At 34.2% G+C, this 72,089-nt stretch overlaps 4 protein-coding genes and 2 non-coding genes across 7 annotated transcripts; 2 read left to right on the top strand and 4 right to left on the bottom strand.

Moving 5' to 3' along the window:
* Positions 1–32,089: 32,089 nt before the first annotated feature.
* Positions 32,090–32,171, bottom strand: TRNAS-CGA. The gene has a single exon. It is a non-coding gene; the product is annotated as a tRNA-Ser (tRNA).
* Positions 32,172–33,875: 1,704 nt separating this feature from the next.
* On the bottom strand, positions 33,876–33,957 carry TRNAS-CGA. The gene has a single exon. It is a non-coding gene; the product is annotated as a tRNA-Ser (tRNA).
* An 87-nt stretch (positions 33,958–34,044) lies between these two features.
* On the top strand, positions 34,045–36,329 carry LOC120074651 (kinetochore protein SPC24 homolog). Its single transcript, XM_039027842.1, has 5 exons — positions 34,045–34,342; positions 34,473–34,614; positions 34,714–34,815; positions 35,821–35,894; positions 35,983–36,329. Exons 1-5 carry the CDS (start codon positions 34,165–34,167, stop codon positions 36,090–36,092), a joined length of 606 nt encoding a protein of 201 aa, XP_038883770.1. The 5' UTR covers positions 34,045–34,164; the 3' UTR covers positions 36,093–36,329.
* A 500-nt stretch (positions 36,330–36,829) lies between these two features.
* LOC120074650 (gamma-interferon-responsive lysosomal thiol protein) lies at positions 36,830–39,862 on the bottom strand. 2 transcript variants are annotated; one of them, XM_039027840.1, is made up of 5 exons: positions 39,410–39,853; positions 38,237–38,302; positions 37,566–37,703; positions 37,390–37,482; positions 36,830–37,300 (listed from the first exon to the last, which is right to left on the bottom strand). In XM_039027840.1, exons 1-5 carry the CDS (start codon positions 39,662–39,664, stop codon positions 37,139–37,141), a joined length of 714 nt encoding a protein of 237 aa, XP_038883768.1. In that variant the 5' UTR covers positions 39,665–39,853; the 3' UTR covers positions 36,830–37,138. The 2 variants fall into 2 exon arrangements, with proteins under 2 accessions (XP_038883768.1, XP_038883769.1); XM_039027841.1 differs by lacking the exon at positions 37,566–37,703 and having other exon boundaries at positions 37,390–37,496; positions 39,410–39,862.
* Positions 39,863–49,068: 9,206 nt separating this feature from the next.
* On the top strand, positions 49,069–50,363 carry LOC120074135 (ABC transporter F family member 4). The gene is made up of 2 exons (XM_039027153.1): positions 49,069–50,011; positions 50,118–50,363. The coding sequence occupies exons 1-2, from the start codon at positions 49,177–49,179 to the stop codon at positions 50,177–50,179; spliced, it is 897 nt and encodes a 298-aa protein (XP_038883081.1). The 5' UTR covers positions 49,069–49,176; the 3' UTR covers positions 50,180–50,363.
* A 1,426-nt stretch (positions 50,364–51,789) lies between these two features.
* On the bottom strand, positions 51,790–52,173 carry LOC120073594 (uncharacterized mitochondrial protein AtMg00820-like). The gene has a single exon (XM_039026412.1). The coding sequence runs from the start codon at positions 52,171–52,173 to the stop codon at positions 51,790–51,792; it is 384 nt and encodes a 127-aa protein (XP_038882340.1).
* Between the last annotated feature and the right edge of the window lie 19,916 nt (positions 52,174–72,089).

Genomic DNA, 72,089 nt, shown 5'->3' on the forward strand with positions numbered 1-72,089 from the left:
ACATCTTAGTAGAATGATATATCAGAAAGGAGAAATTGAATCCTGTTAGACATGGTTCGGTCTATGATGAGTTATGCTTCTCTACCAGATTGGATTTGGGGTTATGCAGTACAGACTGCAACTTATATTTTGAATTGTGTTCCATCCAAGAGTGTTACGAAAACACCATTGGAATTATAGAATGGTCGTAAAGCTAGTTTTGGGGTTATGCAGTTTATTGCTTTATGTACTTGTATATTGAATATCCTACTAGCTTTAGGACAAGTTGGAGATTATTGAGGTTGATGCCCTAAATCTCATAGAGTCCTATAGTTTGTAATTGTATTGTAAAAACATTTTATTTATTTAATAAAATATGAGATGTTTTATTTGATACTTAATAGCATTAAACCCACAAACCAATAAACTAATATCTAAGGTTTGATGGAACAAACATATGCACAACGGAAGGAAAAAAGAATCTAAAGTACTCTAATTAGGTTAGTTTAAAAGCATGAGCATGCAAGACAAAATAAATCAAAGGGATTTCAGAAGTACAATCTTTGTAGTCTCCAAAGCTTCTCCAAATCCGCTTTAATCTCCTTACGAACAGTTTGTAGACCACCACGAGAGTCTTCCCGACTATTCTTCGGCCTTAGAACGGGATGGTGGGATCCGGTGAGTGACTAATTTGGAGCAGAATAAGTTAAGTTTAAGAGAGCTTTAGGTCTAAGATTTTTCTAAAAAATCTCATAAGTCTCCACTTTGCCAAGAAAAATCAAATATCATACAATTCTTCTACTTATGGGCCATTTCATGCATGACATGCAATTTTGAGTTTGATGAGAATTTGACACTAAAAAAACTACTAACTCAAGGTGGGATTAAGCGGGACAAGTGTCTTCAAATGAAGATAACAATTAGTAATTCAATAGTTGAAATTTTTCACTTACAAATGTTAGATCTTTCCACTAACTTGGTCAAAGTTTGACTCTCAAAGTCCAAAATCAACAAATTTGACTTTTTGACTTTTAAAAATAAAAAATAAACAATTTGACTTCCATTGCATTTTTTACTTAATCAACAATTTGACTTTTAATGCAATTTTGACCAATTCGATTTAATTTTAATAATCAATTTTAAAATTAAATTAATATTAAATAATTAATTAAAAATTTTAATTAATTTTATTTAATATTAAATCTAATCATTAATCCCAATTTGTATGAATCTCTATTCATAATCTTGATATTTAAATCTTATTTAAATATCTCTTATTTTCTTTCTCTTTATGTTTAATTCACAATTAAACATTAGGGTAATATATTTACCGCTTTGCTCCAAAAATCTAACTGCTTTGGAGGATTCCTGTAATATGCCTCTATAATCACCTTACAGTATAGTAAATGTAAATAGACTTTCCCAATAGGGACAACACACCCCCCCACTTAAAGCGCACCTCTGTATCGACTGAATCACTCTTTAAGTCTAGTCGATGGATTTCTTCTTCAACTAATTAGAGTTGACATGAAATGGATCATGGACTACATGCACAACAACTTATCCTAAATCCTTCCATGAGTGGCTAGCTTGAATTATCGAAGGTGATGGAAGTATTCAAGTTAGTAGACAAGGATATACTTCTCTTGAAATTACTATGGGCCTTGAAGATCTACCACTACTGAAAGCATCTAAGTAGTAAGCCCACTTCAATATGAGTGCTCTCCTATTCCGACTTCCCTAGAGCCACTGGTAGCACAACGAGACAGCGACGAGTTCTCTACCTCTACACTCGCCATCTTTCGTATACTCCACTCGTTCCCTTCGCCTTTGTAAGATATGAGCTAGTAGAGGGACCTCATGGACCTACAGTTCATGGGTCCAACGATCTGCAATTAACCGGCTAAACTCTTTAACCTAATTAACCACCATTCGTTAACTACCGGGTCGCTTCACTAAAGCCCAGTAGTTGCAATCCCCTTACTATAGATATGTTATGTCCACTCGATATAACCATGATTAGTAAGTTAACCTTTCACAGGTTGTTCGTAATAACGACTGGGGTCAAAAGTTGTTTTACCCCCGAGATTACATCTTGCTCCTTAAGTCCCACTAATCCTCTAAAGAATAATTGATTTGTGATCCAATTACTAAACTGAGTCCCTCTCGAGCCAATGAGAGAATGGGGCCCCTTGTTCAAGACCCGGAGTCAGCATTTAAGGTAAAGCGGGTAGCAGTGAATTCCGTCTTGCACCCTATGTTCTCAGCTATCTACCAGTCTTACCCCTAAAATGAGAGGCTTATTGAGCAGGCATTGTTGAGCCCTCACCCATGCAAATATAAGGATAATCCCTTATAAATAGGAGTTCATAGTTAGCTCAGGATTAAGGTCAAGTTACCTGGGTGATCGCTTTGAAATAGTCAGTCTTAAAAAGTAAACGATGTTATAAAGTAAGAGTGAATTAACTCTTGGTCCGATCTTATGCAAACTCATTGCATAGGACCCTCCGCTCCTCATGTCAATACATGAATAAATTAGGATCACTTTGTTTGTAGCATTTTACAACAAATTGTAACAACTACAGAGTGGGTCGCATCCAATAGTGTTACTAGAATAAGGCATCAAATCTTATTCGTATACTATATATCATTTTGACTATTTACTCGAATCTGATCCACTCTTATGTCTCCACATAAAGTTCAAGTACTCATGTAATAGTCATGGATTTTTTAGTTTATTAAATTTATTTCTAAAAACGAAATAAGCAATTCATATATTCAATAACAACTTTATCAATTTACATAATGAATTTATTGTTTACAAACCACGAGTTTTGGGACATAAAACCCAACAAGGTTATCATATGTAGCTTAAATATGTATGTAGAGACATACTGATGGATCATGTTTAAGTGATAACCTAAATGGTATGTAGTAGATAGATACGGCTGGATACCTTATCCTGGTGACACTACAAATACGACATGCTTTATAGATGTTACAATTATTGTAAAGTGCTACAAATGATCTGATTCTAGTCATTCATGTAGAGATATGTGAGTGGGGTATTCTATAAGATAGAACCATGAAATGACTAGTCTCATTATATAAAACTGTTCATAATTGAGACTTACATTTCACCAGGATGACCATAGTGACATGATCTAAATCCTGAGTGAGTTATGAACTCCTGCCTATAAAGATGATCCTTTGATTTGTATGGGTGAGAATGGCTAGATCGCCGACTCAATAAGCCTATCATTTTGGGACTTTGTCTAATTGTGGAGCTAGGAACACAACTACACCAGACGGAATTCACTTAGGAGTTTAATTATTTATTCAAGTACCATTTGGAGCTTCAAACTATAGGTCCATGAGGTCCCCTTTGTAGCTCAATAGGGATTTAATGAGAATCAATTTTAGACTAATTAGAATTGTTCAAATTAATTGAGGGAATTAGGTTATATGTGATATAATTAATTTAATTTAATTATATACGATACAATTACTATAATGTTTTGATACATTATAATATAAAGTTTATTTGAGAGGAAATAAATATTTGATTGTGATTCAAATATTAATTATATTACTTTGGTTCATATAATTAAATTTAGTATAAAATGAGATTTAAAACTATAGGTTATATTGTATATGATACAATATTAAACCATAAGTTATATGTTATATATGATATAACATATAGTTATTACATATTACACATCTAGATGTGTATAAGAGACAGTATATATATATATATATATGTATGTAATTAAAATTAATTTAATTATTATTAATTAATTTTAATTTTGAATTTTAAAGGGAGGGAAATAACTTTCCTCCCCTTAATTCTCTCTTGACCTCATGATCTCAATTGGTGGTTTTGTGGAGAGGATATAGTTCTTCTTCTTCTTGAGTTTTACAGAAAATAGAATAGAAGCTTTCTGAGAAAAATTTTCTCTGTATCTCACCCTCTTTTCCTCTCCAAAAAATCTAAGAGCCCACACAACTCCTTGGATTCTCATCCTCGAGAATTTAGAGGATATTTTTGTAGTGGTGTCCACGTTTGTTCTTGGTTCGAGGAATTGAAATTGTTTGTGATACATCAAGGAGGAAATTCGTGAAGGTTGATTTCTTCAAAGGTAAGCGTTCTTGTAACCCTAATTTCCTTTTCTTATTCAATGGGCATGCTATAATTTTAAGTTTGATTGCATAATTGATTATGTAAAACTTGTATTCTATAAAAATGATTTTTAGGACGAATCCCTGTTTCCGCACTGGACCCTCCTCGATTCCTTCACTAGCCTCTTCAACAACTCTTGTTGAAGTTTCAATAGTATATTTAGAAATTTTTCTTAAAACTATTTTGCTTCATGATTTCTGGTCCCTCATGTGGTCTTCCTTTAAGAATGTAGCATTTGTCGATACAAATACTTTATTTTTATTTGGATAAAAAAAAGTACTCACTTCTCCTTTCCTTGGGGTAGCTTACAATAAGCATACTTTCAAACAAGATTCCAAATTTTTGGGATTTGTCATAAGCATATGGGTTGGATATCCCAAAATTTTGAAGTGGCGTAAACTACCTTCACGGCTTCTCCACAACTCCAAAAGTTTTTCAAAAATACTTTTTGGTAGAACATTGTTCAAAATGTAAACAACAGTCTCCACTGCAAATCCCTAAAACGAGTCAGGAAGTTGAGCATAACTTATCATAGTCCGAACCATGTCCAACAGGGTTCTAATTCTCCTTTCCGATACACCATTCTGCTGAGGTGTACTAGGGGCTGTGAGTTGAGATGTTATTCCATGTTCTATCTTATAGTTTTGAAATCTTGAAGTCTATATACTCTCTAACATGATCAAATATAGTGTTTTTATCTGTTTACTTAACAAGTTTTCAATCTCGGTCTTATATTCCTTGAACTTTTCTAGTGCTTCAGACTTGCGTTGAATTAGATATAGATACACATATCTTGAATAATCATCTACAAAAGAGATGAAATATTCATGCATTTCTCTTGCTTGTACATTCATTAGACCACAGAGATATGAATGTATAAGTTTTAAGGTTTCTTTGGCTCTATAACTTTTTCCAATAAAAGGTCGTTTTGTCATCTTGCCTTTAAGGCATGACTCACATACAGGTAAAGAATTTTCTTCTAAACTATTTAGAAGTCCATCGCCAATCTCTCAATCTTGTTGAGATTAACATGACCTAACCTTAGATGTCGAAGGTGGGCATTTTCTTTAGGAGAAATCCTTGGTCTCCTAGCAATTATTGTCGTTCTGAATATTTAAGTATTTATGACAGTCTTTGTAACTAACGGTCTTAGTACATATAAGTTACTTTCTTTTGAAGCAAATCTTTTCTCCATTCCATTTTTTTACCATAAACACTTTACTTCCAGAGAAGGGGAGAGATAATTTTGCTCAATCAAACAAGAAACATAGATTAAATTCCTTTTTCATATTTGGAACTAAATATACATCATTTAATAACATATATTGTTTCTTGTCCAAAAGTAACTTAAGCCTGCCTAAGGCAGCAGTTGAAACGGCCTCACAGTACCAACTCGAAGAGTCATCTCCCCAACTTCCAATTCTCTCAAGGAATTAAATGCCTGATAGGAAGTATGTGATTAGTAGTGAAGAACCCTATGAAGGGACCTTGAATGGAAGAGATGAATCGTCCCAATTTTCCATAATTTTACAAAACAGAAAAATTTTATAGCAAACAAAATGATATTATGCAATTCAAAAATAAATTACAGCATGCTATTGAAGACCAAATCTTCACATAAAAACCCCTGATCTCCAAATTGGGCACTACCACGATGAAAACCTTGGTATTCTCATGGATGAGAACCCAAGAGGGTATGAGGCTAGCTATTTTGGATTTTTGAGGGGGAAAAAAGATTAAAAGAGAAAGGGAAGATCAAACAGAGATTCAGAAAAGTTTTCTGTCAATTTCTTTCAAAAAGAAGAAGACTGAAGAACGTTCCAAACTTCGGCACTTTGTGGAGAGAAAAATAGAGAGGAGAGAGTTCAAAACTGATTTTATTTTTATTAAAAACACATTAAAATTAATAAAATTAATTTTATTAATAAACTTTAATATATATACATATATATATAATAACCACTTTATCATATAATAGATATTAAACTATATGTTATATCAAATATAACATATAACCTATAGTTTAATATTGTATCCAATACAATATAAACTATGGTTTAATTCTCTCAACAACGATATTTAATATAAATCTCATTCATATTAAATTTAATTTATATAAATCCAATTCACATAATTAATATTTGAATCATATTCAAATATTTAATTTCTCTCAATTAAATTATTTAGTATTATAGTGTATCAAATACATTATAGTAGTTATGTCATATATAATTAAAATTTAATTAGTTATATCATATATAATTAATTTCTTCAAATAATTTGAATAATTCAAATTAATCCAAAATTTGATTCTCATTAAATCCCGTTGAGCTACCGAGGAGATCTCATGGACCTGTAGCTTCAAGCTCCAACCGTATGTGAATAATTAGTTAAACTCTTTAATTAAATTATTCACCATTCGTTAACTATCAGGCACTCCACTAAAGACCGATAGCTGCTCTCTTCGCACTAAGATATATTTCTGTGTCCATTGGATATAACCAATCAACAGTACAATAACCCTTCACAAATTATTCGTAAGTACAATTGGACCAAAATTACCATTTTGCCCTTGTAGTTACATCTAACTCCTTAAATACCATCAATCCCTCTAATGAATAATAAATCATAGTCTAGTTATGACCAAACCCCTCTCGAGCAAAGAAAGAGTGTGGCGCTACAATGTTCAAGCCCGGAATCAGCCCTTAAAAGATCAATTTATCTACTTGTTGTTGGAATACAGAAACAAGCAGCAGAAGAAAACAGGATCATTAAGCATTCTAATTCATTAATTTTGGCTTCAAATTCAACATGCTCATAAACTAAAAAGAGAGTTTCAACACTAACCTTCCAAGTACCTCTTGAATCACGATCTTCAGCTGCAATCTCCTCTTCCTTTTGTTGTGAACCACCATAAGATCTTCCCTACTATTCTCTTGGAGCCTTAGATTGAGTTGTGAGACTCAAAACAAGCTAGAATTGAAGGAAATTTGGAGATAGGTTTTCTAGTTTTCCATAGAGTGAAGAACACTTCTTCAACAACTTTTATCAATAAGTTGCATCCATTGCCTCGTCCATTTCCATTTCAAAACGGAAGTTTATATTGCATGACTTTCAAGCAACACACCTTCTACATGAATTCCAGATCAAGCTTGAGAATTTGAGCTGTAAATATAGTGGAACCATGAATTAGCTACTAGCTTGAAAAAAATGGGACCCACTTGTCCAATTTCTAATTTTCTATTTTTTTTTTCAATTTTGAAACTTTTCCAAAATTAAAATCAAAAAATAAAATTTCAATTTTAATTCTTTAATTAAAATTTAGTTTTTATTAATTTTATAAAAATTAATTCAAAAATTAATTTTTCTAATAAAATTAATAATTAATAATTAATAATTAATTAAACAATTTAATTAATTCTAATTAATTTAATATCAAATATAAAATTAAATAATGATCAATTACACAACCATGAATCCCTATTCATGAACTTAATGTTTAAATCATATTTAAATATTAATCGACTCTCCAATTTTGTTGAATTTCAAAAATTAAATGTGTAATTATATCACATACAATTGCTAATTCCCTTAATTTTAATTTGAACGTTTCGAATCAACTTATCACGCTACTCTAAGGCTAATCCATTTGTGAGCTAACAGGGGGACCTAGTGGACCTACAAATCATGGGCTCCAACGATTCGAGATTAATTGGTTAAACTCTTTATACCGAATTAACCCTCATTCATTAACTACCGAGTCATTCCACTAAAGCCCGTAATTGCACTCCTCTCAATGTAGATATATTGTGTCCATTCGATATAATCATGATTAGTAAGTTAGCCCTTTGCAGGTTGTTCATAATAACAGTTGGGTCAAATGGTTGTTTTACCCCCGAGATTACCTCTTGTTTCTTAATTTCCATTGATCCTCTAATGGACAATTGGTTTGTGATCCAATCATCTAACCGAGTCCCTCTCGAGCTAATGAGAGGGTGGGGCCCCTTGTTCAAGACCCGGTGTCAATACTTAAGGGAAAAATCTCTCTACTATCCCTGAAAGCGGGTAGGAGTGAATTCCATCTTGCACCCTATGTCCCCAGCTATCTACCCAGTCTTACCCCTGAAATGGGAGGCTTATTGAGCCAATGTTGTTGAGTCAATCCTCACCTATGCAAATCTAAGGATAATCCCGAATAAATAGGAGTTCATAGTTAGCTCAAGATTAAGGTCAAGTTACCTAGGTCATCACTTTGAAATAGTCAGTCTTAGACAGTAAATAACGTTATAAAGTAAGAGTAACTTATTTCTTGGTCTGATCTTGCGCAAGCTCATTGCACAGGACGTCTTCACTCCTCATGTCACTACATGTACGAATTCAGATCACGTTTTCTGTAGCACTTTACAACTCCTTGTAACAACTATAGAGTGGGCCGCATCCAATAGTGTTACCAGAACAAGGCACCCAGCCTTATTCATATACTATAGATCATTTAGACAATTTACTCGAATCTGATCCACTCGTATGTCTCCACATAATGTTCAAGTACTCACATAATAATCATGGATCTTTTAGTTTATTGGATTTATTAAAACGAAATAAGCAATTCATATATTCAATACAGCTTTATTGAATCAAACTTCAATAATAACTTTATTGATTTATAGAATCAGTTTATTGTTTACAAACCACGAGTTTTAGGACATAAAACCCAACACTTGTCCTGACATTGGAGAATGAGTGAATTCCTTTTTGTGTAGCTGTGTTCCCAGCTCCTTAATCAGACAAATCCACAAAATGGTAGGTTTGTTGAGTTAGCGATCTTACCATTCTCACTCATAGAAATCAAAGGACCGCCTTCATAGACAAGAGTTCACAACTCACTCAGAATTTAGGTCATGTTACCTATGGTCATCCTGGTGAAATGTAAGTCTCTATTATGAACAGCGTTATATAATGAGACTAAACATTTCGTGGTTCGATTTTATACAAACTCTTTTGTATAGAATATCCCCGCTCACATGTCTCCACATGAATGATCAGGATCAAATCATTTATAGCACTTTACAACAATTGTAACATCTACAAAGTGGGTCATACTCATAGTGTCACCAGAATAAAGTATTCAGCCTTATTCATCTACTACAGACCATTTAGGTTATCAGTTAAAAACGATCCACCTGTATGTATCTACATACATGTTTAAGCTACAAGATAACATTGGATATTAGTTTATTGGTTTGTGGTTAATGCAACTAATTTTGAAAAAAAAAACATCATCTATTTTATTACATAAATAAAATCTTTGTACGATACAATTATAAACTATAAGACCCTACGAGATTTAGGGCATCAACCCTAACAAGTAGCCCCTGAATCAACTATCCAATCAGAATCGTTATTCTCTACTAAGTACGACTCTAGGACAAGCAAATCAGATTTACTATCATTGGATCTCTTTCTATTATGGACATTAGTGGGATTAGCTTGAACACCCTTATTATGAACTTCAAGTTTTTCCTTCGAGGTCAAACCTCTTTGATAAACTTCACTAGAGTTAACAACTTTTGCCTCCTCTATTTGTCCCTTGACATTCATTACGGACCGAAGTTCAATAGGGAGGTGACATTACTTGTAACATCCCGTGTTTTTCTTAATTTAAATTCAACATTTTTATATTAATTGAGGATTTTTTTTTGTTAATTTTGAAATTCAGTTTGTTTAAAGGATATTTAAGGTTTTATGCCGAATTGATTTGATTTTTAGGTTTATGTCGAAAATTTAATTTAAATTGAAGAATTTGATTTAATTTGGATTTTTGGAATTTCAAGAGAAGAAGGAAAGAGTTCTAAAAATATATATAGTCATATATATTTTGGTGTTTTGAAGGAAATGATAAAAATAAAAAGGGAATAGAATATAATGGAATAAAATAAAATAAAATTTTATTATTTCTTTTATTAAAATATTTTTCTATTTTCTATTTTCCACACACACACGTGACCCCCCCCCCCCCTTCGAAACCCTCTCCCTACCACACCCCCAAGCGCCCGCTTGGTATGTGAAGCCTTCGAGTCCGTAGATCTCCACCGCCAGCCATCCGCACCTCCAGCCAGCCGTCGTCATTCCGCTATCCTAGTCGCTCAGTGTCCACACTCTGAAGCCATCGCTTGTCGAGCCCTAGCACTGCTCGCCTTCTAGCGTCTCCGGTCGTCGTTCTATCATGTCACCGGTCAGTCGCATTAACGGTGCAGCCCATTCGCCGCACCATCGTCGACTCCAATCGCATAGCTCCAATCCGTCGCACCATGTTAGATTTGAAGCCGCCTCTAGTACTCGTCCAGCCACTAGTCTGCGTCGCCACTAGTCTATAGGATGTATCGTGGTTGTTCTGTGAGCTCACCAGAAGTTTCTTTTTGGGTTGGAAGGAATTTTCCAACAAAGGTTGAAGTGTGATTTGGGTGAAATTTGGATGAAATTCAAAGTTGGTGGAAAGCTAGAAGAGGATTTGACTCTTGGATTAATTTTTAGTTTTAATTCAAGTTAAGTAATCTTACTACTGGAATCGCCTTGTGTCGGGCGATAAATTTATGATTTATTTTTTAGGATTTTAAAACTAGTTACAAGGATAATTTTGACTGTTATGAGATTTAATTGACTGTTTAGAAAAAATATATGAGCATGTGATAATATGTTTGAAGCATTTTAATGTATGAGCATGATTTAGAATTTTATGAATTATAGTAAAAGGATGATTGAGCATGACCCTTAAATATAAGTTAAGTGACACTCCTACTGGAATATCTTAAAGTTAAAGGATGATTCGACATTGCTGATTCATATAGTTATGCGATTTATTATGAGAATGTGTAGACCGTACTATATATTATGAAATCTCGAATACTTGATTGTTTACATAGTTTAATGCATGAAAGTGATGTAGTAGAGTAGATCCATTAACATTAGATTAATTACGTATGTTGAGGTTAATTAACATGACCTTGGTGAGGAGATTTTAGAGGACTCATGATTATGTGAATGTTATATGTAATATGAAGTTAGATGCAATCTCTCTTCCTTTCCAGACTATGTGTGTCATATCTCGCTCCGAGCCCGCACTCCTGAGCCCAAGGAGAGGCATGATAATAACTAATGCTACTTTGGTTAACTTACTAGTTTCTTTTAATAACCCTACCTATAACAGCAGTGGAAAATTATTACATGCTTTAATTAGAAACTAGTTTACAAATTCAAGTTACATTTACATGAAAGGCACTATCCCAACTACCAATCACATTTAATACTATTTCTAGACTTGTGGCAGACCTTGACCAACACCGCAACCTGGACTCGTCAGCTACCTGCAAGAGAAACACAGAAACAAACCATGAGCTTTGCAAAGCTCAGTGGGTGGTATTACAACTACAAGTCTTTTACAAGCATTATCACGAGGTTCCCACGCAAACCTCCACCATACCATGAAGCTTTCACAAATCCACCTACACACACGGTAGATGGTTAACATTTCATAACTAAAAATATCAACCTATGTGCACATAATTCTCCCTTTCATGGGCTCAGAAGCTAGGCCTGTTGGCCCTCTGACCATCCCATTCAAGGTTTTCTGTCCTATAGGCTTAGAAACTAGACTCCTTGGTTCTCTGACCATCCTGTAAGGATTGATTTTGGGCTCAGGCTCTACGTCCATAGACCCTTGACCATCCCAATGTCGTACTCATCTCATAATATAAACTACAACATATCAATTGAAAATATGCATAAAAGAGTAAAAGAAGAAACCATTCACAGTGATCTGTTGAGATCTCTCTTCCCAGTTCACCCGGTTTCCCTTATTCCTCCACTGGACCCTATTTTCGGTTTAAATTTAAGCTTAGATTACTCACTCTTTCGAGCCTTATCTCAAGACATTCCCTTCTTAAAAAAATGTGTGAAAATGTCTTAACTATAATACCTTAAAGTTTCACCTTGAAATTCCTTGGCGATAGCTTCGAGTCTCAAGTTTATTCGTCCTGGCCAGACTTTCTCCTCACAGGTGAGCACCTCTCGGTTTTCCTTAAATTTGACAGCCTTAGAGTTAGAATTGTGTTAAGCATCCCTCATACTGAAACTACATTTAATTTAGAAACATTTGGTTAAAAAATTACCTGATTTGCAATAGTAGTTGGGAAAAGCTTCTTGATTAAAGTTAGCTAATGACTGATAGAAATGCTAGTTATTATAAGCCTTTTATTTAGAATTATGAGAGCTAACAAGTAGAAAATGTTGTGATAATACTATAGAATTTGCGAAAATTTGAGTTTTACTTCGATTAGCACCTAAATCCTCACTGACCCCAATATTATGAGTTACTCCATGCCAAAGTGTCTATTTTTGTTGCTACCGCAGGAATCAAATGCATACGTTGGAAATAAGCAATCGCAGACAAACACATGCACTGAAAGTTGGATCGCAAGCGTCCATCGCATGGAAGTTACGGTGATCGAATGTGTCCATTGCATGGAAGTTGCGGTGATCGAATATGCCCATCGCATGAAAGTTGCGGTTATCAATTGGAAATTGCAGCCACGGAGTGACAACTTTATTAGAAGGACGGTCGCAAGATGGGTAGAACGCGTTGATACTTCAGCTGAATCAAGCTCGGATGCATACCTTGGGAATATCAACAAGATAAGACGATGTGACATTGCCCATACCGCGACAAAAGCAGCAGTGAGCCATAATGCAATCATGATAGTTGTTGGCATTTAAACTCTATAAATAGCCTTTTGGACCTTCATTTCAAAACATCCGAACTTCTGCCTCAAGGCAGAGGTTTGCGATCACAGATGAGAGCTTGAACAAGATTTTCAGTGAGAATTCTTCACCTCTACAAACCAGACCGAGTGACGACCGAAGCTTTCTCTGGAGATAGAGCTCAAGACAGACATCTCCACCATTCATCCATGGCACCACCGGCAGCCTTGATGCAGAGTCCTTCATTTCTCTTCTAACCTCTATATTGTATTACATTTTAGCTTAAGATATTAAGACAATTTGAAATCAATACATCTCTTGATTCCTTCAATGCCATCTTCTTCATCATCTTTATCTCTATCATTTCTTATCTTTAGCATTTATTTATCAAAGGTGATCGCATACTTAATCGTGTAGCCTAGAGATAGGACGCATGTAGCAACCCACCGAGAGGTATGCGTTGTGCGAGTATAGTGAGTTAATCCTCTTTGCTTGGTGAAAGGCTATAGCAATGCTTGTCTATGGGTTATTGCATTGCTTGTCTATAAGTTAAATAGTCGCGTCTAACTGCCTGAGAAGGTAAGAGATGGAATGCACTAAAGCAAAGTTTGCATTGTTCCTAGAAATAGGCACAATCTTATGCTCGATGCAACCATGCACTATATAGATATAGTCATGCGGCTGACCACCGAGAGGTGTGCGATGTGTTAGTGCAATGAGCTGGAATTACTCGGGCGATTTAAGATAATAAACATTTACTACGCGTTAATGGTTGTTGTGTATCTATCAATTTTTATCGCAAGTCTTCTATTGCTCATTCTGTTTAGTTAGGGGTAGGAGTAGTGTGTAAATTCATTAAACTTTTTTCGTTTTATTTTTATTGATCGCCTCAAATGCATTGCTTCACGAGCATTATTGAGTGACAAGTCCCTGTGTTCGACCTCGGATTACCCAAGATACTTGCGTTTGCGTTATACTTGGCGCAAGCGTAAGAAAACTTGTGATAGGAACGCGTGGTCATTGCATACTAGATTAACACATCTTCATTCCGACGCATGACCTTAGATGCATGGGTGTAAACGCATAGCTTAAACCATGTCAAACGCATGATTGCATATACAACCCCATCCGTCCCAAATTTTTCTTCCAACATTAGCCTATGTGTCTGCCCGTACAACCCTATTCCCTTTGGCACCTTTGCTTGTACCTCTGCCCGAACACTGCCTTCCCTTTTTCGAATATCTCTTATTCTTTCCTTTCTTTGTGGTTCTTAAGTACTTAACTGCTGTGTGGGTTGAAGTGGGGCATTCTGCCCCTTTTATAGGCATTTAACCCTTCTTCTTTGCCCGACACCTCTTCCATTGATCACATCCAAGTGTTTTCCTTATCTTCTGCCAACTCCCAGCCTCTTCCACCTCTTGCTTGATATGTCTTCACCCTACACTATCAATGCATCCCTCATATCAATGCAATCTTAAGTGTCCTCCTCCTCCATAGCCAGCATTTAAGGCTTAACTTTGCATGTCTGCTCGTGCACCCACCTCATTTACTTAAGGCCTAAAACTCCTTCCTAACAAGCCACATGTCTGGATGACATCCTTGGATGCATCCATCCACCCTTATATGCGTTCATCCAACTTTATATGTGGTCATCTAGCCACAAATACGTCCATCCAATTGACGCAATATTCTTATGTCGGACACCACCAATTGGCGCATGCGTCCATCCTGGCTCGTCTTATCGCCGCATAGTTCATCGCCTATTGCTGTTGCTGCATACTACCAACGCATAACGTTGCCGCATAGTACCGACGTATGACAACAACGCATAGTGCTGTCGTATACCATTGACACATACCTTCGGCCGCACACCTTCGCATCGCCACATGCGTAGCACGCTGCAGGAATAGCATCGCCGCATGCGTAGCATCGTCACATGTGTAGCATTACCGCATGCGTAGTATCACCGCATGCCTTCGCACCACATGCCCTCGTGTAGCATCACCGTATGTCTCGCGTAGCACTGCTGCATCCATCGCATCCATCGCGCCACATGCGTTGTTCTAACCTCTCAAGACATTGGCTGCCACATGCGTTTCTCTTGGCCCCACTTTGGCTTCCTTCAACGCCCCAAATAACCTCTAAATGAGCAAGGTCAACACATGGAAAACACTTAGTCAATTTTTTCTAGCTTCCAACGTATGGTTATACTTAACCAAATTTTTACTAGTTATGGCTTATTTCTAAAGCTATTAACAAATCCTATTTAAACACTTAGAATTTTCCTACTCTTTATCTTAGGATCTAACTCATACTTAGTTAATCTCTTTTATTTCCTGTTTAACATGGAAAATGGAATTCCGGTTTTCACAATGTGACTGCATGAAAGTGATGTACGTCCAAGGGCGCTAGTACATGAAAGAGATGTACTAGGGCTGGTGTGTATGAAAGTGATACATACCTAGAGGGTACTGGGGTGTACGTAAGAGGTGCACGTTCAGTGGGTTATATGTATATGAAAGAGGTGTATACATAACCATGTATACGAAAGAGGTCTGTATCCCTACATTTATAGAGAAGATCTGGGGTGTACGAAAGAGGTACACACTCAGTGGGTTATGGGTATACGAAAGAGGTGTATACATAACCAGGTGTACGAAAGAAGTACACACTCAGTGGGTTATGTGTATACGAAAAAGGTGTATACATAACTAGGTGTACGAAAAAGGTACACACTAAGTAGGTTATGTGTATAGGAAAGAGTTGTATGCATAACCATGCGTACGTAAGAGATTGTTTTTCCTAAGGGATTCCCCAGATATTGTGTTTCCTTCGGTATTCACCAGAGATTATGTTTCCTTCGGGATTCACCAGAAGTTGTGAGTCCTATGGGACTTACTAGAGGTAAGAGTAGGGACGTGTCGGTGAATGATATACAGAAACCGTGATCGAGCCACTGGGACCAATTTTATGCTTCTGCTCATGAGATTTAGATTTCTTTTTATGTTTGCTTAACTTTCAGTTTTGATGTTTGAAACTTACTATTAAGAATTGTTTTCAAACTTATTTATTAATATTTATGATTTATGGGTACCCTATTGTTGTTTTTAATATTTGAACTTAATGAAGGGCTTTTGAACTTACCTTATTTATTTGGAATTTATTTCACCATAAAAAGGTGTCGTTTTAAGTTCCATGCATGGACGTATTTAGTAATAGCCTAGCTTAAGTCCTAGGGGGTCAGGTCGTTACATTACTGGTTTCGTCTATATTAACCCCATCCTGCTTGAATTTTGAGGACACTCACTCAGACAACTTTTGCGTTAATTTTATGATCTGAAGTGCAATGACCACAATCTCAAATCTTTTGGTCAAGGCATCAGGTATGCTCACCAAAATGTGAACTCCAGCCTCAAGATTGACCTTCATCCACCAATAAATCACGAACATTTCTTGTTTCATCAAAGATGGGAACTGGAGAACATTTCTCAGCCAAGACAAAGTTAAGGTTGTTAACCACAAACATAGTTTTAATTGATTCTTTCCGAGTTATGTAATTGAATTTAGTAAATATTTCAACATTAAGGAGGTTCATTGAAGCACTAGTCATTTTTGCTAATACAAAACAAATTACTTATTTTAAACACTTATGCAAAAAATCATTTTAATAAAAAAAACTAATAATGAACCCAACATTATTCCATTTTGTAATGATGCTTCAGTGATTTAGGAATAAAGTCACCAAAGGTTGGTCACTCATCCCTTCCCTGAATTGAGATACTTCTCAACCAATCATTACACCAGAATAACTCTTATTCCTATAAAGATTCGTAGTCATGATTGATTTGGTTAAGAAATCATTAACTTGCTTAAAAATTTTTTATAAGTGTGGCCTTTCATTTTAGACCCTCGAGTTTCGTCCCGATGAACCAACTGAAGGAAAAATTGATTAGGATAAAAACTAAAGCAATCCTATCTAGAAACCATTTTTGAAGTTTGGCCCTCATACTGACCTAATGCTTAAACCATTCGAAGGGGGATGCTCCCAGGGCACCTCGAGACTGTGCAAGAAGGTCTCACGATGAAAACCAATGAAGAAGATGGTAGAACGTGTTAACACATATCCTTCTCCCATTTACTATAAACACTATCTCCATTCACTTTGATATTGACCTATGCAAACACCATCTGAAGGGGGATGCTCCTAAGATGCCTCGAGGCCAAGCGTGAATCTCACAATGTGAACTTTTAGGGAGAACGTGAGTGGAAAAAATTGACATATTGTATATATCTTTTTCCTCCTATTGAGTATTTTACAAAAATGAGTTTATTAACTTAGTAAAAACTAACTAATTAATTTTAACTAAGTCTTTGTTAATTTGCTCAATATAACGCTTATATTGAATATTTCAACAATATGTGACTTCATTTGTTAAACTTTTTAACAAAGTAAATTACTTGTTGCATGCTTTCAAAATATTTGCCCAATTCACCTAAGGTTGGTTTCCAGATAGAGTTGTTCCATTTCCGTTAGCTTAAATACCTCAGGCTCGAGAGAACTTTCCTTAGACAAAGGTCCCTTATGGGCAATTATTTTATAAATTTAATCTCTTCTTGAGATTCATTTTAATCCTATTAAAACGAATTAAAAGATTAACTTATTTCTAATCTCATTAGAAATTTGTTTAACATAAGTCTAAGTGAATTAGTTTTAAACCATTTAAAATTAAATTAAATCGACGTCTACATGCAACTCTTTATTATAGGTTTTAATTCTAATTTCATTATATTTATAACCATTATAAAATAATTAAAACTAAAATCTATAATTGCTTTCAAAGACATTGATTAAATATAACATTTATATTTATCTAAGTAATGTCATGCTCAATGCAAAAATTATTGTAATTAAAAAAAATATAACACTTATATATAACAATTTGCACACATATCCATCATGTCATTATACATTATAACAATTATAACCTAGTATGATGTATGAACATGCTTGATGTACCATACATCTAAAATAATATATCACTTATACTAAGATGCATGAGCATACTAATTCAATCATGCATCCCAAAATATAACACTTACGTTTTGACATGATGCATGAACATGTTTATCCTAAAGTGAGATTTTGAATCTAAATGACATACTTTATGTACCATTCAAAAATAGTTTAAATCATACATCTCATGTATAATTAAATTAACAAAATAGGAAAGTTGATCATCTATTGGCATTCCTAGAAAATAAAATAAAATCTAAAACCCTAGATTTTAGAAAATCTTAAAAGAAAACGGAAAAAGATAAAAAAACTGCTTTTGTTCAGCGACGACGGTGGATAAACTATACCCCAAAATGTCGATCCAACAGTTCAAAATGAGACCCTAGGTTTCTGAACATGCTGACCAAATTTTAGCATGATCTAACTGTTAAAACTCCAATTATCGATAAATTTGTAAAAGTTATCCCTGGAAAACCGAATTGGACTGCATTGTTTCTCTCCGTTTTTTCTTGTTTTGCCTTTGTTTTCTCGGGTTCTTTTCACATAAACTTTTTTCCACAAAAGACATGGACTTACGGATTCGATTTACAATAAAATAAAATACCCCTAAACACTGGGTTTTACATTGATCTCATTAATTAAAACTGTAAATCTAAATGCCAAAAGCCTAAACAGTCAACCCACAAACCACGATTAAAATCATATACATATCATGTATATATTTTAAAAGCAACCCACCATTCTATTATGATTCTATTTCTAAAAAATCGAAAATCAAAATTGCACAAATTGGGCTTTGATACCAATTGAAGAGGGTCGAATCTCAAGCAAAAGCGTGTGATGGCCTTGCAATTTTGGTTTCAATTTTACATAAACAAAATATGGTATAAAAATAATAACATAATGGATAAACTATCAAAATTAGCATGCATTTAAGAAAAGAAAAGAGGGAAGAGCTAAAATTTACCTTTGTGGATTCCCAAATTCTCCACGATTCCCTTCGTGTCTTCTCCGAAATGTCTCTTTAATGATCAAGAGACACCATGATACCTTGTTATTCTCTAGGATCCCAAGAATTGGATGTGTGGTCTCCAAGACTTGAAAGAGGAAGAAGAAGTAGTAGAGAAAAGAAGAGAGATTTTGAAAGAAGTAGTAGAACACTAGGATTCAGAATTCACAATTCAACTGTGTGGCCATGAAGGCTTATTTATAGAGAGGGGATGACCCACTTCTCCTAGTTTTTTTTGTTTCTACTCTCGTTCTAATTTAATTAATAACTTCTATTTAATTAATTAGTCCAATAATTAAATAACCATGTATTTATAGAGAAGGGATGACCCACTTCTCCTAGTTTTTTTTTTCTGTTCCTACTCTAGTTCAAATTTAATTAAATAAATTCTATTTAATTAATTAGTCCAATAATTAAATAACCATGTATATTAAATCCAATTTAATAAATATAATTAATTAATTAATAAATAAGACCTATTTATAGAGAAGAGGGTGACTCCCTTCTCTTAGTCTTTCCTATTCCTACTCTAGTTCTAATTTAATTAAATAATTTTTATTTAATTAATTAGTCCAGTAATTAAATAACCATGTATATTAAATCCAATTTAATAAATATAATTAATTAATTAATAAATAAGCATTACATGTTTATTTATCCCCACTTCTCAAAAATTAATTAATTAATTAACTAACTAACCATTAATTAATCAATTAAACGACTATATTAAATCATATTTAATATAGAATTAATCAACATATAATTATCACATATTTAAATGTATACATCTCTTTAATATTTGAATCTTATTCAAATATTATTCTCTTTTAATTATAAATCATATCTATAATTAACCACATTATATTAATCTCATTAATATGAAATAGATTTGAACGATTCAAATCATTCCTCTTATATATCTTTTAGTGGACTATCAAGAGAACCTTATAGACGTACAAATTAGAAACTCCAATGATATAAGATTAATTAATTAAATTAATCAATTTTCATTAAGTACCGGTCACTCCATTAAAGACTGATAGTTGCACTCTTCGCACTGTAGATTTATTTCTACGTCCACGGATATAACAATCAACAGAGAGTCGACCCTTCACAAATTGCTCATAACTATAGTAAGGTCAAAATATCATTTTACCCTTGTAGTTACATCTAACTCTTTAAATACCCATGATCTCTCTAATGAACAAACAGTTTATAGTCCAACTATAAACTAACACCTCTCGAGCCAGTGAGAGGTTGAGGCCTTAATGTTCAAGACATGAAATCAACTATTAAAGGAGCAATTTATCTACTTTTTCTAAGGTCGGAAAATGAGTGAATCCATCTTGTGTAATTGTGTTCCCAGCTTTCTACTCGGACAAGTCTCCAAAATGGTAGGCTTGTTGAGTCGGCTAAAAAGGTCACTCTCACCCATACAAATCAAAGGATTTCCCTCATAGACAGGAATTCAACACTCAAGATTAAAGTCAAGTCTCCTATGGTCATCTTAGTGAAATGTAAGTCTCTTATAGCCACGGTGTTATATAAAAAGACTATTCATTTCACAGTTTGGTCTTATACAAAGTCTTTGTATAGAATACCCTCGCTCGCATGTCTCCACATAAACGATTAGGATTAGATCATTTGTAGCACTTTACAACAATTGCAACATCTATAAAGCAGGCCATATATGTAGAGTCACTAGGATAAGGTACCCAACCTTATCCATCTACTACATATCGTTTAGGTTATCACATAAATGTGATCCACCTAAATGTCTCCACATACATGTTTAAGTTTCATAAAATAACCTTGGATCTTAGTTTATTGGATTGAATTAATGCAGTCTAAGATTGTGGCAGATGATGATGTGTGTTGGAACTGGGCATATCGTCTCATCTGTGGTAGTGAGAGGACTCCGACTTACTCTACAAAATAGATATATTTTATTAGAAAATGTATTTTTTGTTCCTGACTTAAAGAGGAACTTAATTTCTGTAAAGTGTTTACTATAACAAAATTATTTTGTTTCATTTAATGTAAATAAAGTGTTTATTTACAAAAATGGTATCAATATTCGTTCTACTAAGCTGGAAGATAATCTTTATGTGCTAAGACCGTTAGCAACTAAAGCCCTCTTGAATATTGAACTATTTAAAACTGTGATAACTCAGAATAACAAACTTAAAATTTCTTCTAAGGAAAATGCCCATCTTTGGCATCTAAGATTGGGACACACAAATCTCAATATGATTGAGAGACTGGTTAAGAATGAACTTAAGTGAGTTAGAAGAAAATTCTTTACCTGTGTGTGAGTCATGCCTTGAAGACAAAGTGACCAAAAAATCTTCTATTGGAAAAGGTGACAGGGAACCCTTAAAACTCATACATTCAAACCTCTATGGTTCGATGAATGTTAAGGCAAGAGGAGGGTTGGGATATTTCATCACTTTTACTAATGATTATTCTAGATATGGGTGTGTTTATTTAATGTAACTTAAGTCTAAATCCTTTAAAAAGTTTGAGGAGTACGTTGAAGTTGAAAACACATTAAATAAAATCATTAAAACATTTCAATCTTATCGAGGTGGAGAGTATATGGATCTAAAATTTCAAGACTATTTGATAGAACATAAAATTTTATTCCAACTCTCGACACTTGATACACCTCAGTAGAATGATGTATCAGAAAGGAGAAATCGAACCTTGTTGGACATGGTTTGGTCTATGATGAGTTGGATTCTTATAATTAAATTTAGTATAAATTAGATTTATATTAAATACCATGCATTAATGAGAGAATTGAAATTATAGGTTATATTGTATTTGATACAATATAAAACTATAAGTTATGTGTTATATATGATATAACACATAGTATATATATATATTTATATATATATATATATATAATATTCATTTAAATTTAATTTGATTTGATTTAATTTTAATTTTAAATTAAAAGGGAGATAGGTTCCCTTTAATTCTCTCTTGATCGATTGTGAAGAATGAGAAAGCTTTTTTTTGGGAGATATTCTTCTTCACAGAAGAACAATGAAAGTAACTGGTATTCTGTGATTTCTACGATCTCTCTGTAATTTCCAAAGACTTCTCTTTTCCTTCTAAAAAAATGTCCCTCTCTTCCAAAATCTCAAAGTCCACGCCTCCTAGAAATTCTCGTCCCAAGAGAATACAGAGGTAACTATTTGTGGCAGTGTCCTCATTGGTGTTGTTTTATTCGTGATTGATAGTGATCGTTTTTGGAGAGGGGATTTCGTGAAGGCTTCAATTCTTCAAGGGTAAGTCTTCTCTAATCCTAATTCTATTTTCCCCTCTCTTACATGTTGTATAAATTCTGAAATCTTATACATATTTTGGTTATGTAAGTTTCTATTCTTTGAAAATTAAAAATTAGGACGATCCCCGCTTTCGCAATAGAATTTCACCGTTCCTTCAATTGGTATTAGAGCTAGATTTTGGTCCCAGATTTTTAATTTTTTTCCATATTTTTTTTTATAAATTTATGGTGGGTTTGCATTTTGTAATTTTTGTTCATATGGAATGTATTTTGGTTTGCAATTTTTAGATGTCTACAAGATTGGATTTTAGATTTATTTCTTTTCTTTACAATTAGTTTGTAAAGGCTCAATGTTTTAGGCATTTTATTGCGATAGAGCCTGTAATTTGAAATTTTTGAGTTGTTTGTGATCGTTCAGGTGGTTTTCTGGAGAAAATGAGGCCAAAATCGGAGAAGATTCAATGGAAATCATAACTGTACAGTAGCATTATAACTTGCGAAAAAACTTTCCGTAGCATTGTAATGCTCCAAGACGAATTTTTTTTTTAGTTTGCGTGCGGTTCGTGGTTCTTCTAGCTCATGGTTCATCCGGTTTACTTGGCTCGGCTGGTTGACGGGCGATTCGGGTGTTGGGTAGTTCGATTTGAGCGGTTCAATGCCTGGTTCACTTATTTTGAACCAGTTGGTTATTATTTATGCAATAGTTAGTTGTTTTTAATTAATTAAATTAATATAATTTTTATATTAATTTAATTAATTATTTATGAGTCCAATCCCAATCCAATAATGGTTGTTTAAATTATGCATATGATGTATGGTTTGATTTATAGTTATATGTCATAATGTATGCCATATAGTAAAATCTCACCATAGGTCATGCATTATTCATGCATCATTTCTATTATAAATGTTTTAATATATAGTTGCATAATTTAATTTTATAGCATGCTCATGCATCATATAATATAAGTGTTAATAATATATGCTTGCATACATTAATAACATAATCATGCATCATTTATATTATAAGCGTTATAATATATAGTTTGGATGTATGGATGAATGTATGTTATTAATTATTTCATTACTTTATTATATAAGTGTTATGTATGTTAAGTAATGAAATGGAATTTCTTGAAGCATGACACTACTTTATGTTATTTTATAATTGTTATAGTTTACCTAAGTTTGCTTTCATATGCAATGATTGGTCTTAGTTTATTTCATTTCTTTTATAACTGTTATAATTAAATGAAATTAGAAATTAAAATCAATAATTCAGAATTGCATGTAAACCTTAGGTTAAAATTATTTTTTAAAATAGTTTTAAAACATGATTCACTTAGACCTAATATCACATTTCTAATGAGATTAGAAATAAGTTTAATCTTTTAACCAGTTTAATAGGATTAAATTAGTTGAATTAAAAGATTAAATTTGTAGCAAACGTATCTATAAGAGACTTTTTGTCTAAGGCTAGTTCTGTCTAGGCTGGGGTATTCAAGCTGACGGAAACGGAACATCCCTACCTGGAAACTGATCTGGAAATGTGAATTAGATAGATTTGCTACAAGCATGCAATTATTGATTAATGTTTATTAAATTTTTTAATAGACATTAATCAAAGTTGTTTAACTATCTAATGTAAGTGTTACTTTTGGACAAATTTAAACAAACACTTAGTAAAAATAAGTAGCCGTATTTTTCTAAGTTAAATAACCCCAGGTAAAACACTCAATGAGAGAAAAATGAGATATATGATACTTCATTTTTTTCTTTTCAGGTTTCTCCCTATAAGTTCACACTGTGAGATCTATACTTAGCCTCTAGGCACCTTTGCTTGTGTCCCCTTACGGGTGGTATTCGTATAGGTCAATACCAAAGTGAATGGAGAGAGCGTTTATAGTAAGTGAGAGCAAGACGTGTGTTAACATATCTTATGGTCTCTCTCATTAATTTGTAGTAAATTTTCATGCTCAACCTCGAGGCACCTTTTCTTGTAACATTTGCATAACTTTTTACTCAAACTTCAAAAATGGATAGGATTGCTTTAATTTTTGTCCCAATCAGTTTTTCCTATGGTTGGCTCATTGGGACGGAACTCTAAAATCTAAAATGAGGGGTTATACATATAATTAAGCAAGTTAAAAATTTCTAGATCGAATAATGGTGACTAATATTTACAGTAACAAGGAATTGTTCTGCATATTGGTTGAGATGATCTCATTTCAGTGAAGGGGTACCTGATCATCCTATGGTAGCTTTACATTTCCACAAAACCAATAAACTAACATCCAAGGTTATCATCTATAGCTTAAACATATATGTAAAGACATACAGGTGGATCATGTTTAAGTGATAACCTAAATAGTTTGTAATAGATGAATAAGGTTGGATACCTTATCCTTGCGACATTACGAATACGACCCACTTTGTAGATGTTACAATTCATGTAAAGTGCTATAAATGATTTGATCCTGATCATTCATGGAGAGACATATGAGTGGGCGTGTTCTATATAAAGGAGTTTATATAAGACCAGACCACGAAATGGCTAGTTTCATTATATAACACTGTTCATAATAAAGACTTACATTTCACAAGGATGACCATAGGTGACATGACTTAAATCTTGAGTGAATTGTGAACTCTTGCATATGAAGGCGGTCCTTTGATTTGTATGGGTGAGAGTGGCTAGTTCACCAACTTAATAAGCCTACAATTTTGGGGATTCGTCTAATTGGGGAATTGGGAACACAGCTACACAAGATGGAATTCACTCATTCCCCGATGTTGGGGTAAGTAGATAAACTGTCTCTTATACACATCTAGATGTGTATAAGAGACAGGGGTGGGTAGAGTTTCATTACCACCCGTATTGAAGTTTGAACATGTTGTGGATGTTTATCGATATAACATTTGAATGTTTTTGTTTTATTGTAGAATGCTGTTCGGAGATGAGCTGGAACAGTTGTTGAAGATGCTGTGTTCGAGACGTGTTCTAGATGTTGTTTTGATTTTATTTCTTTTATGTATTTGTGATATGAATATTTATGAACTTTTAGTATTGATTTCGTTTGGATATTGTAATTTTTTATTTATTTGTTATAATATGGACTTCATTTTTCGTTTTTTAATTATGTGAATCTTTATTTGGTTTAATATATTTTACAGGTTTTAAGATTGAATTTTAAAAAATTACAAACGATAGATTAAATTTTAATACTCCCCATGCATATATTACTGCGTCGGGAGTTCTTGTATCTCCCAATGGTTTAAATAAAACCGTCGAGAGTTCGGGAACTCCGGACGCATAGAATAATCGTCAGGAGTTTGGGATTTCCCGTTGCATTTTAAAACGGCATTAGGAGTTATTCGGGGAACTAGACGTCGGGAGTTATTGAAGGAACTCTCGACGCACAAACGGCATCAGGAGTTATTGGGGAACTTCCGACGCCCTACATGTGCATCGAGAGTTCACCAATAACTTCCGACGTCGTTTATGCATCGAGAGTTCCCTAATAACTCCCGACGCCCTTTTAAAGTGCGTCGAGAGATCCTCTCCTGACGGGTTTCTCCCGACCAAACTCCCGACGACCGTTTATTCGTTGGGAGAGGCTCTCCCGACGAATTTTACACATTTTTCTGACGAAATGTGACATCGGGAGAAGTCAGATTTCTTGTAGTGATGGTATGTTATTTTTAACCCTATTCTTCCCTTCAATTGCATGCTGTAATTTTTCTAGATTATGCATATTTTCTTCTGTGAATTTTTCATTCTGTGAAAATTAAAAATTAGGTCGATTCTGGCTTCTGCTGTGGAACTTCACCATTCCTTCAGATAGGTTTACTTAGACAATTTTTCACTTTCTTCATTGTGAATTAGTTAACTTTTGTGTTTGTTGAAGGTTGAGTTATACATACAAAAGCAATTAAGATTTTATTTTATGCATGCACAGATAAAAGAGAAAAATTATTGATTTGCACGTGTGTAAGTAACAGATATATAATTTTTATTTTTTCAATGACAAAACGATGATAGACATTCAATATCGAACAATTATGGATAAAAAGTAGGTGAAAAACCAACATTGAAGATAATGTTCAGTGTGTTGGGTTTTATGTCCTAAAATGATAAACGCACGCGATGCTTGTTGGATGCAAAACTAGAGGTCCTTCTAGGATCCTTGCAAGCACTCACAAAGAAAGCTACTTAGATCAAACTTAGAATCTATGATGGTCACTCTTAGATCTTAAGACAACTCACTCTAGAATTAGCTTGAACAAGACTAATCCAATGAATTGATTTAAATATCAAATCTAAAGCAAGATTTGAAATAAAAAGACACCACCAAAGGGTTGAATAAGCACAAGCTTTTTACTATCGATAATCTCTTTCATAATGTTTTGGAACATACCTCTTTCTCATGGCTTCTTTAAGTTCTTCCCAAGTTTCAATGGATCCTCCTCTTTCCTCCTCTCGGATTTGAGATGTTGATACCAATTTCCCGTATGGTTAGTGAATTCGGCAATGGCATGTCTCATCTTCTTATTCTCACTGAATGGATTGCAATCAAACACATGTTCTATCTTCCTTTCCCATTCCAAGTATGCCTTTGCATCTGACGTTCCACAAAATGGTGGAATTTTGAGCTTGGTTCCACTATCTCTATCTTCATGGATTCTTTCTCCTCGTTTAGGGTGCATATTATTTCTTCCTCTTCCTCCAATTTGTCTTTCTTGTTCAACTAAGTCAATTACTCCCTCAACTTCTTGTAAGACTCTTTGTTGTTGTGCCCTTCTTTCTTGCCCATCTTCCCTCATCATTTCCATCATGCCTTGAATGGTTTACAGAATAGCCATATTAGTATCTTGTACTTGTGGTACTCCTTCACCCTGTGACATTTTAAAGTTAGTAATAAAAGGACCTCACCATACTTTTCACCAATTTCACTCAAAACACTCGTGTTTATCACTCAAGGGTAGGCTTTTGGTACTAGATCATAGATGTAAGGGTTGACTTATTTTTTTGGTGCAATGTCACTAAAAGTTTGATAAAAACCAATTCAAAATGATCAACTCTCACAAGCTAAGACTAGAGTAACAAAACTTAGGCTAAAAAATAAAAAAAAAATTAGGATTTTTTTTTTTTCAAATGAATGACAAGAAACTTTCATGTACTTTGGATCTCTGATTTCTTTTCTTCTTTTTTTTTTTTGCTACTGTTTTTTTTTCTTTTTTTTTTTTTTTTTTTTTTTTTTTTTTTTTCCCTTTTTTTTCCCTTTATGATTCAAGAGCTGATTTGAAGAAGTTTTCAAGACAAGTTGTAGTATGTCTTGTTACAAGATGTAAGCAATTGCTATGAAGAAAAAAATTGAAATAAAATAAAGAAAACACCTCTAAAGTCAGCCAAGAACGATGAACAAATGCTCTGATACCAAATGATAAGCGCCTGTGATGCTTGTTGGATGCAAAGCTAGAGGTTCTTCTAGGATCCTTGCAAACACTCACAAAGAAAGCTACTTAGATTGAACTTAGAATCTATGATGGTCACTCTTAGATCCTAAGACAACTCACTCTAGAATTAGTTTGATCAAGACTAATTCAATGAATTGATTTAAATATCAAATCTAAAGCAAGATTTAAAAGAAAAAGACAACACCAAAGGGTTTGAATAAAGCACAAGCTTTTTACTATCGATAATCTCTGTTTTGAAGAACATTACAAGCCATTTTATAGGCCAAATGGTCATGGATAGACCAAGAAAATCAAAAGTCATTCAAATACAATTAATTGTAAATTGTAGAAAATCAACCTAGAAACTTGAAACTTAATTGCATACTAAATTATAGTCAAAATGCAAAACTAGGAATGTAGAAAGTCTTCAAACTGCCTTAATATCTCCTCTAGAAGGCGGCAAAGTAGATATGCACGTTTGACAAGGTTTGACATCACATTTTCCCATGCAGTGCACACTTGACAGCATTTTCTTCACAAAATCTACACACTTTTTTTACCACCGTGTCATCTTCCAAACTATAGAGCTTTTCCGTGCCATCTCATGTCATTCTCTTTCTTGACTCATCGAACTAACATTATATATAACTTTGGTTTCAAAATTATTTATCGATTCTTGTGAATTTGCTAGTTTTTGAAGATGTAGTGTGAATGCCTCTTGAATCTTCTTTGCCTTGCTTCTTGTAATTGGTTCTTTAGGTACATGTAATGGTTCAATAGTTGAATTCACATCATCCCCCCTTTCTTTAAAAGGATTTGTCCTCAAATCAAGGTCTTCATTCCCTACATCAAAAGGAGTCAAATCAGCCACATTGAAAATAGAACTTACGTTGTATTCACCTCGAAGATCCAATTTATAGGCATTATCATTGATCCGCTCTACCACTTGAAATGGACCATCTCCTCTTGGTTGAAGTTTAGACATCCTTTGATATGGAAACCTTTCCTTTTGTAGATGAACCCAAACCCAATCACCAGGTTTAAAAATCATTTTTTTCTCCGTTGGTTCTTGCTATTGATAAGCTTTTGATTCTTCTTTTCAATCCTTTCTTTGACTTCTTTATGCAAATTTTTTATATATTTGAAACAGCTGCATCACTAGTAAACATATTAGGTGGCAAGGGTGATAAATCTAATGGAGTTAATGGATTAAAGCCATACACAACCTCAAAAGGTGAACAATGATTGGTGTTATGTATTACTCTATTGTAAGCAAACTCTACAAAAGGTAGAGTATCTCTCCCAAGACTTGAGATTTTTTAGACATTAATGACCTAAGCAAAGTTCCCAATGTTCTATTAACCACCTCAGTTTCCCCATCAGTTTGTAGATGACAAGTTGTTGAAAACAAAATCTTAGTTCCCAATTTACCCCACAAAACTTTCCAAAAATGACTTAAAAATTTTGCATCTCTATCACTAACAATGGTCTTAGGAATTCCATGCAATCTAACCACTTCCCTAAGAAAAGAATAGCTATGTTAGTAGCATCATTTTTTTTATTACATGGTATGAAATGTGCCATTTTACTACCTATCAACTACCACAAAAATGTATCATGATGTCTCCTAGTCTTTGGTAGTCCTAAACGAAATCCATGCTAATGTCAACCTAAGGTTCACTAGAAACATCTAAAGGTGTGTAAAGACCATGTGGTTGTATCTTAGACTTAGCCTCCTTACATTTGAAACATTATTTGCACACTTTATTCACATCCTTTCTCATTTTCAACCAATAAAAATGTTCACAAAACATGTTATATGTTTTAAATTCCTCAAAATGCCCCATTAATCCTCCCCCATGAGCTTCCTTCACAAGCAACTCTCGAATGGAACACTTAGTAATACAAAGTTTTCTTTCCTAAAAAGCATTTCATCAAACATAATATAATCATGCACGTTTTTCCCTTCTAAATATTGAATATATACATCATGAAATTCAGATGTCTCTACTTTGTACAAATCAATCATGTGTTTTAAACCAAAAATTTTTGCACTAAGGGAAGAAAACAATGCATACCTTCTTGATAATGCATCAGCTACCATATTATCCTTACTTTCTTGTAATGAATGACATATGGAAATGTCTCAATGAACTCTACCCATTTAGCATGCTTCTTATTCAACTTTGTTTGGCTTTTGAGGTGCTTCAAGCTTTCATGATCCGTGTGGATGACAAACTCTTTGGCCACAAGTAATGTTACCAAACTTGCAAAGCCCTTACAAGTGCATGTGATTCCTTATCATATGTGGGGTAGCTAAGTTATGCTCCATTTAGCTTCTCACTAAAGAACATGATTGGCCTTTTTTCTTGTATCAAAACAGCTCCAATCCCTATCCCACTTGCATCACATTCAATTTCAAAAGATTGATCAAAGTTAGGTAAGCAGAAACAAGGTGCATTAGTCAATTTATCTTTCAATTCATTGAATGAATTAGAGACGACTACAGTGAAAGGAGTGGGGGGAGTGCAACTATGGGCTTTAGTGGAGTGACCCATTAGTTAACGAATGAGGATTAATTGGTCTAATGAGTTTAGCCAATTAATCTCGGATCGTTGGAGCCCATGATCTGTAGGTCTGCGAGGTCCCCTTACTAGCTCGTAACAGATTAGCTCTAGAAAGTGTGATAAGTTAATTTGAAACGTTCAAATTAGAATTAAGAGATTTAATAATTATATGAGATATAATTATATGTTTGATTTTAGAATTAAACGGAATGGAGATTTATATATTTAAATATATAAAGATGGATATATATTAAAATTAATTTAATATTGATATTAAATTAATTAAGTTTTAACTAATAATTAATTTATGAAATTAATTAACCACTTTTCATTTTTAAAATCAAAATAGATTTTATAAAATCAAATTTTGATTTTTAGATAAAATTGAAAAATTGGAAAACAAAACACTTAAATGGAAAAAAGAGTTTTTCCATTATCCATCACCTAAGTAGCTCACACATGAAGTAATACCTTGGCATTGTCTTCTCCAAGCATGAGTTGCAACTCATGCAACTCTTTTCTTTGCATGTTGATCTACAATATAATGAAAAGATTGGAGTGAAAATCGGGCATGTAATCTATAGAGAATTTAAGAAAAAAATTCGGGTTGAAGAAAGGGTTCTTCAACAAGGTTGCTGTAGTGAGCTTTTCTCCTTCTGCCCTTGATTCAAGTTTGTTTTGAGTCCCACAACTCAATCTAGAGCACTAAGAGAATAGTGGAGAAGATCTTGAGGTGGTCTACAATAAGATTTGGAGAAGATTGCAGCTAGTAAAGGAGCTTTGAAGAAGTTCTACAAGAGATATGTCTTCAAATCCTTTTTTTTTTTTTTTGCAAGAACATGCTTTATATTTTGTCAAAATTAGTGAATTTGAGTGCTTAGATGATCCTTGAGCTTCCGTTGTTGTTGATACAATCTTACACAGTGTCGGTTGAAAAATGACACTGAAAATAGTATTTAATATCGATTGAAAACTGACAATGATGATAACTGGCATTGAAATCTTGGTCATCTATAATGTCGGTTTAACCGACATTAAAGACCTTCTATAACAGGATCTTCGATGTCGATTTGCAACCGAGATTGTACCCCTATAATGTCTGTTTTAAACCGATTAAATTCCAATTTTGTAGTTGTGTTTCTCTCAATATTGTTACTGTAGGAGTATATCCGAAATGTAGACAAAGGTCTTCTCTAACATATTGATTTAAAATTTTGGAGCCTCGAGTGCATTCATATATATCGAGCTTTAGGAAGAAAATTTGTTTTCTGATGATCACATTTTAACTGCATCCAAATGTATTTTGGCATAAGCACTAATGACAAATAATTATTACCATTAATATCAAATGTTACAAATTATAATTTTATAATGTTTTCATAGTAACACTATTACAAAATATTATATTTATATTAGAAATTTAATAAATATGAAATATGTAAAACAACATTTAATTTATTAATTATAACAAGGAGAGGACATACCTTTGAGACTTACCTTTTAATGAGGAAAAGGTTAGAAACTCGAACTTATAATGTGTTGTAAAATTGGAAAGCACAACAAGAATAAGGATACTAATAAAATATAATATTAAAATAAATATAATATAATATAATAATAAAATAAATAAATATTAAAATAAATCAAAGTATATAAATAACAAAATAAGATATGAAATTTCTCTAAAATCACTACTATATATGAAAGGTAGAGGAAGCGACATTTGGCGCTAAAAGTAGATATCTATTTTAGAGATAATTTTTATGTCAAAATCGAAATCAAATTTGGGAACTTGGAAAAGAAACAAATCATAAAATTGATAAAATGACGTCAACAGTAGGATTCGAACCTGCGCAGGCATAGCCCAACAGATTTCGAGTCTGTCTCCTTAACCACTCGGACATATTGACAACATTTTGAAAAAAAAGAACACTAAAATTTAATTAACATTTAATAATGCGAAAATGTTTTTTTTTTTTAAAAGAATTTTAAAAGGATGAAAAATAAACCAACTTAAATCAGAAGTAAATTTCTATTTGTAAAACACACCGTTCCACCTTAAATTTTCAAAACTAACACTTGTTATCCATGACATGTGAATAAGCTTTAATTTGGTCTTTCAAATTTCACATGTATTATATTGTGCCTATAAATTTATAGTTGATTTCTAATTAATCTTAAAAGTTCGTTTTTTTTCCAGCACTAAGAATTTTAACCTTAAAAAAAGTGCTTATTAATTACGGTTAAACTAAATTTATAAAGATAAATTTATTTTATATAAATAGTCTCTAAGTAGTTGACATTAGATAATCTAACAAAATAACATGTAAAATAGAATTGGAACCTAGGCAAACAAAACCCAACAAATTCCGAGGAACTACTTTAATATATCAATCAAATATATTAGTTTTGAAATTTCAGAAACCAAAATCTCGTTTGAAAAAAATATTTTGATGTTTAAGTCAGTAAGAGAATTAAATAATACAGAATAAGTCAAAAATTTTAATTACTCCCATATAAGATTCTGATGGTTATTTTATTGAAGATTTGATCTAGAGTTTTCCCTAACTCTATTAGAGTTGGAATGTAAGTTTTCTAATTCCTAACAAGTTAAGATCAAATCCCATATTATCTTCTATTATTTTGATTTTTAACTTTATTTCATTAGGTCAAAATTTACTCTTCAATAACTATTATTCAAAATTTACTCTTCAATAACTATTATTTCTTCTTTCCGTCTTCTTTGTTTCTTATTCACTTTTTAAAACTATTTTCAAAATCAAAATCAATTTTTCAAACACCAGACATGATAATTTTGATATATTTTTTTTCTTTGGAATTTGAATAAAAAATTAAGCTTACCTTTGATAAAATTTGAGTTTTTGTTGTCTAGATTTTGAAAATTTAGTTTATTAACACTAACTTCCACTTATTTGATTTCTACATTTTGTTGTTTACATTTTGAAAGTATTTTTAAAAATTTGAGAAAAAAAAAATTTAAATAGTTTTTTTTAAAAAAATTTAAACAAAAATTCAAATAATTACATAAGGAAATGTGAAAATTATTATTGAGATGTTGTGAGATAAAAAAACACAATAAAAGAAAAGAATAAAAACCAAATGGTTATATATATATATATATATATATATATATATAAAGCTTAAATACTAAGTTGGTTCTTTTTATCCCTATATTTTCAAAATAAAAAATGTCTTTGAACTTTACACTTTGGGTAAAAAATGTCTATGAAGTTTTAAAAGTTTAAAAAATGCCCATAAACTTCTAAAATGAGTTCAAAAACACCTATTAGTTTTGGATGGAAACTGTTAAAGATGTTTAAAAAATATATTTAAATTTTCAAAAGTTTAAAAAATACCCCTCGCGTTATATAAATAGAAACCATTATGTCCTTATTTTATTTTTAAAACTTTTTAAAGTTCAAGGATATTTTCTAACCAAAGTTTTAATGGTTTCCATCCAAAATTATCGTTAAAAGGTATTTTTGGATTCCTTTTGAAAATTTAGGGATATTTTTGAAAATTTTGAAATTTTAGAAACATTTTTTCCCAAAGTAAAAAATTTAGGGCCAAAAAGAAAATCCAGAAAAAAAAAACGTCGACAGCAGGATTCGAACCTGCGCAGGCTAAGCCCAACAGATTTCGAGTCTGTCTCCTTAACCACTCGGACATATCGACGAATCGGTATGATGATCAACAAAAACATAATTGATTATTATATATATTGATTTTGGCGCCCAAATAAAATTGATTTGGAACCCTAAGAACAAAGATCCCACCGAAACAAAAGCTCCCCACAGACTACTGAATTCAAATTTCAATCGTCCTGAAATTTCCTCTTCTTCACAGCAAGCTCCTTGTTGATTTCTTCTTCAATCAAGAGAAATGGGAGATTTCGTCTCAGAGTCCAACATCGAGGCGTTCATATCTTTTGCCGACGATCTAGTAGCACTGTTAAAGGATCCATTTGATGTTCAAGACTTGAATCAATGTCTCGAACATTTCAAGGCCCTTCAATCTTCTTGTGACGATGATTTCAGTAGTGTTCAAAGTTTAGTTCAAGGTATATTGTCTTTGTTTGTCTAAAATGGGTTATATTTATAATCATTTCGAGGTTAGAAATTTTGGGTCTTTTGGGGTTGAGAGAACTACGGGAGTTGATTTCATATAATTTGTTTTGTTAAACGAAGCAGATTATGAGAAGAAAATTAAGGCATGCCAGCAGAAAACAGAAGAGGCGAAAGCCAACACTGTTACAGATGATGAAATGGTGATTCTTGAGAAGGAACTCGATGAGGAGGTTGGGAAAGGGCATTTGCTCATGGAAGAGATTAGATAAGTGTAAAATTAAGTTTAATTGTGAAATTCTTCATATGATTGTTTGTTCCTAATGAATTTATGTATGTATATGATGCGCTTGCTTTTCTTCAACACATTGGTCACCAATGAGATTAATGAACTAGAACGCCAGAGGATTTCCATTCAAGAAAGGAAGCAGGCGATGAAGAAACTTGAGCAACAAGAACTTTGGGCTCAGTGAGTATATTTTTTTAATTTGAAGTTGTTTGTCATCCGTAATAGTGTCTGTTAATATCGTAGCAATTATCTAACTCCTATGAATTTTGAATCTATTTCAAAATTGTGCAGTATCAAGTATTCTTTGACAAGCATAATTTTTATGTATTTTTAGTTAGAACTTGGACGTATAGAAGGTTTACTTTATATATATATATACAACTTATAGGTTATTGGCAGTGGCACCTTTGTTTCACTATTGATTGCTTGTGGTTAAAAAGGTTAACTAGGTAGACACTCCTATGAAGATGGCTGCTTAAAGTTTAAATTAACGAATGCTTTGTAGTGTAGTCTAATATTCGGTCCATGATATAAATAATGCCAACCTCTCCAGATGTTTATGCCATGGAATCTCTGTCCTATGTTGAAAATGGGATATTTTTCTACAGTGTATTTGAATTTTGCTAAAAGATGAGAGCAAGAAGAAACAAATGTAAGAATGATTAGTAAACAACACTACCAAGTATAAAAAGTTTTTAAAGTCATTATTTGTAAAAGAGGTGAACTAAACTTATATTGATTGTTAGGAATCCAAACAAAGTCCCATATTGACTAGAAAAGAGAGAGGTCTATGGAATATAAGTGAAGACAACTATTTCCGTTGGTACGAGCATTTTTTTTGTGAAACCAAAAGCAAAAGCCATGAGGGCTTATGCCTAAAGTAGGTGATATTATACCATTGTTGAGACAACCTTACTTGAATAGGATCTGTTCTATAGGTTGTACAACTGTGTCCTTGAGTTCTAAAATTATACCATTGTTGAGAGATGTGATGGATCTGGAACTGGAGTTCAATTCTGAATTTGTGGTAGTTGCAATTAGCATTCTTTTTAACTATGAACATATAAACTGGGTGGCTATCGAAGATTCCTGACAACTCAATTTCAGTAATGTTTTGTTGACATTAACTTCACAGTTCTCATTCTTCTAAATTGATGCATATTTTCTTTTCTTTTTTTCTTGCAGGCGGAAGCTTTCAATGTATGCTTCAGTCACTGATATAATACCAAACATGGACGATCAGTCTAAAATTTCTGGCCGTATCCTTCGTCTGAATTTATACTCTTTTCTGTTATATCTTCTTTTTCCCTATTGCAATTACTTTACCTTATCGTGAATCATTTACAGATATTGTGGACAGAGATAAACGGATTGTGCAAGAGTTCGAATTCGACTCGACTAAGATATCTTCTTTTGATATATGCAATGGCATTTGGAATATGATTAATTCTCCATAGTACCAGACATCAGTTACATTGTAAATTAGAAACTTACTATAGCTCGGTCCTTCTTTCTTCACTTTATGGTATTAGAATATAACGTTTATCTTGTCATATGTATATGTTTAAAGAACTACTCTCTAAAGTCCCGTTGTTTGTGATAACTTATTGTAAATCACAACTCCTTTGTCCTTGATGTTTATTGAAGAAAAGAACGCCCATCTACGTTAGGCACCAAGCCATGAAAATGGTAAATGGTGTTGCTCATTTTTATGGATATTTAATTTTCAAGGAAGCAACTAACTTTGTATCCATTCCACACTCATCTCATGGCAGTTTAAATTCTAAGATCCATTGTAATCTGATCATATTAGTCGTTGAAAATAATTTATAACTATTAGACTGACTTAGTTACTTAGTTAATTGTTAATTAGTTGAGGTTACTGTTTTACCTCAGTGTTAGTTTATTAATTTCTGTTATTAACTTTGATCTTTCTCGTTGTATATGCATACTTCCTTGGAAATGAGTAAAGTATACGTACCATTGCCTCCACTTTACATCTATTAATAATGATGGATCGTAGAATGAAAATATTTAGTTATGATCATGGGATGCTGTTTGTATCAAATTTTGCTGTAGGTCTGAGACAATATTCTGTGATAATAGTACTTATTTGTAGAACAAGCAGCAAATATCTTTGTTCAGAATATAATTTGCATACAGAAACAACCAAGAAACTCATCAGCCACCTGAAAGCAAGAAGGACAAGATCTAGCCATCATTTTCCATTCATGATATCAGATTCAATCTCCATAAGCTTCATAAGATAGAGTTCAGAATATCAGGTTCTATTCTTTCCTTCAAACTTTTAAACTGCCTGAGCGAAGGCAACATTAACAATCAGCACACGGACATTAGCATCATTATCATAATTCTGAAACTGAAATAGTTATGTTCTATAGTTATCCTCTAGTATTGTTTATTTCAAATGAGAAACTTCTCCATTGACTCTAGTATCTAATATTCTGGCTGGTTTGATCTTGAGATCTCTCCTTGCCCACGTTTAAAATGTTGAGTTTCTCGTTGTAGTTGCATAACAGACTTGACTTCCTCCATTGGCATTTTCCACGTATTGGTGGTCGTCGAGCTGTATAGACTGGCAAGCTTCTGGTGCAGCACTGCCTTCGTAAGCTTTGCAAATGTAGGCCATGAAGTTTTGGTAGTCCTGATTCAGACAAAAGAAAACAGCTTCATTTCAAAGAATCACAAGGCAAAGGACAAGGATAAAACTAACTCGAGTCGAAGCAGACCAACCTCTTGGAGAGGGTGACCATTGACAATGACCCATGGAACAAATTGGTGAGGCGGGTTGAGGTGAGTAGTTTCAGAAGCATAGTTTTGTTCAAGCTGCATTTCGTTGGCTTACTTAGGGTTCAACCAAGGAAAAAAAAAAGAAACAGAGATAGAAGATGTTAAGAAAGCAATGGTACCATTTTCCCATGCCCATTTCTGTAGCAATCTATTGGTATAGCACTCAACTTGGCAATGTCAAAACATTTTGTCCATTCATTGTGTCTGTTTTGCACTGTCAATCCCTCAACACAATGGATGAATCTGAAATGTTTTTCCTTCACAGACCAAAACACAAATGTTGGCAGATTTATCCATTTGACTAGGTATCCATTAACAGGACTACTGATCAAAAGATTTCAATTTATGAAAGAAATATTCACAATAATTTCTTGATTTTTTTGTTTTTTTTTTAATTAATGAATATATGTTTAAGATTTTTTTATATCCGTGAGTGTACAGATTAGCTTACGTGTAGTTGCACAATTTGACTAATCTCATAAGACAATTTGCCTAACTCTACTATATTTTGGTGTCAAAAAAATTCGTAAAATATTAAATCCTAACTTGGTGACTACATGGATTGAACTCATTCCTTCTTAGCCATTTATTTATAATTAGGTCAATCTATGATAGGTTATATTTATATTATCATTATTTGAGATTTTTAAGAAAAGTTATATTTATATTATCATTATTTCAATTGTTTCTCATCATTTTTATAAAAGCTATGTATTGTCATTAATTAACTATGTTAGGAAAATATATGTTAATATTCATAAGAAAAGTGATAGTAGTAAAAGAGTTTTACTGTATCGGGGTAAATTGAAATCGTGCAAGCCTCAATGGTGTTCAACATGCATTCATCTGGTCCATGCTGCATACGAACAATAACATAGTAATGTGAGCATGATAGACCGAAAAATTGAGTTGAAATCAAAGGTAATCGGTTGGCGTCAGTTTGAGAAAAATCCAAACCAACAATTCTTTAAAAAAATTTAAAAAATAAAATTGACCGACCAATGATCAGTTTGTACTCTTCAATAGTCAAGATCAGTTTGAACACTTACTAAATTGACCATAGTTAGTGTGGTGACAATTTAGTCCAAAAATCGCGTCCGTTCCCCACTATTGTTTACCCCTAATCTTTGAACATCTAACCTTTTTATGTACATGTTTTAATCCATTCAACTATGAAATTTAACATTAAGCGATAAATTAAAATGCAAGTAATCAAGATTAGTTAGACAAAGTTGTGTTGAATAATAAAAGAAAATTTAGTACAGGTAAGAGACAAGAGCATTAATAATCATAATTGTAATGGGGCAATGCCATTGCCAGGCATGAGTGCAGTTCTATGAAATAGCAACATTAAATGCCCCACATACTTTTGTTTTTGTTTTTTTTTTTTTTTTTGAGACACCCCACATACTATTTTAAACAATAATTTCGACCACCATTAATTAGTAAGGGGGTAAGTAACCTTTCTACTCATAATTAAGTACTATTCACTTTTTTCTTAACAAGTATTATTAATAGGTTGATTTACTGGAAGAAAAAATTGGAAGTTCATAAATTTAGTGGATATTATTTTAAAGTTGGACGACATAAACACAAAACTAAATGTTAACAAGCTTGTAATTTAGCCTTAAAAATGGTTTAAAAACCTCATTTATTTTGTTTAACATGTCACAGTAATAACAGTCAACATAACCTAATTAACATACAACATATATAACATACAACATATATAGCCTACATATAACATAGGTTTAGTAATCTAAAAATTTTAGATACCTTATTCATAATATACTCAATATAAACCAATAAGACGTCCACTAGATATAAGGAGTGGGAGTGTTTTGATTTTTTTAATGTAGGATTTTCAACAATCATGTTAATTACTAAACTTATAACAAAATGGTTGTTGAACCAAACCTTAATCGTTGAACTAAAAACACGTACGTGGATTTGAGAAGCTTACCTGACAAGAGAAGGCACCGTCGGGCTGGATCCAGGCGTTGCCCCAAGGGATCATCCGGAGATTGACGGCGGAGATTAATCCATTTTCAAAAAGCTTCACCAAATGGTAAACCACGAAGTTGGCACAGAAAGGGCAGAGAGCTTCATAATACACTGATACTGTTACTTTTTCAGACGACGACAGCGGCGGCGACGACAACAGCAACACACCAAACAGAACCGTCACGGCGGCGGACCACCGTCCAAGTTGACCCATCGTGGCTCGACCCAATACCGGATCATGCCGGACCCGAACAATTCCTCCTTTTATAAAGTCTGCCTTAACTTCACTTGTGGAGCTGAGCCTTTTCTTTTTCTTTTTCTTTTTCTTTTTTTATTCCCTTTCCTTCTTTCTTTCTATTTTATCTAATATTTTGCTTTACTTTTTGGGATTTCAAACGGACGAAATCCATTTGGAAACGAAATATTACTTTTCAAAAACTCAGGATAACTAAGGAACTTTAAAACTCATATGTCAGTACTTGTGGAATTTTTATATCTTAAATAAATTATTAATATCAATTAATCATTAAATTTCAACTAATAAATATTATCTTAACTATTTAATATAGAATTTAATTATCAATTATAATATTCTAAATTAATTAATATTTATTTAATTTTTTATTAAGTAAACTTATAATGTTTAATTAAAAAATATTCATTTAGTGGTATTTTAAGTGATTAAATAATTAAATCAATATAACAATATGTTAAGTAATTAAATTAATTAGGACTATGTTACTTGTTTTTCTATATTTAATTAAATAATTATTTAGCTTTAGTTCTATATACAAAATTGATAAATCAAATACACTCATTTAACTTTTAGATATTATATTCTGCAAATTCATACACAGTCCTTTTATCTATCTCAAACTTATTTCATGCAAGACTTATAACTACTTTATTTATATTTTTAATTTTTGATAATAGAATCACTTTAGACCCATTATTAAAACCGCCTTTGAAATTATAAATGTAGATTAATAAGATGATTAAAATAAAATTGGTGCATTGCTGATGTTTAAAAGAAATCTTATTTGAGAGTCTAAATTAATTATCTCAGGAAAGTATTGATTTAATTCATAAAGTTAGAAGTCATACACAATTTATACAAATGGAACATAATGAAAACTATAAACTGATAATTTTTTCCTGAGTTATAGATTTCGTTTCCAAAGTTTTACGTTGTTTATTTGATTTTTGAACTTTATGAAATATTTAACAAGTCTTTAAATTCTTAGATTTATGTCTATTTAATCATTGATATTTAAGATGACTCTTTTGTTTATTCGATGTGTTTTTAAAATCCACCCTCGATTGATTAAATATAAAAATAAAAACTTTGGACCCTATTGGACATAAATTCAAAATTATATCTTATGAGATAGTTTTTTTAACGTATAGAAGTTTTTTTTTCATTCAATAATATATTTGATGGAAGTTTAAATCTGTAACATCTGTAACATTTCAATAGTACATATTTTATTTTAATTAAAATATACTCATATATCATACAACTATTTGCCATGAAAATAAGAATTTACACAAAAAAAAAAAAAAAAAAGTGTTAAACTAAACTCGTAATTAACCTTTTCTTTTCTTCTTTTCATTGTGACCACAAAATAAGAGGTTCAATTACAAAACTAGAAGGCCCCATTAGGATTGGATACCATTTAGTTGTTAATATTAAAAAATTTGTCTTTCATAAGTCATTGCCATTAACTCAATCAATTTAATGCATAGCAGTGCTTGATCACTTGTGATATCTAGGCCTTAGAAAGTTAGCTATCAACATGTCACATCTACATTAATTTAAAGAGTTAAAAAAATTATTGGATAGAACATTATATAAGTTAGTGACCACGAAGGTGAGTGATCGAATCCCCTCGCATCCCTATTATACTAAAACAAAGTTATTAGACACAACATTAAGGATTCTTGAACAAAGATATACTACTCATTCACATAATTTTTTTAAAAAGGTGAAATTAAGGTTTGGAAGTTTGATTTGTTTAATGAGGAAGATCATCAGGTTTGAATTTATGCACCCTATATTTGAATGGTAATAATTGTATCATTTGTAGATTTGTAGCATTTAATGTAAAATATTATAGTCCATATTTATGTAATACAAAAAAAGAAAAATACTAAAAAAAGAAAAAAAAATCGTAAATAAATCAAATCTCAAGTTATTTATATCTAAAATCTCTCTTCCATAAATGTTCTGGAAAAAAAAAAGGTGAGTTAAGAATCTAAGTAAGATTGTGAATCTAACATTTGTTTTTAACAACTTTTTCTCTTTATTCCCTTCATTATCCAACCAGATTTTATCCCATTGGATACCTGGCTTCTAAATTAAGGTTGAATTTAACATTGTCTTCATATGGGATTCATATATATATATATATAACGTAGTATTGTGTTCAGCACACTTCAATAAACAATAGTATTTATTTCAAGACAATGTCAAATAAAGCAAAAATGGTTGGGAGAAATTATATAAATATATATAAGAATCATATATACTACTCATCTGATAACGCCTCAACTACATACAATACACATACTATATATAATAATAATGTTTAAACTCAAAAATAGATGCAATAACAAAATTTATAAATTGAAATAACCAAAAATTTATAAAGACTTCAAATACTTTGTAAAGATTCAAAAGGTAGTCGAGGCAAGCTTCTGATAAACATTGTCCTTGAGATAGTTATTTGCTCTACATAAGCTGAAAGTAGACTACAACGATCATTTTAGCAGAATACAACGATTACTTTCAATAAAATTACAACCTCAAACTGCTCAGATATAGCAGGATCCTTGGATACTTGTTGACAACTCAACTTAAGATCAAAAAAGAAAGAAAGAAATGAGAGAACAAATTGGAATAGGAGGTTCCAAATGAAAAAATAAGTTGGTATTTATATACTAACAACTTAGTAACTCTCTAAAAATTATTATTATTATTATTATTTTATAAAAAGTAACTCTTTAAATTTTTTTTAAAAAAAAGATCAAATAAATACAAAATTTAAATATTTATCAAACTTAACTCAATTGAATTGTTACTTGACCAAATTCAAACTAACTCATTCTTGAGGTGTTCAAATGACATAACAATTTGAACAACCCGGATCATCCAACCCAAATTGTAAGGGTTGAATTGGGTCTAGGTTACACTTTTAAAAATTTGGGTTGATCAAACCTAACCCGCATTTCTAATATTAATAAAAAAAAATATATTATAACTTATAAACATTTAAACTCATATATGCTTTTATGAAATTTGTAATAGATATCTTCGATTTTTTATATTTAATATTTGAATTTTATGAAATTTTAGTTATTAGTATATGTTGTACACAAATTTAAGTATTTTAAGTTAATTAAAAATGTAACAAAAACGAAAAAAGAATAAATAACTCGACAACCCAGCCTAACCCAACCCGAATTTTAAGGGTTTGGTTTGGATTGGATTGGAGACCCAATTTGGATCATTTGAGTAATCAACCCAACCAAAATTTTTGAGTTGGTCTAAAAAATCTCACAACCTAATCCATGTACACCCTTAATACATTCAAATAAAAGAAACTATAATTTTAACTTTCCTATATGTTAAATTTGTACATGAAACATCATCTAATTTGATGGTTTCAATCTATTCTATTGGAATGTCTTGAATCTATTACCTGACGTTACAAATAACCAAGTACAGGGTCTCGTTTATAGTCGTTTACTATTACAATTCTAGGGTTTAAAGAAGTGCACTATATAAACTTTGTTGGGGGTTGATGCCCTAAATCACATAGTCTTATAGTTTGTAATTGTATTTGTATAAACATTATTTATCTAATAAAATAAGAGGTATTTTATTTGATATTTAGTTGCATTAACCAAAAAACCAATAAACTAACACTACAAGAAAAACCACCTTTCTTGATGTTTTCAATTTTAAATACTTGACATTTTTATGAAAAATGTCAAGAAATAGGTGATTTAAAAAAAAAGGTTAAGAATTGTTTTAAAAAGCGGAGATTTTTGGAAAATATTGTACTTTGACGTTTTAAAAATGTCAAGTTCAATTAATGGTTTCTTGACGTTTTTAAAATGTCTAGAATATTAGAACATATAGGGCAGCGTTGCAATGCTACGAATTTTGATGGAAAAATGAAAAATGTGCGCGCCTCATGCAAATAGCATTGCAACACTACGCTACGGGTTTTGACGGAAGAATAGCGCGCCTCGCAAAAAATGTTGCAACACTATAAAAGAACTTTCCAGCCGAACTGCTGTTTTTCTTTTTTCTCCTTGCAAAATTTCTGCAATTCTTCTTGGTTTTTCACTTTCCTTTGATGCATCTTTGTTATTCCATCAATCTTGAAGAGATTCTTCATTGAAGTAAGTATATTTAATTTAGATTACGTTTAATTCTTGATTTTCTTAGTTTGAGGCATGGACTTTCAAAGTTAGGACTTGATTTTATTCCATCAATCTTGAAGAAATTCTTCATCGAGGTAAGTAGATTTAGTTTAGATTAGGTTTAATTCTTGATTTTCTTGGTTTGAGGCATGAATTTTCAAAGTTAGGGTTTAATTTTTTTTTGTATGAGGCTTGAACTTTCAAAGTTAGGACTTAACCTCTCACGTATATTCTTGAATCTCATAATAAATTCTTCTTTATTATTGTTCTTGGTTTGAGGCATGAACTTTCAAAGTTAGGACTTGATTTTATTCCATCAATCTTGAAGAGATTCTTCATTGAGGTAAGTAGATTTAATTTAGATTAGGTTTAATTCTTGATTTTCTTGGTTTGAGGCATGAACTTTCAAAGTTAGGGCTTGATTTTTTTGGTTTGAGGCTTGAACTTTCAAAGTTAGGGCTTAATCTCTCATGTATATTCTCGAATCTCATAATAAATTCTTCCTTCATATTGTTCTTGGTTTGAGGCATGAACTTCCAAAGTAAGGGCTTGATTTTATTCCATCAATCTTGAAGAGATTCTTCATTGATGTAAGTAGATTTAGTTTAGATTAAGTTTAATTCTTGATTTTTTTGGTTTGAGGCTTGAACTTTGGTTTAAATGCATCTTTCTTACTTTATTTGAAGTCATTTGCACTTTCCCTTTTGTAGGATATTTTACATTGATATTGATGTGTTGAGCAAAGTTGGGGATATTTGTTTGAAACTTTGTGTTTGTATCATTTGTAGGATATTTTATACAAAGTGATTCTTTATTGACATCAAGTTACTGCTATGAGAAAAGTTCTAGATTCGTAAAAAATAATTTGTGGAAGTTTAAGCTATTGGGCTTTATTTTATTATGTCTAGTTGCTTTTCCTTCAAGAGTTATGATCTAAAATTAGGTACCATAATACAATGTCAAAGGTAGTTTTGGATTGGTACATGTGATAATTGTTATGTGGGTAGATGGATAGTTTTGATAGAAGATTTGGAAAGGTATGTTTTGGACCTGTTCATATTTGGTTGACTGTAAGAATTATGTTCCTTATATTGTTTTAGAAGTGCCCATATGGGTCTATCCATATTCTTCTAATTAACTTACAAAATCATTCATGGAGTTGTAAAGTTTCAATCTATATGTTGTAGTTTTTGTATATTATTTCATTGATTTAGGTGCTCAAAGTGATGAGTTCAAGGTGGGCTACGTTATTCTTGTGGAGGCAGGAGCATAGCGAGCGAGATTTGGCTAGGATTACTTCATACGGGATTGATAGGTGTAATTTTTTTTTAATTGTTCTTAGAGGGGATGAGATTGTTGATTGTACAATAGGAAATGTATTCATATGAGGGTTGATAGTTGTTATACTTTTGAAATTGTTCATATGGGTTGATTATAATGTTGTAATTGTTCATATGGGGTTTTCATATTCTTTTAACTTAGAAATACTTTATGAGGCTGTAATATTGACAATGGTAAAGAAATGAAGTTTTTATAAAGAGATATTGGTGGAAATTTAGTTGATATATAAGATTGAAAATACGTGTATTGTTTATTTGATTAGTGAATGTATGTCATATATATACCAAATGTGGTTGTGGATCAAAATGCAGAAGCAATTATAGGTAAAAACGTCAACCTTCAGATTTTTTTTTTTTTTAAAAAATCACAAGTAAATTTCTTGACATTTTTTCCTTGTCAAGAACATTCATATTCTTGACATTTCAAATATGTCAAGTGTTGTTTCTTGACATTTTTTAAATATTTTAAAACGTCAAGAAAATCGACATTCTTGACACTGGCTTCCTTGACTTTTTTAAAACGTCAAGAAAAGTGATTCTTGACATTTAAAAAACGTAATAAAACATTGTTTTTGTAGTAGTGTAATATCCAAGCTTATCAGTTGTAACATAACCATGTATGTAGAGATATATAGGTGGATCATATTTAAGTTAACTTAAACGATATATAGTAGATGGATAGGACTGGACACCTTATCCTAGCGATACTACGGATACGATCCGCTTTGTAGTCGTTAGAATTGTTGTAAAATGCTACAAATGATCTAATCCTGATCATTCATGTGGAGACATGTAAGCGAGGTATTCTATATAAAGAGTTTGTATAAGACCAGACCACGAAATGAATAGTCTCTCTATATAGCACAATTACTAGACGAGACTTATATACCAGAATGACCATAGGTGACTTGACCTTAATCTTGAGTGAGTTGTAAACTCCTGTTTATGAAGGCGATCCTTTGATCTGCATGAGTAAGAGTGACCAATTTTGTTGACTCAATATGCCTACCATTTTGTAGATTCGTCTTATTGGGAAGCTGGGAATGTAGCTGAATTCACTCATTCTCTAGTGTTATGATAAGTAGAGAAATTACTCCTTTAAGGGCTAATTTCGGGGCTTGAACAACGTGACACCACACCCTCTCCTAGCCCGAGAGGGGTTTAGTTAGTTGGACTATTACTAATTATTCATTAGAGGGATTAATAATACAAAATGGTAATTTTGGCCGAGTTGTACTTATGAGCAATTTGTAAAGGGTCAATGCACTGTTGATTGGTTATATCCAATGGACATAGAAATATATCTATAGTGTGAAGAGTGCAGCTGTGACTGACAGTTAATGAAAGTTGATTAATTTAATTAATTAATCAAGTACCATTGGAGCTTCAATCTATAGGTTCATAAGGTCCTTTCGTTGGCTCAATTGAGATTATTGAGAATTGAATTAGTTTTGGATTAATTTGAATTGTTCAAATTAGTTGAAGAGAATGAATTATATAAGATATAATTAATATAATCTATATGATACTTTATAATAAAAGTTTTATTTGAGAGAAATAGAAATTTGAATATAATTCAAATATTAATTATATGAATGAGATTCATATAAATACTATAGGTTAAAATTAATTTGAATTGTTCAAATTAGTTGAAGGGAATGAATTATATAAGATATAATTAATATAATGTATTTGATACTTTATAATATAAAGTTTTATTTGAAAGAAAATAGAAATTTGAATATAATTCAAATATTAATTATATGAATGAGATTCATATAAATACTATAGGTTAAAATTAATTTGAATTGTTCAAATTAGTTGAAGGAAATGAATTATATAAGATATAATTAATATAATGTATTTGATACTTTATAATATAAGTTTTATTTGAAAGAAATAGAAAATTTGAATATAATTCAAATATTAATTATATGAATGAGATTCATATAAATACTATAGGTTAAAATTAATATGAATGTGATTTATATTAAATATTACAAGTTAAAGGAGAGAATAATAAACTATAGATTATATTATATGTGATATAATATAAACTATAGATTATATGTTATATTAGATATAAATGTTAATATATGATATATATATATAAATTAAAATCGATTTTAATTTAAAAACAATCATTGGATAACCACCCCTCTCTCTCGTTGTAACGTGAGTGTGTGAAAGTGGCAGATATGATTATGTTCATCTTCTTCATCTCACTCACTGAGAAAAACTCTTGCTCTCAAAAGGAAATCTTCCCTTCAAAAATTAATTACTGAAGTTCACACAACTCTCAATTGATTCTCAACTTTGAGAATATCGAGAACTCTTCGTGGTAGTGTCTAGAATTAGGGATTTACGTTGCTGTGTTCGCCAGTTCGAAGGGAAATTAATGTGAAGAACTTGGTCTTCAAGGATAAGTGAATCCTCTAATCTCTTCTTCCTCTCTAAATAATTAGGAAAGCACACTTAATTAGGACTGTGTAATCTTAGTCTCCGTCTTTTATATGTTTATTGTTCTGCAAAATTTAAAATTGGAACACGATCTTTCTACTGTGGGTAGTCACATACTCTTTCAAACTTAACCCTGAAGGAGACATTTATTCTATAATATTCTCTCTAATAAAATAGTTATCCCCCTATATGTGAACACAACTAATACACTGTTAGTGAATCTTGTACATCTTTATGACGATTCACTATTCTTTTATGTTTTTTATATTCTGTACTTGTCAGTTTTGTTACATAATTTGAAGTTTTTAATTACGAATTTGATCTACATAATTAAATTCATATTTTATGTTTCAATATTCAACAGAATTTGTGCATGACATGAAATTTTCTATTTAGTGGAAACTTGAGAGGACGACTCTGCCACCTGATAAGTACATATGCTGAGTAGCATTTTGTTATTTGTTAAGACTATATGCTTAGTTTCTAAATTTTTAACTTTTTTTTTTTAATCTTTAAGCCATTAATAAATTAGGTAAAATTTTTAAATTTTGGATCTAATTTTCATTTATTCCTAAGTTTTAATGTTATACCTTTAGTCTTAAATTTCAAAATGTTACGTTTCAAGTTGATCTCTAATTTACGCTTTTAACCTCATTTTTTACTAAATAATTACCTCAATCTTTGGCGTTCATGTCTATTAATTAGTTTTATAATATTATAAAGTGGAAATTTGAAAAAAAGGAATTAATAGTGATAAAAAAATAATGAAACTTAATTAATTATAATTATTTTAATGTTTTAAATGAATTAATAAAAATTAACACCAAATATTGAAAAATGAATATTTAGCGAAAAATCAAATTTAAAATGTAAACTTTGAAACCTAGGATAAAATTAAAACAAAACTCAAATCGCCAATGTTAAATGGTAATATTTTAAGACTTAAGAATTAAATTGAAATCAAATTCAAAATATAAAAAGTATAATATTTCGAAATTTAGAGACTAAATAAAAATTAGAACCAAGTCTAAGGAAAAAAAAAAAAAACAAAAGAAAAGAAAAGAAAGTAATTTTACCTAAAAGATTTGACTAGTTACTAGTATTGGCAAATGAGTAGGTTAACTTCTATACAACCAAGAGAAAATCCGTTTAAATGAATGAGCCTATAAATCTTGGGCTTTCTCGGCCCAAATACGAAAGGGCCCACTAATTCCAACAGATTTGATCCGACACAGAATCCAAGGCATCGAGGAAAATCCGACCGACCTTCAATATAAGTATTTCCGAATAATCCACGCGTCAAATGTTCATTCGTCAAAATAAAATCCACCATCCGACAACTTTAGAAAAATACGTGTAGCCTGAAAAGAGCTTCCATTTTTCTAATCGTCACTTAGAATCAGACGCTCGTCCATTCCTCTGCTTATACATACAAGAGAAGAGAGTCCTATAATTCCAAATCCAAACCCTAACTGAAACAGAAAATCTGTAAACAATGGAAGACGGAATGGCAGAGGAACATCCTCCGAACTTCATTCAACAACGAGGAGATGAAGAAGAGCAGGAAAAGTTGAGTGGGTTTCTGAGGAATTTTATTTCTAACATGGTGTCTGCAGAGGGAAGTGAAGAAAAGAAAGCAGAACAAGGAGATGGAGAAGATGGCGAAAAGTCAAGTGGGTTTCTGAAGAATTTAATTTCGAACATGGTCTCTGCAGAGGAGAGTGAAGAAAAAACAGAGGAAGAAGAAGAAGGAAAGACGAATGGGTTTCTGAAGAATTTCATCTCGAACATGGTCTCTGGAGAGGATATCGAAGAAAAAACAGAGGAAGAAGAAGAAGGAAAGACGAATGGGTTTCTGAAGAATTTCATCTCGAACATGGTGTCTGGAGAGGAAACGGAAGAAAAAACAGAGGAAGAAGAAGAAGGAAAGACGAATGGGTTTCTGAAGAATTTCATCTCGAACATGGTTTCTGGAGAGGAAAGGGAAGAAAAAACAGAGGAAGAAGAAGAAGAAGGAAAGGAACATGGGCTTCTGAAGAATTTCATGTCGAACAGAGTACATGCAGAGGAGAGTGAAGAAGAAACAGAGGACAAACAAGAAGAAGAAGAAGAGAAGGGAGGTGGGTTACTGAGGAATTTCATTTCAAACATGGTATCTGCAGAGGGAAATGAAGATGAAGAAAAAGAGGAGGAAGATGTTATGATTTCTGAGAAAACAGGGGAAGGGGAAAGAGATAAAAGCGGCGGCTCTGAGTTAGTTGAAGAAAAGGGCGGCGGCGGAGGAGGCATTATATACAACATTGTCTCCCACTTGCCTGCTTCACTTCAAGGTTGGTATTTCGTATAAAGTAGACAATTTGAATTAATTGAATTTGAGAGATGAACAGAGTGATGAGAAATTTGAAATTTTTGTGTGTTTTGTGATGAATGAAACAGGTGATGCAGTGACCACAACAGATGAAGCTGCGATTCTGATTCACTCTATTATCCATGAATGAAATTTTCTTGGTTTTTTATTTTATTTTGTTTTGTGTTCATAGGTTTTGTTTTCCTATGTAAATTTAAGTTGTGTTTGATTGTTTGGGATGTGTACTCTTCTTTTTTGTTAAACAGAGTACATAAAAAATAATGGGATTGATAAAAGAAGCAAGATCCTGATTAACAGGATATTTGACTATCCAATTGCTGTTATGTTCAACTTTGAATCGTTATAATTGACAATGGATTCGATGGTTTGTTAGAGCTAATAATTTAATTTAATAATTGGTATGGTCCTCGCTTGAAGTTTAATATGCAAGATGTAAATAAAACTTGCTTCATTAATGATGAATGAATACAAGATGTACATAAAACTTGTGTCATTAATGATGAATGAATACAAGATATACATAAAACTTGCTTCATTAATGGTGAATAAATACAATAACTATAAATAGGCATGTGAGTACAAGGGAATGACAACTTTCAAATAACAGAGGATAACAAACTCAATAATTGTAAAACTAATCAACTCTAGTACTCCCCTCAAAATGGACTTATAATGCTAATGATGTCCATCTTGGATAACAAAGGAAGAAAAGAAGAGTTAGGTAATGGCTTAGTAAAAATATCAGCGAGTTGCAATTAGGAATGGATAGGCATGAGTTTGATATCTCCACAGATAACTTTGTCACGAACAAAATAACAATCTAATTCAATATGTTCTATTTTTTCATGGAACATAGGATAGCTAGAAATATGAACAACTTCATTATTACATTTAATTAATGAAGGAGTTTAACATTAATTGGAAATCAGTTATCAACTGAGCAATCCAAGTGAGTTTACTAGTTGTAACGGCTAGTGCTCGGTACTTTGCTTCAACAGACGACCTCGAGATCGTGGTTTATTTCTTGGCTTTCCAAGATATTAAAGCTTCACCAAGGAAGGAAAAACCTAGTTGTAGATTTACGAGAATCCATATATGATGTCCAATCAGCATCGACAAAAGCTCGAAGTTGGAATGAAGATGAAGTTGGAGGAAAAATACCTTTGCCAGGGCATCCATCCAAATAATGCAACAGATTATGAGCAACATCAAGATGTGGCTTGCAAGGTTGAGCTACAAACTGACTCAGCTTATGAACAACAAATGTTATATTCGGTCGTGAGACTGTAAGATACAATAATCGACCAATAAGCTGATGATAAGTAGAAGGATCTGTGAGTAATTCACCATCAGATATAGATTGCTTAAGATTCAGGTCCATAAGTAAGGGTGTTGGCTTTGATGCTAAATAACTAGTCTCTTCAAGCAAATTCAAAGTGTAATTCTCTTTTGTAGATCTAGCAAGTTCCATGCCTAAAAAATAACAAAGAGACCCCAAATCCTTGAGTTTAAATCTGATATATAGTTGTTGTTTAAAATCATTAGTAAAAGAAGAAGTCCTGGTGATAACTATATCATCCACATAAACTAGGAGAGCAATAAAGATTTCACCAGTCCTTTCACAAATATAGAATAATAAAGCTTTGATTAAGTGAATCAAAGAGCTAACACCGAATGAGAAAACTTGTCGAACCATTGTCTTGAAGCTTGTTTAAAACCATATATTGATTTATGAAGTTGCTAAACTAGACGCTCTCCATTATTAGCAACTACATTGTGTATATATCCCAAAGGAAGATCCATGTATACTTGTTCAAAGAGGCCACCATGTAGAAATGCATTGTTGGCATCTAGTTGAATCAATAGCCAATTGAGAGAGGCAGTAACAGTCAATAGAACTTTCACTGTAACAAGCTTGGTGACAGGAGAGAACGTTTCAATATAATCTAACTCTTCCTGTTGAGTGTAATATGCTACCAATCGAGTTTTATAATGTTCTATTGACCCATCATCTTTATGTTTAACCTTATATACCCATTTACAACCTATTGAATGATGGTCTTTGGGTAAGGAAACAATCGACCATGTTTTTTTACTTTCCATGGCAGTTAACTCTTCCTTCATAGCCTCACGCTAGTGTTTAAAAGGAATAGCTTGGTGGTAAAATTGTTGCACATAAGTAGCTGAAACAGAAGAGTAAACATCTTGCAGTTAGATCAAAAAACGAGTTTTAGTATCTGGCAATGGTTTAGACTCAAGTAAGTTGCAATGGAAGTCTTGAAGGTAAAATGGTTGTTTAGATACACGACAAGACCATCTAAGAGGTTGTTGAACATCAGTAGGAGAACCATTAGTAGCATTATCATTACTATTGTCATTTGTAGTCGGATTCTTAGTCACTTAGTCACTTATAATAGAAACATTACTACTAGCTTGAGTATTATCGTAGGGAAAACCAGAGAAGTCAAAAGACTTTGGCTAAACATTATCTGGAAATAGATCAATCAATTCATCTTGAATAGTGATATGATGAAAGGGGAATACAGACTCATGAAAAACCACATCACGTGCAACAAACACTTTCTTGTTTTCAATATCATATAATCTGTATCCTTTGATCCTTGGAGTATAGCCAATGAAAACTGAAGTAATTTCTCTCGGGCTAAATTTGGATTGTTGTGAAGAACGTGTTGAGGCAAATGCTAAACAACCAAACACCAAAGTTAATGAAAAGAAGTTATGTTGTTTAGTACTGTTGTTGGAGTACTATTAATAAGAAATGAGGTATTCAATATTGTTGGAGTTTGTGCCCTAAAGTCTTATGTCCTACTAGTTTGTAAACAATTTTGTACGAACGCTTGTGATGTATAATATATATGATATTTACTTCACTTCTTGACTTTGCACATTTAGATGTTTTTATTTTACCACAAATCAATAAACTTAAAATCTCTGGTTGTTTTTATATAACTTAAGCATGTATGTAGTGACATAAAAGTGGATCATGTCTTAAGTGACAACCAAAATGGTCTGTAGTATATGGATATAGGAGGGAAACCTTATCCTGGTAACACTACGGACATGACCCACTTTGTGGAATAGTTACAAGTGTTGTGACTTGTCACACATGGTCTGAACCTGATCATTCGTGTAGGGGACATGAGAGCGGGGGCGTCCTATACAAACAGTTTGTATAAGACCTGACCACGAAGTGTTAACGTATCGTCATATAACTTCGTTCATGATTGAGACTTCACTTCACTAGAACTGTCTCTTATACACATCTAGATGTGTATAAGAGACAGATCTAGTAGGGGACATGTGAGCGGGGGCGTCCTATACAAACAGTTTGTATAAGACCTGACCACGAAGTGTTAACGTATCGTCATATAACTTCGTTCATGATTGAGACTTCACTTCACTAGAATGACCATAGGTAACATGACCTCAATCCTGAGTGAGTTGGGAACTCCTGCTATTGAGGGCGATCCTTTGATTTGCATGGGTACGAGTGGCCAGTGCGCCGACTCAAACCTACCACTTTGGGGATTCGTTTGTCACAAGATGGAGTTCGCTCATTCCCCGAAGCAGAGGTAAATAGATAGATTGCTCTCTTAAAGGATGATCATAAGGCTTGAACGATGTGGCGCCACACACCTTCTCATGGCCTGTAAGGTGTTCACATATAATAGGACTATCTTGTATTGTTCATTAGAGGGATCGGTGATACTTAAGGAGTAAGATGTAACTACAGGGGAAAAAGGGTAAATTGGCCTACTGTAATTACGAGCATCTGTGAAGGGCCATCGTATTGATGATTGGTTATATCCAATGGAAATATAAATATATCTATGGTAAGAAGAGTTTAGCTATCATTCTTTAGTGGAATGTCTGACAGTTAACGGATGGTAGATATCGTGGCTAAAGAGTTTAGTAAGTTATTCACGTACCGTTGGAGCTTCGAGCCATAGATCCATAAGGTCCCCTTGTTAGCTTGGATACAAGTTGAGAATCAGATTTTGGATCAGTTTGAAATATTCAAATTGACAAGAGGGAGTTTGATTATATATGATATAATTAACTTTATGTATGAGATATATTAATTTGGAGGAAATTAGATATAAATATGATTTGTATCTAGTGGAGGAAAAATTATATGGTTAATAGATGATATTAATCCATAGGTTATGAATATAATGTGAATATATTCATTGTCTATTAATTGGACGGTTAAGGGATAATAGGTTGGCGTCTCTTCTGTTTTCATAACGGATGAGTAAGCTGAAGAATCGCTTTGAGACGCTTAAGTAGCTCACGGTGTGTTAAGCATTGAATATGCGACATAGTGTTGAAGTGTGTCGTCGCTTAGTAAAATCAGTGCCTATACAATAGTGATGAATGATCGCTTACTTATACGATAGCGCTGAGCGATCGCTTAACACTTACACCATCGTGCGCTATTTACTAAATGATCGTTTACCTTTTTGGTTTTTTCTAAGCAATCGTTTAGCGTCCGATATTTACTAAACGTGATCGCTTAGCTTTTCCTACACGATCGTTTAAACGACCGCTTACCTTTTCCTACATGATCGTATACTTCACCTAAACGATCAATCATTTTGTCTATACGATAGACGAGCCTTTCTTCTACTTACTTGATCGTTGTATACGATCTCCCTTCCTCCTCCCCTCTACCAAATCCGAACAAAGCTCCCCCTTTGGGTTCTCACTCCGAGAATATTGAGGGCTCTGAGTAGTGATGTCGTCCCCGTTTCCTTCTATTCATGTGGAAACTGTTCGAGGTAGACGATTGGGATTTGCTGAACAATAGCTTGTTGTTCCAGCGATAGCGAGATTTACTGTGAAGGAAAAGTCTTCTACTAATATGATCTCTCGATCTCTTATTTATTGTTCCTTTGAGCATGCCAGTAATTTAGCGTTATGAATGCATATTAGTATGTTTGAATGTATATGTGGAAATTTTGTCACAGTGAATTGGAAAGATCCGCTTTCGCTCGTAGATACTCTTGAATAAGAGTTCCTTCAATTGGTATCAGAGCACTCAGTTTCTGATATTCCGATTCAATGCTGCAAAAGAATTGCATTTACATTCTCGGTGGGTGCAGCATGTCGACTCTATGTTTTAATTGTTAAATTGTTTGTGGATGTGTGGATTAATGGAGTTTTCTAGGATGTAACATCGGTTTGTTAAATTCTCCAGCTAATTGTAAAGGCCCCTGCGTTTTTGGGCACAATTAATTGCTATCGAGTCTGTAATTTCAAAGTTAGTTTGGGTCTTGAGTCGTTCGTGATGAAGTTCGGAGCAAGGGTGTTGTTCTTTGAGGAAGAAGATGATCAAGTGTTGGTCGAGTCGTGTAGACATGTCATTTAATGCGTGCGCGCACTAGACGATCGTATAGCTCAGCAAGTCTCATTGCTTAGTTACTGACTATACGATCGCGGAGTAAATGTGTGGTAAATCGTTTACCTTTGTGTGATAAGTGATCGTCTTGACAATTGGGCTTCGCGGCCTCGTTGTCGTCTATGTGATTATTTGGCTTTCGCGCTATCGTCTAGTGTTCGCTACACGATTGTTTACCTGGAGGCATTTACTAAATGATGGGAGCTTCGCCCAGCAGTTCAATACCCGGTTCGCTTGTGAACCGGTTTGCTCGGTGGTGTGTAATAGATAGTTTTTTCATTCCAGTTTTGTATTGGTTCATCCCAGTCCATTAATCCATGGTTTTGTACATGTGATGTATATTTCTTTTATGTCATATAGTATGCACATATAGATAAATCCCACCTTATGTTGATCATTGATCATGCATATTCTCTTTATTATAAGTGTTATGATTTAGTGAAGCATGATTTGAATTACATAAGTGCATGCTTATGCATCATATAATATAAGGGTTATATTTATGTATGTATTATTTATTTAGCGTAATATTTACAAGCGTTATAAATACTTCGTTATGTAGCATGTGTGTTTTAGTTGTTTATTTTATAATGGTTATAAAATGAAATTAGAACTAAAATAATTAATAAAAGGTTAAAGTGTAGCAAATCTATCTATAAGGGACCTTTTGTCTAAGGCGGGTTATGTCTAGGCTGGTTTATTTAAGGTGACGACAACGAAACACCTACCTGGAAACCTACCTGGAAAGGTGAATTAGATAGATTTGATGCATGCATGCAAGTTAAGGACAGTCCATTAATGAGTTTAATGAGACTACTTGAACTTGTTTCATTTCAAAGACAAAGGTTATTTTTATGCAAACTTAATAAATGACTTAGATTATAATCAGTAGCCAGATTGTCTAGGTTAATAAACCCTTAGGTAGAACATTCAATGGGAGGTACTTGGGGCATTTGATGCTTCATTTAAACCTCTCGCATTTCTCCCTCATAGTCCACATCGTGAAATCTATCCTCGACCTCATGACACCCTGGGAGTGTCCCCCTAAAGGATGGTGTTTGAGTAGGTCAATATCAAGGTGGTTGGAGAGAATGTTCATAATAAGTAGGAGTGGGAAGTACGACAGCATATCTCACGGTCTCTCTCATTGGATTAATTAAAGTTTCTGCGCATCGCTTCGAGGCACCCTAGGAGTGTCCCCCTATAGGATGGTTGTTTTGCGCATTTCTTTATTTGATCTCCTATAAGAGGATAAGGTTACTTAGTCTCTTGTCCTAATATGTTTTTTTCCTTATGGTGGGCGCATTAGGGCGGGACTCTAGGGCCGAAAACGAGGGGTTACACTTACGCGGAATTGTTAAGGGTTAACAGTTCTGGATCGAATAAATGGTGGTTGTTAGGTACAATTCCAAGAGTTGATTCTGTTTAATGGTTGAGAATATCTCATCCCAGTGATGGAACATCTGATCACCCCACTGGTGACGTCTGTCCTGCCTCGCTGGGGTGTCATTGCAAAATAGAAAGTCTTGACACTTAGGGTACCTGGAAACTATTTTGCTAAAACTGCTTGGTTAAAAATGTGGTTTTAAAAAAATATTATAAAAGTTTATTTGTTTTTCAGCAACGGTTTTAAATGGCTACAACCACTATCAGTTTACTTGCCGAAAAATTGAATGGCCAAAACTATTGGAGTTAGAAACATATGTTCACGACGAAACTCATCATCGAGGATCTGAAGTTTGTCCTTACGAAGGACTGTCCTCCTATTCCACCTCAGGATGCTACTTGAAATGTTCGGGCGGCATACGAGGTTTGGACACGGGCAAACGAAAAGGCCCGAGCTTATATCTTGGCCAGTCTTAGTGACGTGTTGGCCAAGAACCATGAGCCCATGGTCTCAGCACGTGAGATCATGGAGTCCCTATGGGGAATGTTTGAACAATCGTCTGGACAGCTTAAACACGAGGCTCTAAAACACATCTTCAGCTCCAAAATGGAGGAAGGCACCTCTGTTCGTGAACATGTGTTGAACATAATGGTCCACTTTAACGTGGTGGAGATGAATGGATCTAAAATTGATGAGGATAGTCAGGTTAGTATTATCTTGCATTCATTGATGGAGAGCTTTCTCCACTTTGTTAGCAATACGATTCTTAACAAAGTGGACTATACCCTTACTATTTTCCTCAACGAGTTGCAGACTTACCAATCCTTGCTGAAAAATTAAGGAGAAGGAAAATGTTGTCTCATCTTTAAAAGGTTCCATTGACTTCTAACTCTGGAACAAAGTCTGCACCTTCAACTTCTAACTCTGGAAAGGGGAAGAAGAAGAAGGGTGGTAAAGGGAAAGAGAAAGCGTCTACTAACCCGCCACCTGTCGGCCAGAAGAAGCACCCACCGCTGGTTGAAAAAGGAAAATGTTTCCATTGCAACCAGGACGGACACTGGAAGAGGAATTGTCCTTGTTACTGAAGGAAAGGAAGGCATCCAAGGCTAAGGCCAAGGTAGACAAAGGTAAATATGATTTACTTGTATTAGAAACTTGTTTAGTGGAGAATGATGATTCTGCTTGGATAATTGATTCGGGCGTCACTAATCATGTTTGCTCTTCTTTTCAGGGGATTAGATCTTGGCGATAGTTGAAGGCTGGTGAGATGACGTTGCGAGTAGGCACCGGGTATGTCGTCTCAGCTGTGGTAGTGGGACGCATCCAGTTAACTTTACAGGATAGGTTTCTTGTATTAAAAGATGTCTTTGTAGTTCCTAAACTAAAAGGAAACCTTATTTCTGTAAAGTGTCTGTTACAATGCAATTACATTCTTTCTTTTAAATTGAATAAAGTATTTATTCATAAGGATGGTGTTGAAATTTGTTAACTAAACTGGAAAGTAACTTGTATGTGCTAAAATCGTTAGCCTTAAGTTCCCTCCATAACATAGAGATGTTTAAATCTGTCGTAATTCAATCTAAACGTCAATGAGTTTCTCCAAAAGAAAATTCTCAACTTTGGCACCTTCGATTAGGGCACATCAATCTCAATAGAATTGAGAGATTGGTGAAGAATGGCCTTCTAAGCGAGTTAGAAGAAAATTCTTTACTAGTGTGTGAATCTTGCCTTGAGGGTAAGATGACTAAAAGACCTTTTACTAGAAGAGGCTATTGAGCCAAAGAGCCTCTAGAATTAGTACATTTTGACCTTTGCGGTCCTATGAATGTGCAAACTCGAGGAGGCTATGAGTACTTATCAGTTTTACTGATGATTACTCTAGATATAGGTATGTTTATCTGATGCAACGAAAGTCTGAATCTTTTGAAAAGTTCAAAGTATTCAAGGCTAATGTTGAGAATGCTTTGGATAGACGGATTAAAACACTTCGATCAGATCGAGGTAGAGAGTTTTTGGATTTTGAGTTCCAGGACTATTTCTTAGAACATGGAATCATTTCCTAACTCTCAGCACCGAGTACACCTCAGCAGAATGGTGTAGGAAAGAGAAAAAACAAAACCTTGTTAGACATGGTTCATTCGATGATGAGTTACGCTTCCTTACTAGACTCGTTTTGTGGTTTCGCAGTGGAGACTACGGTATACGTTCTCAACTGTGTTCCTTCTAAGAGTGTTGCGAGAACATCTCTGGAGTGTGGAACTGGTGTAAAGCTAGTTTACGTCACTTCCACTATGGGGTTGCCCAACACATGTGCTTGAGGAAAATCCCAAGAAGTTGGAATTACGGTCGAGTTTGTGCCTCTTTGTAGGCTACCCTAAAGGTACACGAGGGGGTTACTTTTATGATCCGTCCAAAAACAAGGTGTTTGTTTCCACGAACACTACTTTTCTGTTGGAGGATCATATCAGGGAGCACAGTCTACGTAGTAAAGTCGTGTTACGTGAGTTTTCCAACGAAACTACTGAAACTTCAACAAGAGCTGTTAAAGGACCTGCTTCATCAACCAGAGTTGTTGACGATAGTTCATCTATTACGTAGTAAAGTCGTGTTACGTGAGTTTTCTAATGCTGTCTTAGGCATCGTACATTAACAAGATCTTGCTCAAGTACTCGATGCAGGACTCCAAAAGGAGCCTACTACCATTCAGGCATGGAGTCACTTTGTCTAAGGACATGTGTCCTAAGACGCCTCAAGCGGTTGAAAAGATGAGACGGGTCCCATATGCATCTGTCGTCGGCAGTTTGATGTACCCAATGCTCTGCATTAGGCCAGACTGTTTGGGTTTATGCCCTAAAGTCTCGTGTCCTGTAGTTTGTAAACAACTTTGTACGAACATTTGTGATTTATAATGTATATGATATTTACATCACTTCTTGACTTTGCACATTTAGATGTTTTTTATTTTTACCACAAACCAATAAACTTAATATCTCCAGTTGTCTTTATGTAACTTAAGCATGAATGTAGTGACATATAAGTGGATCATGTCTTAAATGATAACCAAAATAGTCTGTAGTATATAGATATAGAAGAGAAACCTTATACTAATAACACTATGGATGCGGCCCGCTTTGTTGAATTGTTATAAATATTGTGACTTATCACAGATGGTCTGATCCTGATCATTCGTGTAGTGGACATGTTAACGGGGCGTTCTATACAAAGAGTTTGTATAAGACTTGACCTCGAAGTGTTAATGTCTTTTCATATAACTCCATTCATGACTGAGACTTCACTTCACTAAGATGACCATAGGTAACGTCCTCAACCCTGAGTGAGTTGGGAACTTCTACTATTGAGGGCGGTCCTTTGACTTGCATGGGTGCGAGTGGCCAGAGCACCGACTCAAACCTACCATTTTGGGGATTCATCTGATTTGGGAGCTAGGAACTCAGCATCACAAGATGGAGTTCACTCCTTCCCCAAAGCAGGGGTAAATAGATAGATTGCTCTCTTAAGGGCTGATCCCAGGGCTTAAATGATGTGGTGCCACGCATCTTCTCATGGCCCAAGAGGTGTTCACACATAGTAGAACTATGTTGTATTTTTCATTAGAGGGATCAGTGGTACTTAAGGAGGAAGATGTAATTACAGGGGCAAAACAATAAATTGGCCTGCTGCAATTACGAGCATCTGTGAAGGGTCATCGTACTGATGATTGGTTATATCTAATTGACATAGAAATATATCTATGGCAAAAAGAGTTCAACTGTCAGTCTTTAGTGGAATGACTGGCAGTTAACAGATGGTGGATATCGTGACTAAAGAGTTTAGTTAGCTATTCACGTACCGTTGGAGCTTCGAGCCATAGGTCCATAAGGTCCCCTTGCTAGCTTGGATACAAGTTGAGAATTAGTTTTTGGGTCAGTTTGAAATGTTCAAATTGACAAGTGGGAGTTCGATTATATATGATATAATTGAACGAGTTAATTAAATATGATATAATTAACTTTATGTATGAGATACATTAATTTAGAGGAAATTGGATATAAATATGATTTACATCTAGTGGAGGAAAAATATTATAATTAATGTATGATATTAATTTATATGTTATGAATATGATGAGATCACATTCATTGGACGGTTAAAAGAGAAATGAAACGGCGTCTCTTTTGTTCTAATAACGGATGAATGTGTCGAAAGATCAATTTGAGATGCATAAATAGCTGACGGTGTGTTAAGCATGAGATGCACGGACATTGTGTTAAAGAGTGTGTCATCACTTAGAAAATCAGTGCCTATACGATAGTGCCTGCACGATCGCTTACTTATACGATATTACTAAGCGATCGTTTACCGATTACATCTTCGTGCACTATTTACTAAACGATCGTTTAGCTCCCGATATTTACTAAACGATTGTATAGACGATCGCTTAGTTTTTCCTATACAATCGTTTAGATGATCGCTTACCCTTTCCTATACGATCGTTTAGATGATCGCTTACTTTTTCCTACACGATCCTATACTTCACCTAAACGATCAAGTATCTTGTCTATGTCATAGACGACCTCATGTCCCACGTGCTTGATCGTTGTGTACGGTTTCTCTTCCTCATCCTCTCTACCAAATCCGAACAAAGCCCACACTTTGGATGTTCACTCCAAGAATACTGAGGGCTCTGAATGGTGGTGTCATCTCCATTTTCTACTGTTCGAGTGGTGATTGTTTGAGGTAGATGGTTGGGTTTTAGACTCCCTGTTGAAGAAAAAGTCTTCAACTGGTATGATCTTTTGATCTCTTTAGCATTATGAATGCATATTAGTATGTTTGAATGTATATGTGGTAATTCTGTCACAATGAATTGGAAAGATTTTTTTCCGCTCGTAGGCACTCTTGAATAAGAGTTCCTTCAATTGGTATCAGAGCAATCAATTTCTGATATTCCAATTCATTATTGCAAAAGAATTGCATTTACATTCTTGATGGATGCAACATGTTTATTCTCTGTTTTAATTGTTAATTCGTTTGTGGATGTATGGATTAATGGAAATTTCTGGGATGTATTGTTGAATTCTCTAGTTAATTGTAAAGGCCTCTGCGTTTTTTAGGCACAATTAATTGCTTTCGAGTCTGTAAATTCAAGTTAATTTGAGTCTTGAGTCGTTCGTGATGAAGTTTAGAGCAAGGGTTGTTGTTCTTCGTGGAAGAAGACGATCAAATGTTGGTCTGTCATGTAGACGATGAGGTAGACGATCGCTGAGTATCGGATACTCGAGTGTCGTTTAACGCGTGCGCGCACTAGACGATCGTATAGCTCAGCAAGCCTCATCGCTTAGTTTCTGACTATATGATCGCGGAGTAATTGCATGGTAAATTGTTTACTTTTTGCGTGCTAAGCGATCGTCTAGACGATCAGGGTTCACGACCTCATTATTGTCTATGCGATCGTTTAGCTTTTACGCTATCATCTAGTATGCGCTATACGATCGTTTACTTGGAGGCATTTACTAAATGATGGGAGCTTCGTCCGATGGTTCAAGACCCGGTTCGCTTGTGAACCGGTTTGCTCAACTGAATTATGTAAATATATTGTTTTCTCATTCCAGTTTTGTTTTGGTTCATCCCGGTCCATTAATCCATGGTTTTATACATATGATGTATGATATTTTTTTTTTGTCATATGGTATGCACATATAGATAAATCTCACTCTAGGTCATGCATATTCTCTTTATTATAAGTGTTATGATTTAGTGAAGCATGATTTAATTTATATAAGTGTATGCCCATGCATCATATAATATAAGGGTTATATTTATATATGCTTTATTTATTTAACGTATTATTTATTTGCGTTATAAATACTTCGTTATGTGGCATGTGTGTTTTAGTTTTTTATTTTATAAATGGTTATAAATGAAATTAGGACTAAAATAATTAGTAAAAGATTAATATGTAGCAAATCTATCTATAATAGACATTTTGTCTAAGGCGAGTTCTGTCTAGGCTGGGGTATTTAAGGTGACGGCAACAGAACACCCCTACTTGGGAACCTATCTGGAAAGGTGATTTAGATAGATTTGATGCATGCATGCAAGTTAAGGCCAGTCCATTAAAGAGTTTAATGTGACTACTTGGATTTTTTTTTTTTTAATTTCAAAGATAAAAGTTGTTTTTTAGCAAACTTAATAAATGACTTAGATCATTATCAGTAGCCAGATAGTCGAGGTTAATAAACCCCTAGGTAGAACATTCAGTGGGAGGTACTTGGGGCATTTGATGCTTCATTTTCACCTCTTGCGTTTCTCCCTTATAGTCCACACCGTGAGATCTACCCTTGGCCTCGAGGCACTTCTGGCGTGTCCCCCCTAATGGATGGTGTTTGGGTAGGTCAATATCAAGGTGGATGGAGAGAGTGTTCATAGTAAGTGGGAGCGGGAAGTGCGACAACATTGTTGGGGTTGATGCCATAAAGTCTCGTGTCCTGTAGTTTGTAAATAGTTTGTACAAACGCTTGTGTTGTATAATATATGATATTTACTTCACATCTTGTTTTTTGCTCAGTTGTATGTTTTATTTGCTTTACCACAAACCAATAAACATAAAATTCCTGGTTATCAGTATGCAACTTGTCACAGATGGTCTGATCCTGATCATTCGTGTAGGGGACATGCAAGCGGGGGCATCCTATACAAAGAGTTTGTATAAGACTTGACCACGAAGTGTTAACGTCTTGTTATATAACATCGTTCATGAAAGAGACTTCACTTCACTAGAATGACCATAGGTAACATGACCTCAATCCTGAGTGAGTTAAGAACTTCTGCCATTGAGGGCGGTTCTTTGATTTGTATGGGTGCGAGTGGCCAGGTCGTCCATTCAAAATACCATTTTGGGGATTCGTCTAATTTGGGAGCTTGGAACTTAGCTACACAAGATGGAATTCACTCATTCCCCGAAGTAGGGGTAAGTAGATAGATAGCTCCTTTAAGGGCTGATTCCAGGGTTTGAACGATGTGGCGCCGCACACCTTCTCTTAGCTCGAGAGGTGTTCACACATAATTGGAATATGTTGTATTGTTCATTAGAGGAATAAGTGGTACTTAAGGAGTGAGATGTAACTATAAGGGCAAAATGGTAAATTCGCCCTGTACTTACGAACATCTGTGAAGGGTCATCGTGCTCATGATTGGTTATATCCGATGGACACAGAAATATATACGTGGTAAGAAGAGTTTAGCTGTTGGTCTTTAATGGAATGCCTGACAGTTAACAGATGGTGGATCTTGTGGATAAAAAGTTTAGTCAGCTATACACGTACGGTTGGAGCTTCGAGCCACAGGTCCATTAGGTCCCTTTGGTAGCTTGGATAAAGTCGAGAATCAGTGTTTGGGTCAATTTGAAATGTTCAAATTGACAAGAGGGGGTTCGATTATATATGATATAATTAGACTGGTTAACTATATATGATATAATTGACTAAATATATGAGATACATTATTTTGGAGGAAATTAGATATAAATATGATTTATATCAAGTAGATGAGAAATTACTATAGTAGATATGTGATATCAAACTATAGGATAAGAATATAATATGATTATATTCATTAATTATTAAATTGGTTAATTATATGATAATTGGCCTCAAACTTCTCTCGAACGTGAGTTAATGGGAGAATTTGAAATCGGTTATTGTAACCGAAGAATAAAATCAAAATTTGTTTCATTTTGCAAAAGTTCGAAAAGATCACAATCGGTGTGAAAACGTAACGATCGCATAGCTTAAGAGCCTATACGATAGTCGCTTATCGCTTAAACGATTGCACACCAGCGCCTAAATGATCGCACACTCGTCCATAAACAATCGCTTAGTTTTCCTAAACGATCGCATAGTGTTCCGCTTTTTCTAGACGATCGTCTACCATTTACTAAACCATCGCTTAGTAAAACCTACACAATCGTGTAGCTTCTTTTAAACGATAAGCATATAGCTATACAATAGCTCCTTTTCTCTCCCACTTGCTTATCGTCTACACGATTTGTTCTTTCTCCAACCTATACCAAATTCACCAAAGACCACAGTTTGGATTCTCACTTCGAGAATACCAAGGGCTCTATTTGGTGGTGTCGTCCCTGTTGCTGTTCACTTATTCGTGACTGTTCGTGTTGCTGCCATTCGTGTAGACGATCGTGCTATTGCAGCCGGACTTGTTTGCTGGGCGTAGAGTACGGGTGAGGTTCTCCACTGCGTCTGATCTCAAAGCTTGAAGAGGTCTTCACTGGTATAGAACTTTTTACCTTGTATTTTAGTGTTCAAAGCCATACTGTTAGTTAGTCTAAATTACATAACTGTTTGTTAAAATGTATGTGTTGTTTTCAATCACGAATGAAATTAGAAAGATCCCGAACGCGCTCTCATGAATGCTCTTGGTTAAGAGTAGGGTGTCAAAAAAACCTGGTAACCCGACCAGCCAAACTACCCAACCTAAAACCGCAAAGGTTGGGTTGGGTTAGATTTTATTTTGGGTTGGTTTGGGTTAAAAATGTTTAAAAAATATAAATTCGGGTGGGTCTTGGGTTACCCTTTTTCGGGTCGGGTCAACTCGACCTGACCGAATATATATATAAAAGTTAAAAAAAAATAGTTAAATAAATTATAAAAAAAAGTACCGGGTGACCCAACCTAGCCCAACCTGAAAATTTTGGGTTGGGTTGGGTTGACCCTCCAAAAAAGAACTAATAGGGTTCATTATTAGCCAACCCAAGTTTTTGGGTTGGTCCACAAAAATCTTCCAACCCGACCCAACCCAGACTATGTACACCCCTAGTTAAGAGTATCTTCAATTGGTATCAGAGACAAGTTAGCATAATCCTGCATTCATTGTCGGAGAGCTTTCTGCACTTTGTTAGCAATGTGATTCTTAACAAAGTGAAATATAACCTTACAACTCTTCTCAATGAGTTGCAGACCTACCAATATTTACTAAAAAGTAAGGAGATGAAGAAGGGTGAGACAAATGTGCTTCATTCTCCAAGACGTTCCTTAGAGGTTCGACCTCAGGAACGAAGTCTGCACCTTCTACTTTTAACTCTACAAAGGGAAAGAAGAAGAAGGGTGGTAAGGTAAAAGGGAAGGCGCCTGCTAACCCATCGCCTGTTGCCCCAAGGAGGCGTTTACCGGTTGAAAAGGGAAAGTGTTTCCACTGCAATCAAGATAGACATTGGAAGAGGAACTGTCCTCGCTATTTGAAAGAGAGGAAGGCTAAGGCCAAGGCAGATAAAGGTAAATATGATTTACTAGTTCTTGAAACTTATTTAGTGGAGAATGATAATTCTGTCTGGATAATTGATTCGGGCGCCACTAACCACTTTTGCTCTTCTTTTCAGGGGATTAGATCCTAGTGACAGCTGGAGGCTGATGAGATGACGATGCGAGTAGGCACCAGGCACGTTGTCTAAGCTATGGTAGTGGGAGGGCTGCAATTAGCTTTACAGAATAGGTTTCTAGTTTTGAATGATGTATATATTGTTCCCAGACTTAAGAGGAACCTAATTTCTATAAAGTGTTCATTGCAATGTAAATACACTGTCTCTTTTAATGTGGATAAAGTGTTTATTCATGAAAATGGTGTATTTATTTGTATAGCATATCTGGAATCTAATTTATATGTGCTAAGGCCATTAGCCATTAATTCCCTCCATAACACAGAATTGTTTAAAACTGTCGTAACTCAAACCAAACGTCGACGTATTTATCCAAAAGAAAATGTCCAACTTTGGCATCTACGTTTAGGGCACATCAATCTCAATAGGATTGAGAAATTGGTGAAGAAAGGACTTCTAAGTGAGTTAGAAGAAAATTCTTTACCAGTGTGCGAGTCTTGTCTTGAAGGTAAGATGACTAAACGAAATTTTACTGGAAAAGGTTATAGAGCCAAGGAGCCTCTTGAGTTAGTGCATTCCGACCTTTGTGGTCCTATGAATGTGTGAGCTCGAGGTGGCTATGCATATTTTATCAGTTTTATTGATGATTACTCCAAGTACGAGTATATTTATCTTATACAACGGAATTCTGAATCCTTTGAAAAGTTCAAAGAGTTCAAGGCTGAAGTTGAAAACGCATTGGATAGATGAATTAAAACACTTCGATCGGATCGAGGTGGAGAGTTTTTGGACTCGGCATTCCAAAACTATTGGATAGAACATGAAATCGTTTCCCAGCTCTCAGCACCGGGTACACCTCAGCAAAATGGTGTAGCGGAGAGGAGAAATAGGACCTTGTTGGACATGGTTCGCTCGATGATGTGTTACGTTTCCTTACCGGACTCGTTTTGGGGTTTCGCAGTGGAGACTGCGGTATACATATTCAATTATGTTCCCTCCAAGAGTGTTGTGAGAACACCTCTAGAGTCATGGAACGGGCGTAAAGCTAGTTTACATCACTTCCGCATTTGGGGTTGCCCTGCACATGTACTTGAGGCTAATCCCAAGAAGTTGGAACGACGGTCTAGGTTATGCCTCTTTGTAGGCTACCCCAAATGTACACGACGGGGTTATTTTTATGATCCGACGGAAAATAGGGTGTTTGTTTCAATGAACTCCACTTTCCTGGAGGAGGATCATATAAGGGAGTACAGTCCAGAAGTAAAGTCATGTTGCATGAGCTTTCCAATGAAACTATTGAAACTTCAACAAGGGTTGTTGAAGAGCTTGCTACATTAACAAGAGTTGTTGATGAGAGTTCATCTAGTAGGTCGGTTCCATCTCAAAAGTTGATGGAACCTCGAGTAGTGGGAGGGTTATGAACCCACCCGTTCGCTATCTGAGTTTCACGGAAATCCTTGCTATAGTAGCAGATGGCGACGTTGAGGATCCAATGTCTTATCAGAATGCAATGGAGGATGTTGACCGGGATGAATGGGTCAAAGTCATGGATCTCGAGATGGAGTCGATGTACTTCAACTCAGTATGGGATCTTGTAGATCAGCCTGAAGGGGTAAGACCTATAGGTTGTAAATGGATCTACAAGCGCAAATGAGGTGCTGATGGAAGGTACAAACCTTCAAGGGTCGACTTGTTGTAAAGGGTTATACCCAGGTAGAGGGAGTCGACTATGAGGAGACTTTCTCGCCTGTTGTCATGTTAAAGTCGATCTGCATCCTCCTGTCCATTGCAGCTTATTATAATTATGAGATTTGGCAAATGGACGTCAAGATGTCCTTTCTGAATGGCAATCTTGAGGAGACCATTTACATGGTGCAACCCGAGGGATTCATAGCCCAAGATCAAGAGCAAAAGGTTTGCAAGCTGAATCGGTCCATTTACAGGCTGAAACAGGCGTCTCGATCTTGGACCATACGGTTTGATACTGCAATCAAGTCGTATGGCTTTGACAAAAACGTTGATGCACCTTGTGTCTACAAGAAGATCATCAACGCTTCAATAGTCTTCTTAATGTTGTACATAGACGATATACTACTCATTGGGAATAATGTAGGTCTACTGACTGCAGTTAAGAACTGGATAGCGGCCCAATTCCAAATGAAAGATTTGGAGAGGCTCAGTTTGTTCTTGGTATACAGATCTTTTGGGATCATAAGAACAAAGTGCTGGCACTGTCTCAGGCATCATACTGACAGCACGATCGTGTAGCTTCTTCTAAACGATAAGCATATAGCTATACGATAGCTCCTTTTCTCTCCCACTTGCTTATCGTCTACATGATTTGTTCTTTCTTCAACCTCTACCAAATTCACCAAAGACCACACTTTGGATTCTTACTCCGAGAATACCAAGGGCACCATTTGGTGGTGTCTTCCCTACTGCTGGTCACTTGTTCGTGACTGTTCGTGTTGTTGCCGTTCGTGTAGACGATCATGTTGCTGCAACCAACTTGTTTGCTGGACGATAGAGTACGGATAGAGGTTCTTCCACTGCGTTTGAATTCAAAGCTTGAAGAAGGTCTTCAACTGGTATGAGAACTCTTTCCCTTGTATTTTAGTGTTCAAATCATGCCGTTAATTAGTGTAAAGTGCATAACAGTTTGTTAGAATGTATGTGTTGTATTTCGGTCATGATGAAATCGGAAAGATCTGAACGCGCTCATGGATGCTCTTGGTTAAGAGTTCCTTCAAACATATCTCTCGATCTCCCTCGTTGGATTGAATAAAGTTTATGCTGCATTGCCTAGAGGCACCCTGGGTGTGTGTCCCCTATAGATGGGTTGTTTTGCACATTTCTTGTACTTATATCTCCTGTAAGAGATTAGGTTACTTAGTCTTTTGTCCTAATCTCGTCTTTTTCCTACGGTGAGTGCATATAGGGTGGGACTCTGGGCAAAATACCGAGGGGTTACCATTTACGCAGGATTGTTAAGGCTTAAACTGTTCTGGACCGAACAAATGGGGCTAATAAGTTTAGTTTCAAGAGTTGGTTCAGCCTAAGAGTTGAGAATGTCTCATCCCAAGTGAAGGGACATCTGATCACCCTCCAGTGACGTTTGTCCTACCTCGTTGGGCAATCATATCAAATAGAGTCTTTTCACTTAGGGTACTTGGAAACTGTTTTGCTAAAACTAATTGGTTAAAAGTTGTGGTTGTTTGCAAAGTCTTATAAAAGGTTATTTTTTTTTAGCAACGGTTTTTTAATGGCTACAGCCATATCAGTTACTTAGCGCCGAAAAACTGAATGGCCAAAAAACTATTCAAGTTGGAAACAATGTTCACACGCGATACTCATCATCGAGGAATCTGAAGTTTGTCCTACGGAGGAATGTCCTCCTATTCTACCTCAGGACGCTACTCGAAATGTTCGATCGGAACGGCGTATGACCGTTGGACACTGGCAAACGAGAAGGCCCGAGCCTATATCCTAGCCAGTCTTAGTGATGTATTGGCCGAGAAACACGAGTCCATGGTCTCAGCTCGTGAGATCATGGAGTCCCTACGGGGAATTTTCGGACAGCCGTCTGGACAGCTCAAGCATGAGGCTTTGAAACACATCTTCAACTCCAAAATGGAAGAAGGCATCTCTGTTCGTGAACACATGCTGAATATAATTGTCCACTTTAACGTGGCGGAGATGAATGGGTCTAAAATCGATGAGGGCAGTCAAGTTAGCATTATCCTGCATTCATTACTGGAGAGCTTATTTTATTTTGTTAGCAATACGATTCTTAACAAAGTAGACTACTCTCTTACCACTCTCCTCAACGAGTTGCAGACTTACCAATTCTTACTGAAAAGTAGGAGGCATCCAGTTAACTTTATAGAATAGGTTTCTTATATTAAAAGATGTCTTTATAGTTTTTGAACTAAAAAGGAATCTTATTTCTATAAAGTGTCTGTTACAATACAATTACACTCTTTCTTTTAAATCGAATAAAGTGTTTATTCATAAGGATGGTGTTGAAATTTGTATAGCTAAACTGGAAAATAACTTGTATGTGCTAAGACAGTTAGCCTTAAGATCCCTTCATAACATAGATGTGCTGATCCTTACTGGATACACGGATTCTAACTTTCAGACTGATAAGAACTCTCGGAAGTCTACTTTAGGGTCAGTTTTTACTCTTAACGGAGGAGCTGTATTATGACGGATAACTAAGCAGGGGTGCATCGCCGACTCCATTATGAAGGCCGAGTACGTAACAACTTATGAAGCTGCTAAGAAGGTCGTTTGGCTAAGGAAGTTATTGACAGAGCTGGAAGTTGTTCTGATATGTCTAGGCTCATCACTCGCTATTGTGACAATAGTGGTGTTGTGGCGAACTCCAAGGATCCCAGGAGCCACAGGTATGACAAACACATAGAGCGGAAGTATCATCTGATCCACGAGATAGTGCATCGAGGAGACGTGATCATCACGAAGATCGCCTTGAAGAAAAACATTGTTGATTCGTTTATGAAGGCTCTCATGACTATAGTGTTTGAGGGTCACCTTCAGTGCATAGGTCTACGGGAACGCCCGCAGCTGGACTAGGGCAAGTAGAAGATTTTATTGTACTGGGTTTTTATGCCTTAGTTTATTGTCTTGTACTTGTTTTTGTACTCCCCACTTTGCTTTAGGACAAGTGGGAGATTGTTGAGGTTTGTGCCCTAAAGTCTCGTGTTCTGTAGTTTGTAAACAATTTTGTACAAACGCTTGTAATGTATAATATATATGATATTTACTTCACTTCTTGACTTTGCACATTTAGATGTTACCACAAACCAATAAACTTAAAATCCCTGGTTGTCTTTATATAGTGACATACAATTGAATCATGTCTTAAGTGACAACCAAAATAGTCTGTAGTATATGGATATAGGAGGGAAACGTTATCCTAGTAACACTACGGACGCGACCCACTTTCTGGAATAGTTACAAGTGTTGTGACTTGTCACAGATGATCTGATCCTGATCATTCGTGTAGAGGACATGCGAACGGGGTCGTCCTATACAAAGAGTTTGTATAAGACCTGACCACGAAGTGTTAACGCTCGTCATATAACTCCGTTCATGACTAAGACTTCACTTCACTAGGATGACCATAGGTAACATAACCTCAATCCTGAGTGAGTTGGGAACTCCTGCCATTAAGGGCGGTCCTTTGATTTGCATGGGTGCGAGTGGCCAGTGCGCCCACTCAAACCTACCACTTTTGGATTCTTCTGATTTGAGAGCTAGGAACTCAGCTTCACAAGATGGAGTTCACTCCTTCCCCGAAGTAGAGGTAAGTAGATAGATTGCTCTCTTAAGGGTTGATCCCGGGGCTTGAACGATGTGGCACCACACATCTTTTCATGGACCGAGAGGTGTTCACACATGTTGTATTGTTCATTAGAGGGATCAGTGGTACTTAAGGAATGAGATGTAACTACAGGGGCAAAACGGTAAATTGGCCCAATTGTACTTACAAGCATCTGTGAAGGGTCATCGTGCTGATGATTGGTTATATCCAATGAACATAAAAGTATATCTATGGTAAGAAGAGTTAAACTGTCGGTCTTTATTAGAATGCCTTGTAGTTAACGGATGGTGGATATCGTGGCTAAAGAGTTTAGTCAGTTATTCACGTACCGTTAGAGCTTTGAGCCATAGGTCCATAAGGTCCCCTTAGTATCTTGGATACACATTGAGAGTCAGTTTTTGGGTCAGTTTGAAATGTTCAAATTGACAAGAGGGAGTTTGATTATATATGATATAATTGAACTAGTTAATTATATATGATATAATTAACTTTA

Source organism: Benincasa hispida, chromosome 3, assembly GCF_009727055.1.
Source record: "Benincasa hispida cultivar B227 chromosome 3, ASM972705v1, whole genome shotgun sequence".
Classification (NCBI taxonomy): Eukaryota; Viridiplantae; Streptophyta; class Magnoliopsida; order Cucurbitales; family Cucurbitaceae; genus Benincasa; species Benincasa hispida.

Bases quoted from the DNA above. Each gene is read 5' to 3' on its own strand.
- LOC120074650 (XM_039027840.1), bottom strand. From the start codon at position 39,664: ATGGGTCAACTTGGACGGTGGTCCGCCGCCGTGACGGTTCTGTTTGGT. The intron at 37,483-37,565 runs GTACCATTGCTT...AACGAAATGCAG, and splicing joins GAAATGGGCATGGGAAAATG to CTTGAACAAAACTATGCTTC. The intron at 37,301-37,389 runs GTTGGTCTGCTT...TGTCTGAATCAG, and splicing joins ATGGTCACCCTCTCCAAGAG to GACTACCAAAACTTCATGGC.
- LOC120074135 (XM_039027153.1), top strand. From the start codon at position 49,177: ATGGAAGACGGAATGGCAGAGGAACATCCTCCGAACTTCATTCAACAA. The intron at 50,012-50,117 runs GTTGGTATTTCG...TGAATGAAACAG, and splicing joins CTTGCCTGCTTCACTTCAAG to GTGATGCAGTGACCACAACA.
- LOC120074651 (XM_039027842.1), top strand. From the start codon at position 34,165: ATGGGAGATTTCGTCTCAGAGTCCAACATCGAGGCGTTCATATCTTTT. The intron at 34,343-34,472 runs GTATATTGTCTT...TAAACGAAGCAG, and splicing joins TGTTCAAAGTTTAGTTCAAG to ATTATGAGAAGAAAATTAAG. The intron at 35,895-35,982 runs GTATCCTTCGTC...AATCATTTACAG, and splicing joins TCAGTCTAAAATTTCTGGCC to ATATTGTGGACAGAGATAAA.
- LOC120073594 (XM_039026412.1), bottom strand. From the start codon at position 52,173: ATGAAGGAAGAGTTAACTGCCATGGAAAGTAAAAAAACATGGTCGATT.